Raw genomic sequence first — 57,658 nt, forward strand, 5'->3', positions numbered from 1 at the left:
CTAAAGACAGGGAGCAATAGGCTAAGGAATGACTGGGAAGGGAGGAAATGGAGGCTGAAAGATTCTAAAAGTCAGGATGTGAAGAGAAAGAGCATGAGGGTGGCAGGAAAATTTGTTCTTAGTTTTTCTGGGCTACAGAAGGAAGACATTTATCACATTTATACAAAGGAAGAATAATGATGTGAGGACACAGGAAACAAGATGGGAGAGAATGGAGGAAGGCTTCAGGGCACAAGTTGAGTTTAGAAAGGAAGGACACCTTTTGCTCAAACTAAAAGTGCAGTGTTGTAAAAACAGGTGAAAGTGGAAAAAACAAGTGTAAGATACAGAGCAAAATCATGCAGCCAAATTTATTTTAAATTATAAAATAAGTTCTGTGATTAGTAAATAGCACCTAAAAATGAAAGATCCATTGGAAATCCTTTAAACATGGATATTCCGGTAACTTAGCTTACAAAGGAAAAAGCTGCAAAACAAGTCAATACTTATTTACTTTAAAAAATACAATTAGCTATTCTAACAGTGTGGTTTTAAACTGATCAGTGCTAATTAATACAAAATTATAAAATTTTGTATTTAAAATAAACTTACCACCTATCAATCACCATCTGGAGATATCCTAAGCTCATATTTTTAACAGAAAAGAAATGGTGCCTTCAAGTTTTTCTTTTTCCCTAGTAATATCTATTAAAAGTATGTTATGTACTTAAGATTTTTAGAATTTATATGATGGAAAGATTTCCTTTTGAACTAATAATTGGAGAAACACTAACAGTATTTAGTGGTCTTTAATATTTTTCTTTTGTTTTCTAATTAGTATCTTGCTCTCCCTTCTTACTATCCAGTATCATTCAACTCAAAATTCTTATTTATATGGCATTCACACATACCCCATTTCAAACAAATTAACCAGTTTATGTAGATTTATAGTTTGGTTGGACATTGGAAATGACAAACTGTTTCTAGTTATGAATATGCTCAATCTTCAGGATAGGTTCTAGTTCTAAGACAAACCAGGTCTTTAATAAGTTAGTCACTAAACATGACAGTTTATTACAATTGAGATTGTTATTGCCCAAATTCTACCACCATTTTACCACTGTGATTGTTTTGCTTTCAAACAATTTGAATAATGGATTATCATTATCAATCCTGGACTTGAGTGTATATAATTCTAATATAAACTCAACATCATAATAGACAAGATGTAAAAAATCTTGAACACTGAATCAGTAAAGCTATTCTTTCTTTCAAAAATCAAAGTTCTAATAGGAATACTTTGAATGTTCAATAAATATTTGCCAAGTGCTTAATATGAGGCAGACACTGTTCAATGAACTGGAGGTTCAAGAATAAACAAAACACAAAGAAATTCCGCCCTCATGGAGCTTATATTCCAATAGAGGAAAACAAACAGTAACAAATCAATGCTTAGTAAAGTCAGATAATGATAAGTAAAATGGACCTATGTAAGGGCAGGGGGAGAGGTCAATGCTGATATATATGCAAAGACAACCTTAACCAGATAACAGAAAAGTGAGACCTGAAGAACGTAGGGGATGAGCTATTCATCCGGGAGAAGAGTATTCCAAGGCAGAGGAAATACCAAGAACAGAGACTCTGGGGCAGGAATATATTTTGTGCTTTTTAGGAGCAACACTGAGGTCAGAATGTCTGTAGCTGTACAGGGGTGAAAGGTGGTAGCTCCTGAGTCCAAGCCTGGTAATTTTAAGGATTATGAATTTTACTCAGAATATGCTGAAGAACCAGTGAATGGTTGGGGCAGACAAATGACATGACTGACCTGTATGTAAAACGATCACTTTGGCTACCATATGGGGAACAGGCTGTTGGGGTATAAGGATGTAGGGAGGGGTTTTGGAAGCTATAGTTTCAGTCCAGGCCAGAGATGACAGTGGCTTAGATTAGGGTGTTGTTAATAGTGGAAGTCCAAGAGGTGCTGTGTTTTGAAAACATCACGAAGGTAAGGCCTACTGGATTTTCTGGATTGGGAGATAAAAACAAAGAATCAAGGAAGACTCCAAGCCTGAGCGATGAGAGGCATGGCATTGCCATTTACTGAGTTGGGGAAGACTGAAGGCAAAGCAGGTTTGGGAGGGAAGTTTAAGAATTTAGGTTTGCATATCTTGAGTTTGAGTTTTTATTCTATTTCTAGATAGAGATGTCAAATAGGCAGTTTTGAGATCACAGGGAAAGAGATTCAAAGAAACTTCTTTCCTTAATATTATGGATATAAAACTAAAATCATAAGGAACTTTAAAGGTATGGATTTAAATAGTATAAAATGTAGAAAATCTCCCATACCTCAAAAGCTCACTTCAACTGCCTTCTGCCCAACTTAACATTTGAAGGAACTTTTGACATAAAAATCTACGAAATTCCAAGAAGCCACAGAAAACCCCTTAGGGGTCACCTTGGCCCAAGGGCCTCAAAAACAAGGAATTAATTTTTCCAATGACATAGCCATTACAGGTTTTACCTTAAATTTGCTTGACAGCAAATTATCAGTTAATTCATTTAACTAAGAATACATTAATACATTATAAAAAAATAAAAAGCACACTTGGAAAAACTGGAACCTTGCTTTAACATTCTCCTGTTTGTCCTGGGGCTATGTGGTATGACTCTAGAGACAAGAATTCACATCACACATGGTATCAAGCTGTATCATTAAATAGAAGAAACAGTAAAGCCCTTAAGTTTCTACTTCTGAATTTTCCTTTTATGGCAGTTTCCAGTTTTATATTCTTTGTACCCAAAGTTTTGCACTTCTTCCCTGAAAGACAAATTTTTGGACTATCATCCCTCAACAAATAAAACAAAACAAAAACCTAGTTCTGTATTATATTCTTAGACAGAAAATGTTGCATCTCTAAAGGTAGTATCAAAATAACTACAAACATTTAAACCTTGCAAATTATACTTGAAAAAACCCATACGCAAAGGAGTCATTCAGTTGCTCATTTTGCATAGTGCCAATACCTGAATACTGACTATTCTGAACAAAATTATGACTGTTTGGATTAGTACTGTTTGATGGTCCAGACTCATTTATCATATTGTTATCTGTACAGTTAAAGTCAGATCGCTCAAATGCCTCCGATTGTGAAACAAAAACAGAAGAATTAGAACTGGTGCCTGCTGACAAACTGGAGGAGGAGATCTGATGGAGCTCTCTCAAGTCTCTTGGGTCTAACAATGAATTACATGAAGGGTTTTCCAGATTCATGCTCAGAAGTCTTGGATTATCAGTTTCCCCTATGCCGTCACCAGTGGTCGTCATCATATTCACAGGACAGTTAGGCAGTATGTTGGCATCAGAAATACCATATAAGTCAGCTGATGATATGGGTGATGCTTCCATCGTGCTTATTTCATCAGTACTGTTATAAATGCAAGCATCAGAAGCACTTAAATCATTGCCAGGAGGTATTTCCAGGAATGGTGGGATACCTTGTGAATTAGAAGAAAGCATTCCTGTTGAAAAACTACTGAGTGGATTTGAATTGACTGAGCGTGAGGTGGAGTGGGCCATTGATGACCAGCTTGAGGAAGACTGAGGTACCATTGAGGATATGGCTGAAGCATGGTGTGAAAATCCACTGGAGATGGACACAGGTGAGGAATAGTAGGATTCTGCTTGACTGGAAACCCCTGTTTCTGTCCGAACTGCACCATGAGGAAAGAAGTTTGATTCTGTGGGAGGAAAATTACCAAATTAAAATTAACCAGATTATAAGAAGCAGAATTCCTAAGCTGAAGTTAAATAAATACACAAGTTAAAAAAATTACACCTCAAAGAGAGGAACTGGTAGACCCTAATACACACAAAAAGGATGGAATGGAAAAGCTCGTGGCCTCCTTTGGTGTATACTGTGTATTTGTGTTGAAATATTGCAAGAAATATTGCAATATTATTAAAATATTGCAAGTACAAGAATTGCATGTTAATAAAAATGTTTTAAAAATAAAATAATGTAGGTTATTAAAATAATAGGTTATGGTGTAGCAGGTAAAGTTGCCGCCAGCAATCCATATGGGCACCAGTGTGTGTCCCGGCAGTTCCACTCCCTGCTAACAGCCTGGAAAAAGCGGTAGATGATGTCCTAAGTGTTTGGGTCCTTGACACCGACATGGGAGACTTGGATAAGGCTCCTGGCTTTGGTCATCTGGGGAATGAACCAGCAGACTGAAGATATCTGTTTCTACCACTTTCAAATAATTAAATAAATCTTTTTTTTAAATAAATATTTTTTTCTTAAGATTTATTTATTTATTTATTCGAGAGGTAGAGTTACAGACAGAGAGAGAGAGACACAGAGAGAAAGGTCTTTCTTCTGCTGGTTACTCCCCAAATGGCCACCAACTGCAAGAGCTGGGCCGATCTGAAACCAGGAGCTTCTTCCGGATCTCCCATGTGGGTGCAGGGGCCTAAGCACTTGAGCCATCTTCTACCGCTTTCCCAGGCTAAAGCAGAGAGCTGGATTGGAAGAGGAGCAGTCAGGACATGAACCAGTGCGCATATGGGATGCTGGTGCCTTTACCTGATATGCCACAGCCCAGCCCCTAAATAAATCTTTAAAAAATAAATTTCAAAACAAAAGAAAATGAAATCAGAATATGATGGACTATCTTTAAAATGTTAAAAGAAAAAAAAAAACCCTGCCAATTCAGAATTCTGATAGGGGGAAAAAATCTTTCTAAAATGAAGGCAAAATAAATACATTTTGAGTGAAAAAAGAAAAATTCTAAGGAAACTGAAGGAACATTGCAAATATAAATTGTAAAAAGCAGTGGAATTATTACATAAATCCAAAACTGAATTCTGTAACATGTACTACTTTACAATTATATGAAAAGTGGTTTTGATAAGTTATTTTGGCATATGTAATTTCATTCCAGTTAAACATGAAAATCTAGCTTCTTTGATCCTGCATATATACTTTTGGAAAAGTGAATGATAAATATCAGAATTCTAATTAAAAGAAATACAAATGAACAAAATCATGTCATATTCTCCATTTTTTTTAATCAGAAAATGAAGGAATGGAGAAAACACTAGGAATGATGGAAAAATACACTTAATTTTATCAACATGTGACTCTAAGGTATCACAAAGTTCCCAATCCAAAAAATTAATTCTGTATTTACATATTATATAAATGCTATATATACTATACCAGCAAAAAGTGAGACTTTGGAGAATGTGCCTTGAGTATGTGAAGAGAAGAATGGACGTTTGTTGTAGTGGTTAAGACTCCATTTGAGGGGCCAGCACTGTGGTGCAGCAGATTAATGCCCTGGCCTGCAGTGCCTGCATCCCATATGGGCACTGGTAAGACCTGGCTGCTCTACTTCTGATCTAGCTCTCTGCTAATGTGCTCTCATAGCAGAGAGCTGGATGGGAAGTGGAGCAGCCAGGTCTCAAACAGGCCAGGGCATTAACCTGCTGCACCACAGCGCTGGCCCCTGATTCAGTTTTCTGCTAATGTGCACCCTGGGAGGTAGCAGATAATTGCTCAAGTAGTTGGGTCCCTACCACTCACTGAGAAAACCCAGATTAAATGCTTAGATTATGGCTTCGATTTGGCCCAGCCAAAGCTGTTGAAGGCATTTGGGGAGTAAATAAGTGGATAGGAGATCTCTGTCTTTTGAAGTAAGTAAAAATAGGTGAGCTAATTTTAAAAAAAATAATGTAATGGGGGAAAAAGACTACCAATTAATTTTTGGTTGTATTTTCTAAACCAGGGCTTGGCAAATTTTTTTCTGTAAGGGACCACATAGTATTTTAAGTTTTGTGGACTATATACACCCTCTATTAGGATTATTCCAACTCTGTTGCTGTACTGTAAAAAAGAGACTAGTTGGAAACAATATATAATGAAATGACTGTGGCTGTGTTCCAATCAAAATTTTTAAAAATAGATGACAGGGCCAGCACTGTTGTATACTGGGTAAAGCCACCACCTGCAGTACCAGCATCCCAAATGGATGCTGGTGTCCCAGCTGCTCCACTTCAGATCCAGCTCCCTGCTAATGTGCCTTGGAAAGCAGCAGAAGATGGCTTAAGTCCCTGGGCCCCTGCACCCACATGGAAGACCCGGAAGAAGCTTCTGGCTCCTTCAAATAACTCAATGAATGAATGAATAAATTAGTAAATATCAAACAAACAAAGGGTGATGGATGACACTGGCTTAAAAAAAAAAAAATCGGGGCTGATGCTGTGGTGAGTGGCCTAAGCATCCTCCTGCAAGGCTAGCATCCCATATGGGCACTGGTTCTAGTTCCAGCTGCTCTTCTTCTGATCCAGCTCTCTGCTATGGAAAGCAGTGGAAGATGGACTAACTGCTTGGGCCCTGGCACCTGCTTTGGAATCCTGGAAGAAGCTCCTGGCTCTTGGCTTTGGACCAGCTCAGCTCCAGCCATTGCAGCCAACTGGGGAGTGAACCAGCAGATGGAAGACCTTTCTCTCTCCCTCTCTCTCTCTGTAACTCTACCTCCCAAATAATAAATAAAATCTTTAAAAAAAATAAAAAATAAAAAAGATGACCAGCCAGATTTAAACCATTTCTTCCATGATACACTACAATTAATAATACCACCAAATAAATAAAATACAATTTCTTAGACAGTAAATCTGCAAAACATAATCTGTTTTCAGGGCAACTTTCAGGTACTGAGCTCAATTCATTCAATAATGAAAGCCTAAAAAAGTTTACAGGAGTGTTTAACAAAGAAGCAGTTACTCATTCCTAAAAATGGAATTCTTATATAAAATATTAGTCTGATGACAAGCAATATACTGTTGGGGATAAAATACCTTTTTTGATGAATCTTCCTTCTCCTGGTCCTCGGAAACCTGGTCTTGATCTCTCAGGAAAATTAACTGTTATGATAAAGTTTTCCCATTATTAAGTATAATTTGAAAAATAACATTATCAGTTAAAATTTGAAAAAAATGAAAAGCAAAATATATAACCTACATAAATATGAATCAATACAAAATACACTTACCGCAATCCTGCCACAGTTTGTGGAAAAGTAAAGTAGTTTTTTGTTTCTTTGATTTATTGCCGTAAGTATCTGATTAAAAAAGAAATGAAGAAAGCAGGTGAATCACCATGATTATGTTTCCTCTCCATTAATAAACAAACAGGCGTTTTATTTCAACAAGAATATGAAAATGCTTTAAATAAATGTACATAGTATGGACTTAGTAAGTATAAAAGTGTAAAGAATGTCCCAAACCAGTGGGAAAGAATATTTTATCGTGTAAAAATGTTTCAAATATTTATCTTGTTTGCTTCTAATACCTATAAGTTAACAACATCAACTAATAAAAAATGTTCTGATAAAAGAGCCAAAACAAAGACCAGTCTGAGTGGCAAGTTTCCCCTCTTTTAAAAGGATGCACAAGAGAAAAAAATAGAGCCTCAAAAATAAAACAGAAAATTTGATAAACAGCTCAAATACTCAAACAATTCCAGATTAATCAAACCTAAGAAACAGATGTAAAGCATGTAAAGGAAAAAAAAAATCAGAGCAGGTGTTTGGCAAAGTGTTAAGTTGCTGCTTGGGATGTCTGTATCCCTTATCAGAGTGTTTGGTTTGAGTCCTGGCTATTCCACTTCCAATCCAGGTTCCTGCTAATGTACACCATAGGAGGTAGCAGGTGATGGCCCAAGTAGTTGGGTTCAGGACCATCCATGTGGGAGACCAGAACTGAGCTCCAGGCCTCTGGCATTAGCCTGGTTGAGCCCTGGTTGTTGCAGGCATTTGAAGAGTGAAATAGCAGATGGAAGATCTTTCTCTCTGCCTTTCAAATAAAATGAGTATTTTTAAAAATAGAGGAATAGAAAAAAAATGAAAACTTTCAGGAAAAGAAACATACATTAATAACACGAGGTTTCAAAGAGTTCATGGAAAGGGGGCAGGTGTTTAGCCTAGCAGTTAAAGATGCTCGCATCCCACGTTGGAGTGCCTGGGTTTGATCGGTTTCCTGGCTCTAGCTCCTGACTCCTAGTTGTTAATACAGACACTGGGAGGCAGAAATGGGGGCTCACATAATTGGGTCCCTTCCCATGTGGGAGACCCAGATTGAGTTCCTGGTTCGGCCTAGACCCCAGCCCTGCCCCAACCATTCTGAGCATCTGAAGAGTGAACCAGCAGTTGGGAGCTTTCTTTCATTCAAATAAATTAAGAAATGTTTTAAAGATTGTTTTGAGAGGCAGAGTTATAGACAGAGAGAGGGAGAGGCAGAAAGAAAGGTCTTCCATCCGCTGGCATACTCCCCAAATGGCTGCAATGGCCGGAGCCAGGCCCATCCAAAAGCCAGGAGCCAGGAGCTTCTTCCAGGTCTCCCACGTGGGTGCAGGGGCCCAAGGATTATGGGCCACCAAAATGTCATACCTTTTTCATCTGGCAGATATCTAAAATCCATAGATTCACTAACTTCCTGGTCAGAAGGTCTCCGAAGCTGCATTTTTACCGTTACTGGTTCTGTGATAGCTTTGCAATATGGTGGAGTTTTGAAAACAATGGCTACTTGACGGTGTACATCAGCTTGTGAAAAGATGCCTTTTGCTTCCCAATCATTCAATACAAAACGAACTTCTATGTCATCTAGTAAATAAGAAACCAAAGAAATAACAAAGGGAAAACAAAATAAAATCCATCTATTAATCTAAAAACATTCTGAATTTAATGAACCAAAATACAAAAATGAAGTACCTTTTTGAACTTTGTCACAAAGTAGAAATATTTCATCTCCTCCTCTTACACTTCCGCAGTTCTTGTTTACACGACAAATCCTTAATTCTGCAGTATTTGGAGCACCTACAAAGAAACAATTTTTAAAATACGAGTTTCTACCTTGGTAAAATATTTCTTTTTGAAGGGGAGGACTTGAGGAAAACTATTTAAAGAATGTTTCAGCATACAAATAAAAGATACTAAACACATTAATCATCCACATCTGTCCCTTTCTTTTCTAACTGCTTCACCTAACTTGGTTTAGAGCTTTATGATGTTATTTCTAGGAAATGATAAGTACTCCTTGCTGCTAAATCCTGATTCTTCTAATGCATCCTACATACTGAAGCCAGATTCATCTTAAATCATGACCATATCCCTAAGACAATATGATTTTCATGCTTTTTATTATCTGGCCAACATGATTTTATTAATTTTCCCTGGCATTCATGGTTCTGTCTTTATAGCCCTATGTCCCATTATCTTTTTAAACGCGAAACAGGTGAAGGTACACACAATGAGTACATGTACAGGGATGAAATACTTTGTAGAGCAGCTTTACAATGATAAATATATCTACCTTTTGATCTAGCATTTCCAAGAACTCTACTTCTAGAAATGTATGCTAGAGATGGGGCTGGCGCTGTGGTACAGCGGGTTAATGCCTTGGCCTGAAGCGCCGGCATCCCATATGGATGCCAGTTTGAGACCCGGCTGCTCCACTTCTAATCTAGCTCTCTGCTTTGGCCTGGGAAAGCAGTAGAGGACGGCCCAAGTCCTTGGGCCCCGGCACCCACGTGGGGGACCTGGAGGAGGCTCCTGGCTCCTGGCTCTGGATGGGCGCAGCTCTGGCCGATGCGGCCGGTTGGAGAGTGAACCAGTGGATGGAAGACCTCTCTCACTTTCTCACTCTCTCTCTCTCTCTCCCTCTCTCTCTCTCTCTCTCTCTCTCTCTCTGCCTCTCCTCTCTCTGTGTAACTCTGACTTTCAAATAAATAAACCTTAAAAAAAAAAAAAAGAAATGTATGCTAGAGAAATACCTCCATAACATAAGCACCTACAAGGATACTGATCACAATACAATTTTTAAGCCAAAAATGAAAACTAAAAGTTGCATAACAAGGTAACAATTTAATAAAATTATGACATAGCCATATAATGAAATAAGCAGCTATGAAAATACTAAGCTGACTGGAAGGAAAAGAGGCTCATGATACATCATTGAGCAAAGTGTTTAATAAAAATTGGCTATGATTTTTTTAAAGTTGCCAAAATTACACTGTGTGGATACTGCTGCTAACACATCTGTATACACAGAAAGAAGAAACTGGTAAAGTATGCACCTGAGGATAGTGATTATCTTTGGAGGACAGGTTATAGGAAATTTATTCTGTTAGGTATTTCGGCAGTATTTGGATTTTTCCTACAATGAACATATTCTTTTTCCAATGACCAAAATACTTAGTTAAGCTACTTAAAAAAATAAGCTAAGACTACATATGCAAGAAAATAAAGTACTTACGATTATCATAAATTGGGTTAGATACAACAGGAGGGAGAGCAGTTGTCAAATTACCATGTTCATCAGGGAGGAAAACTTGGAAACACAGTCTCACCACATTGAGGTCACAATCTTCAATATCAAGCAGCTGTTGTTCAGGGACTAAATAATAGATTTCTTTTTAGGAATACAGAATAATGACATAGAACTGAAATCCTGCTAGGCCCTCCTCCCTGCCCACCGTACCCAATAACACTGGGTAGCATCCAAATTTGTATACTAACAAAACCGAATGGTACAGAATCTTAAGATTGCCTTTAGGGCCCGGCGCCGTGGCTCACTTGGTTAATCCTCCCCCTGCGGCACCGGCATCCCATATGGGCTCCGGGTTCTAGTCCCGATTGCTCCTCTTCCAGTCCAGCTCTCTGCTGTGGCCTGGGAAGGCAATGGAGGATGGTCCAAGTGCTTGTGCTCCTGCACCCGTACAGAGACCAGGAAGAAGCACCTGGCTCCTGGCTTCAGATCGGTGCAGCGCTGGCTGCAGCAGCCATTTGGGGGGTGAACCAGCGGAAGGAAGACCTTTCTCTCTCTCTCTCTCTCTCTCTCTCTCTCTGTCTATATCTCTACCTGTCAAATTGCCTTTTATCATTGTCATTAAATAGTCACTATCTAACAGTATTTGATAAATTAAAGCCATGTTCAGGAAGTAACTGCCCCAATCATCCGGGATTTAGGGGAAAAAATCCCAACTTGACAACAAATCAAATTTTTAAAAATTCATTGTAAGATGTACACTAGAGAATAGGCATTCATTCATTCAAATCCACATTTGGTCCAGTCGTTGTGTTAATTACTCTGTAAATTACCTCCTAAATTGGTACAAGAATTATTATCATCCCCATTTTACAGATGGGGAACTGATTTTTTAAGAGATGAAACTGACTTGTTCCAAGTTTCACAGCTTAGAAATGGTAAGGTGGGAATTCAAATTCAGGTCACCAAATCCAGAGCCCTATGCTTTTAAAAACTGAACTATATTTAGAAAAATTTATGTATGTTTTACATAAAAATGACATGCAACAGAATAGCTGCTGAAGTTAAAACATATTTTAGATATGAAAAAATAAGATGATATTATATAATGTAAGGCCGTTAGTTTCCATAAAAAGTTTATGTGCCAATTAGAAGATATAGCAGGAATCTTTGCAGTTCTAAAAAAATATAAAAACCCATTATAAACCTGTTACTGTGGCGCAACAGGTTAACACCCTGGCCTGATGCACCGGCATCCCCTTTGGGTGCTGGTTCTAGTCCCAGCTGCTCCCCTTCCGATGCAGCTCTGTGCTACGGCCTGGGAAAGCAATACAAGATGGCACAAGTCCTTGGGACCCTGCACCTGTGTGGGAGACCTGGAAGAAGCTCCTGGCTCCTGACTTCAGATCAGCACAGATCTGGCCATTATGGCCATCTGGGGATGGAAGACCTCTTTCTCTCTCCCTCTCCTCTGTGTAACTGACTTTCAAATAAATAAATCAATCTTCAAAAAAAAAAAAAAAAGCCCATTATAAACTATGGTACAATATAGTTTGTTCAATTGATAATTGAAATGAAACACAATTCCCAAAGAAAATATTACTACTTTTTCGAAGATTGCCACAAGCTATAGCAATGGCATGTAAGAAGCAGGAAACACACACAATTAAATTACATAAAAATTGTTTTGCAAAACACTAAAATTTGAAATTACTAAACATAGTTAAAACCCAAATTCTTAGTCTGAGTTGGTAACTACTAAAAGTGAGAGTATCTGCACTCATTTTATTTCATGATATTCACAGTCTATCAGAACATTTAAATTTATCCCAGAATCAGCATTCTTAAGCTTAACATTTCAAAGAAGATACAAAAGAATATTTTGTGCAACTGAAAGTCAAAAATATTTTAACACCTGTATCAGAGGAGGAGTCTAATGACCATTATGTAGCCAGTGAAGAGGTTTACCTCTTCAAAATCAGTTTTTACAATATTATAAATTTATTTTTAAAGCTTTTATTTAATGAATGCATATTTCACAGGTACAACTATATATAGGAATATAGTGGTTCCTTCCTCCATACCCGTCCTCCCACCCCTACTCCCATCCCACCCCCTACTCTCTCTCCCATTCCATTCTTCATTATAGTTCATTTTTAGTTTAACTTTATATACGGAGGACCAACTCTACCAACTCTATGCTAAGTAAAGATTTCAACAGTTTGCACCCACACACAACATATAAAGTACAGTTTGAGAACAAGTTTTGCGGTTAATTCTCATAGTATAACTCATTGAAGACAGAGGTCCTACAGGGGGAGTAAGTATATAGTGACTCTGCTGTTCTTTTAACAATTAACACTTTTTTTTTTTTTTTGACAGGCAGAGTGGATAGTGAGAGAGAGAGAGAGAGAGAGAGAAAGGTCTTCCTTTTGCCGTTGGTTCACCCTCCAATGGCCGCCGCGGCCGGTGCACTGCGGCCAGCATATCGCGCTGATCCGAAGCCAGGAGCCAGGTGCTTTTCCTGGTCTCCCATGGGGTGCAGGGCCCAAGCACTTGGGCCATCCTCCACTGCACTCCCTGGCCACAGCAGAGAGCTGGCCTGGAAGAGGGGCAACCGGGACAGAATCTGGCGCCCTGACCGGGACTAGAACCCGGTGTGCCAGCGCCGCAAAGCAAAGGATTAGCCTATTGAGCCACAGCGCCGGCCAACAATTAACACTCTTATTTATGACTTCAGTGATCACCCAGGGCTCTTGGCATAAGCTGTCAAGGTTATGGAAACCTTTTATGACCACAGAATCCATCAGTATTTGGACAAGGCCATAAGCAAAGTGGAAGTTCTCTCTTCCCTTCAGAGAAAGGTACATCCTTCTTTGATGGTCCATTCTTTCCACTGGTGTCTCACTCACAGAGATCCTTTTGCCACAGTATCTTGGCTTTCCATGCCTGGAATGCTCTCACAGGCCTTTCAACCAGACCAGGAAGCCTTAAGGGTTGATTCTGAGGTCAGAGTGCTTACAGTATTATAAATTTAGAGTTTAAGATTACTAGTGTCTCTCAATCAGATTACTTAATAATCAACTCACCAAAAAATAAATTAGCAGCTAGGTGTTCCTGACAAGTTTAAAAACAAACCTCAAGGCCGGTGCTGCGGCTCACTAGGCTAATCCTCCACCTTGCAGCGCCGGCACACCGGGTTCTAGGCCCGGTTGGGGCACCGGATTCTGTCCCAGTTGCCCCTCTTCCAGGCCAGCTCTCTGCTGTGGCCAGGGAAGGCAGTGGAGGATGACCCAAGTGCTTGGGCCCTGCACCCCACGGGAGACCAGGATAAGTACCTGGCTCCTGGCTTCGGATCAGCGCGGTGCGCCGGCTGCAGCGCGCCAGCTGCGGCGGCCATTGGAGGGTGAACCAACGGCAAAAGGAAGACCTTTCTCTCTCTCTCTCACTGTCCACTCTGCCTGTCAAAAAAAAAAAAAAAAAAAAAAACTCATACTGAATGTATAAACAAACTGTTGTATAGCCATATGATGGAAAAATACCCAGAAATAAAAAGTAACAAAATAAAGAAATATCCTACAACATGGATATATCTCAAAAACATGTTGCTGAGTAAAAGGAACCAGAAACAAAAGAATATATACTGTTTGCTTCTATTCATATGAAATTCTTGAAAAGATTTATCTATGGTAACAGAGCAGATCAGTAATCAGGGAAGAAGTGGGGAAGGAATTCACTGAGAAGGGGACCAAGGAAAATTTAGGAGGTAATGGAAATGTTCCACATCTTGATTGTGGTGGTGGCACGTGTTTGGGCATATTTTATTACATCTCAATAAAAGCTCAAATAAAAATATGTTAAAATGGCATATAAAACTGGTTAACAACCAAAGTTTGGAAACATTTAGTCACAATGGTTCCATCAAAGGAAAGAAATTCTATCTACTTTTCAAAAAATCACTTTTTATGAGATTTTAACTTTGGACTTTCTCAACACATGGAAATACAAATAGTTACTACTGCATTAAAATTAATTTCATCTTTGCACAATATGGTTAAAAACCATTAACTGGCAGGAATCATGACTGATACCTGTTTTTAACCTATGCAGAATTCAGTCTAAGGCTGAAGTCTAAGCTCCAAACTTTTCTACAAAATCTAACCTACCTACTTTACTTTCTCCTCCCCACCCACCCACCCCTCCCCCCCTTTTTTTTTTGACAGGCAGAGTGGATAGTGAGAGAGAGAGACAGAGAGAAAGGTCTTCCTTTTGCCGTTGGTTCACCCTCCAATGGCCGCCGCAGCTGGCGCACCGCGCTGATCCGAAGGCAGGAGCCAGATGCTTCTCCTGGTCTCCCATGGGGTGCAGGGCCCAAGCACTTGGGCCATCCTCCACTGCACTCCCTGGCCACAGCAGAGAGCTGGCCTGGAAGAGGGGCAACCGGGACAGAATCTGGTGCCCCGACCAGGGACTAGAACCCGGTGTGCCGGCGCCACTAGGTGGAGGATTAGCCTATTGAGCCGCGGCCCCGGCCCCTCCTTCCCTCTTTCTAACTGACTTTCAAATAAATGGATAATTCTTTAAAAGAAAAAAAAAGAGGTGGGAGCAGTGCTGTTTCATAGGAAGTTAAGCTATCACCTGCAGTGCCAGCATCCCATATGTGTGCTGGTTCGAGTTCCAGCTGCTCCACTTCCAACCCAGCTCCCTGCTAATGTGCCTGGGAAAGCAGCAGAGGAAGGGTCCAAGTGCTTGGGCCCCTGCCACCCACAAGGGAGACTCAGATGAAGCTCCTGGCTCCTGGCTTTGGTCTGGCCCAGCCCTGGCTGTTGCATCCATTTGGGGAGTGACCCAGCGAATGGAAGATCACTCTAACACTGTCTATCAAATAAATGGATAAATCTTTTATTTAATTAATTTATTTGAAAGGTAGAGTTACAGAGAGGCAGAGGCAGAGAGCACCACATCCCAAATGGCCAAAACAGCAGGTACTGAGCCGATCCAAAGCCAGGAGCTTCTTCTTGTTCTCCCACATGGGTGCAGGGGCCCAAGCACTTGGGCCATCTTTCACCACTTTCCCAAGCCATAGCAGAGAGCTGGATCAGAAGTGGAACATCTGGGACTCAAACCAGCACTCATGGGATGCCGGCACCACAGGCAGCAGCTTTACCCACTATGCCACAGCGCCAGTCCCTAAACCTAACCCTATTCTCTGAAACAGAACAAGTATGTATCTTCCCTCTCTAAATCAGTGCTGCACTTGACCTACACCTCTATTACACACTTAAAAGTTTTTATCTTGTGCGATAATCACTTATGCTGCGACTTCTACCCTATGAAGTCAAAATGGGTAATGGATCTTTGTATTATCACTAGGTGTGGAGCACAGTATTATATACTTTCTCTATCAGTGACTAAAGAACTAGGGAAAGGTGTGTTGAACAATCATTTAGATATCTTATAGACTGCTGAAGAAAACTGTAAAGTTAACAAAAGAAGGTTGTTTTGAGCAATGGCAGATACACAGATAACTGAGACCAAAATAAGGTAGATGAACAGGCAACAAATTTGTAGGTGTCAGTGAGCTAACAAGGTCATGAAGAATCATGCAACCAAGATATACAAGAAGAAAAATTGATAGTTCAGAGTAAGAGGTCACTTTTATCAAGGTGTCATCTGCCAATCTTATAAGAGGTGGTTAAAAAGTGGCAGACATAAGGGCCAACACTGTGGCATAGCGGGTAAAGCCGCTGCCTGCATTGCTGGCATCCATATGGGCACTGGTCGGAGTCCCGGCTGCTCCACTTCCCATCCAGCTCTCTGCTATGGCCTGGGAAAGCAGTAGAGGATAGGCCCCTGCACCCACGTGGGAGACCTGGAAGAAGCTCCTGGCTCCTGGCTTCAGATTGGCACAGCTCTAGCTGTTGCAGCCAATTGAGGAGTGAACCAGCAGATTGAAGACACACTCTTTCTGTAACTCAAATAAATAAATCTTTAAAAAAAAAAAACAGTGGTAGAGAGAGACTCCCAATAAACAATAGGGAAAAAATAAGGGAGTTCAGGGCCTGCCAAGGATGTAGGTTCTGCTAAGTGTCCAATGTTTGAGGGCATTTAAGATTTGGAGGAACTATACCATGGGAGTAAGGGTGAAGTGGCACTGTATCAGACCTCATGGAGACAAAAGCCCAGCTTTAAATAACCTAATCATTCACTGGTTTCAGGTTATCTGGAGTTGACAGTGTACCCAGTTGTCTGCCAGAACATCTGCAGAGATGTCATCATCCTAGGCATTTACAGTTTTCCTCTATAAAAATGACTGGTACTCCATTTTAAATAACTATGTAGGCCGGCGCCGCGGCTCACTAGGCTAATCCTCCGCCTTGCGGCGCCGGCACACCGGGTTCTAGTCCCGGTTGGGGCGCCGGATTCTGTCCCGGTTGCCCCTCTTCCAGGCCAGCTCTCTGCTGTGGCCAGGGAGTGCAGAGGAGGATGGCCCAGGTGCTTGGGCCCTGCACCCCATGGGAGACCAGGAAAAGCACCTGGCTCCTGGCTCCTGCCATCGGATCAGTGCGGTGTGCCGGCCACAGCGCGCCGGCCGCGGCGGCCATTGGAGGGTGAACCAACGGCAAAGGAAGACCTTTCTCTCTGTCTCTCTCCCTCACTGTCCACTCTGCCTGTCAAAAAATAAAAAAAAAAATAATAAAAATAAATAACTATGTATATGAGGAGAAAAAATAAGATGGTATTTGGTCTGGTATGTACCATGCTGGTTAAGATGTCCACAACCATTTTTTTTTTTTTTTTTTTTTTTGACAGGCAGAGTTAGAGAGAAAGGTCTTCCTTTTCCTTTTCCTTTTCCTTTGGCTCACCCTCTAAATGGCCGCCGGCGCGTTGCACAGATCCAAAGCCAGGAGCCAGGTGCTTCCTCCTGGTCTCCCATGCGGGTGCAGGGCCCAAGCACTTGGGCCATCCTCCACTGCCTTCCCAGGCCACAGCAGAGAGCTGGACTGGAAGAGGAGCAACCAGGACAGAATCCGGTGCCCCAACCGGGACTAGAACCCGGGGTGCCAGCGCCACAGGCAGAGGATTAGCCAAGTGAGCCGCAGCACCGGCCAAGATACCCACATCCAATATTAATAGTGCTTGGGTTCCATTCCTGGCTCCAGTTCCTGATTCTAGCTTCCCTCCAGTGCAGACCCTGGGAGGCAGCAGGTGATGGCTCAAGCAGTTGGGTCCCTGCCACACATGTAGGAGACCTAGACTGCATTCCTGGCTCTGTCCTGGCCATTGTGGGCACTTTGTGGGTGAACCAGTGCATGGGAGCAGTCTCTCTGCCTTCCAAATAAATAAAAATAAAAAACAACAAGAAGAAAACAAGGTGACAATTTGATGAACCAGTCAATGGGGGAAGTGCTCCCCTACCCGCCTCTCAAAGAAAATATGAGGCAACTGTTGTTCTCTTTCCTTTTCATGTTTAGTCCATCTTTAGAAATATGTATCACCCTTAGCCCTAAAATCAATGTCTATAACAAGAATTTCATTTTAAATCAAAAGATGTTGTGCTATATATTTTTGGGAAGTAGTTATTCAAATTTTAAGGTAAGTTAAAACATTTACTAACTATATAGGTATGACATTTGTAAAATTCTAATACTGTTAAATCTACTGAAATAAAAATAAGGGGTACATATTAAGTTGCTCATCAACAGTCAGGGTGAGGGCTGATCAAGTCACCGTTTCTCATAGTGTTCATTTCACTTTAACAGGTTTCCTTTTTGGTGCTCAGTTAGTTGTCACCTATCAGGGAGAACAAGTGGTATTTGTCCCTTTGGGATTGGCTTATTTCACTCAGCATAATGTTTTCCAAATTCCTAACAGGGATCACTTTTCAGTTAAAATTTAAACACCTAGGAATAATTGTATGTTAATTACAGAGTTCAACCAATGGTACTAAAGCAAAAAAAAAATACTAAAATGGATAAAGTATTACATTGTACATCAACCGTCAGGACAAGAGCTGATCAAGTCACTGTTTCTCATAGTGTCCATTTCACTTCAACAAGTTTCCCCTTTGGTGCTCAGTTAGTTGTCCCTCTTAGTATTTTTGTTTGTTTGTTTGTTCTACTTAATACTTTTGGTTGAATACTGTAATCAATACACAATTATTCTTAAGTGCTGAAACTTAACTGAAAAGTGATCGCCGTTAAATATAAGATTTGGAATAAGAGAGGGAAGAGATGTGCAATTCGGGACATGCTCAAGCTGACTTACCTCAAACGGTAGAGTTAGAAACATACCAGGGGATTCCAATTCAATCCCATCAAGGTGGCATGTACCAATGCCATCTCACCAGTCCCAGTGATCAATTTCTGTTCACAATTGATCATAATGATAGAACTAAGAACCAAAGGGATCACATAAACAAGAATAGTGTCTGCAAATACTAGCTGATAGAATCAAAAAGGGAGAGAACGATCCAACATGGGAAGTGAGATACGCAGCAGACCCATAGAATGGCAGATGTCCTAAACAGCACTCTGGCCTCAGAATCAGCCCTTAAGGCATGTAGATCCGGCTGAAAAGCCCATGAGAGTATTTCAGGCATGGAAAGCCAAGACACTCTGGGGGAAAAAAAAAAAAAAAAACCTAAATGAAAGATCTCTGCGAGTGAGATCCCAGTGGAAAGAACAGGTCATCAAAGAAGGAGGTACCTTTCTCTGAAGGGAGGAGAGAACTTCCACTTTGACCATGGCCTTGTCTAAATATGATCAGAGTCAGTGAACTCAGGGGGCTTCCATAGCCTTGGCAGCTCATGACAAGAGCCTAGGGTGATTACTGATGCCATAAACAAGAGTGTCAATTTGTTAAGTCAACAACAGGAGCCACTGTGCACTTACTCCTCATGGAGGATCTCTGTCCTTAGTGTGCTGTACATTGAGATTTAATGCTATAACTAGTACTTAAACAGTATTTTTCACTTTATGTTTCTGTGTGGGAGCAAACTGTTGAAATCTTTACTTAATGTATGCCTAACTGATCTTCTGTATATAAAGAGAATCGAAAATGAATCTTGATGTGAATGGAAGGGGAGAGGGAGTGGGAAAGGGGAGGGTTGCGGGTGGGAGGGACGTTATGGGGGGGAAGCCATTGTAATCCATAAGCTGTACTTTGGAAATTTATATTCATTAAATAAAAGTTAAAAAAAAAAAGAAAAAAAATAAGGGGTACAAATGCATAGTACATAGAGTGACAATTTCAAGAACTGATTCATGAAGAAAAATAAAGTTACAATCCACTCAAGTTTCTGTCACTTAAAATATATAAATTATCCTATATATTAGTAATAAAAGCTAATATGTGCCAAGCAAAAGGTAAATCGTCTAATATATCATTTATATACTCATTCTTTCAACATTTACTGACCATCTACTAAGTGCTACACATTGAAACAAGTGTTAGGTACAGATATGAAAAACCAGCACCTTACATTAGTGAGATTACTGTCTAGAGGAGGAAAGTACAAAGCTGAAATTATATAATACATTATGAGAAGTGTTATAACAGGAGTTTGTTCAAGGAATACTGAGGGTAAAAAAGCACCCAAGTTCTGCTTAGGGTAACCAAAAAAGGCTTGAAAATTTTGGACTGCAATGAAGTACACACATTTTTTCTTGAAGTTTTTTAAGCTAATTTAAGTTTCACATTGTGAGGAAAAGTTCTTATTTTCTTGTATTAAACCAGGCTTCAGAGACAGTTATCTATGTTAGAGACTACCTGTCTTATTAAACAGTATTCTGTTGCTTACTATTCTCCCAAGCTCAAACGCAAAACAGTCTTTTACTTTCATAACCAGTCAATAAAAATAGGAAAATGTCTAATAAAATGGAATTGGAGATTCTTTATTATAAATTTTATTGCACAAAACTTAAATTATTTCAGTAACCTTTTGATTTTAATCAGTGCATAACTCCTATTATTAATTAAATATAAAGCTAGAAAATTATATGTAATTTTAGTATTTTGCAGTGAAAATTTGTTTTTGAAGTAAAAATCCTTTATAAAGTCTGTCACTCTCCTAGCTGAATGGCCACTGTTAAAATCAGATACTGGAACTCTTAATTAAATTTCTCACCCAATTCAGACTTTGGCACATATTAGACAATCTGAACAATATTTTACATAAAGTTTCAAGTTTGACATTACTAGACTGCATTATATCACCATTTTGAAAAGACAGTTTCAAGAAAGATAAGCAATGTCCTTAAATATACTAGATGACATAGGGTACAATGTATAGTTTCCATGCAAAATAAAATTACATTTTCACACAGTGTTTGATCTTTAGAGAACAGACAATAACGACCAGACAGCAATAGTCTATGTGCCAGAATTTGTGTATTCTTTTCTGCTAAATACTTTTTATTGGCCAGCACTGCGGCTCACTAGGCTAATTCTCCGCCTGCAGTGCCTGCACACCAGGTTCTAGTCCCGGTTGGGGCGCCGGTTCTGTCCTGGTTGCTCCTCTTCCAGTCCAGCTCTCTGCTGTGGCCAGGGAGTGCAATGGAGGATGGCCCAAGTGATTGGGCCCTGCACCCGCATGGGAGACCAGGAGAAGAACCTGGCTCCTGGCTTCAGATTGGTGCAGCGCTGGCTGCAGCAGCCATTTTGGGGGTGAGCAAACAGAAAAGGAAGACCTTTCTCTGTCTCTCTCTCTCACTGTCTAACTCTGCCTGTCAAAAAAAAAAAAAAAAAAAGTTTTAAATACTTTTTTTCAAAGATTTATTTGTTATCTGAAAGGCAGAGTTACAGAGAGGCAGAGGCAAAGGGGGAAGATGGCAGAGGTGTGGGCAGGGAGAGGGAAAAGGAGAGGGAGGTGAGGGGTGGTCTTCCATTCGCTGGCTCACTCCCCAAATGGCCACAATGGCTGGAGCTGAGCCGATCCAAAGCCAAGAGCCTCTTCAGGGTCTCCTACATGGGTGTAGGGGCCCAAAGACTTGGGCCATCTTTCATTGCTTTCCAGAGCCATAGCAGAGAGCTGGATGGGAAGTGGAGCAGCCAGGACTTGAACTGGCAGAGCCCATATGGGATGCAGGCACTGCAGGCAGTGGCTTTACCTGCTATGCCACAGCATCGACTCTTCTGCTAAACATTACTAATTTCATTATTTCAATGTGTCATAAATTTTAATTGGTTCTTAGTGTTTTCAGTTTTTCAGGGGAGTTAGAATTTATTTGCTTGGCTTAATATTAGAAGTGCACATTTTAGGTCTTATTTCAATATTCTAGGAAAACAAAACACGTGATAATTATCTGCACAGGTCTATTTTACCCATCCTGTTTAAATTTATAACCTTGCTGATTCCTGGCCCCATACACTGCTGGCTTTTTTTTTTTTTCATTAACAGTTTCCATTGTCAAAAGTGAAATTTTATCTCAGAATTGTGAGAAATTCATCTCAGAAGACAATTACTGAAGAATTCATTGATCCAATAGATGTTACAAAGCTTTTAATGATTAATTGCTGACAAATTATACAATTAGGAGCTTAATATCTCAGGCTTAAGGGAACTGAGAAGGCCTTCAGGATATTTCAGATAAGGAAAACAGCTTGAACATTTTTGAGACACGCATAAACAAGGCATGTTTATTGATCTGGTATGTTCATTTATTTTATTTTATTTGTTGAAAAGCAGAGTGACAGAGAGGTTTTCCATCTGCTTAATCCCAAATGCCTTCAACAGCCAGGGCTAGGCCAAAAGCCAGGAACCAGGAACTCCATTTGGGTCTCCCTATTGGACGCAGGAACCCAAGTACTTGGGCCATCATTCACTACCTCACAGGCGCATTGGGAGGAAGCTGGATTGGAAGCACAGAGCAGCCAGACTTGAAACATGCACTCATATGAATATGAATATGAATTCATATGAATATGAATCCCAAATGGCAGTTTAACTCTGCACCACAATGCCTACCTCCATTTATTCTCCCAACAAATTTTAATTGAGTCTCTACCATTTGCCAGATGCTGAACTATGTGGCAGAGATAACACAGAAGACAGTCATGGGGCTGGCATCATTGTAAAGCCATGTCTTAACACACTGTACCATGATGCCGGCATCCCATATCAGAGAGCAGGTTCAAGTTGTGGCTGCTCTACTTCCAATCCTGTTCTCTTCTAATGTACCTGAACTGACTCAAGTACTTGGGCCCTGCCATCCATGCGAAAGACCCAGATGGAGTTCCAGGGTGCCGGCATCAGTCTGGGCCTGTCCTAGCCATTGCAACCATTTGGGAGTGAGAGATGTTGAGAGATGTTCTATCTCTCCCTCTCTCTTTAACTTTGCCTTTTAATAGATAAATCTTTTTTTAAAATGCAGAATCCCATGAGGCTGGCACTGTGACATAAAAGATTAAGCCTCTGCCTTCGGCATCCCCTATGGGTGCCAGTTTGAGTCCCGGCTGCTCCACTTCCAATCCAGCTCTCTGCTAATAGCCTGGGAAAGCAGTGGAAGATGGTCCAAGTGCTTGGGACCCTGCACCCATGTGGGAGACCTGGAAGAAGCACCTGGCTCCTTAGCTTTGGATCAGCCCAGCTCCAGCCATTACAGCCATTTGAGGAGTTTACCAGTGTACAGAGTATCTCTCTCTCTCCCAGTCTGTAACTGTGCCTCTCAAATAAATAAATCTTAAAAAGAAAAAAAAAAAAAAAAGGGCAGACCCCCAGACCCCCAAGCCAATCCTTACCAGATCAGTAGGAAGGTGGTCTAGGATATATATTTTTAACCAGTGCTAAGGGATTCCTATGTGAGAGGCATTGCTAAAGCTGATTTGGAGCCACTAAAGGCTGTTAAGCAGAGTTCTGTATGAATAATGTTAGAAGGATCTTTTGAATGCTTTGAAGGAGAGTAAGAACAAAGGCAGAAATATAGGTTTTGAGGCTACCAACAATACTCCAGGACAAAAATGATGAACGCTTACATTCCTACAATGGGAGTGAGAAGAATGAAAAGGACTGCACTAAGAAGGGTTGGGGTGGGTGAACAAAGTGGTTCTTCTGGAATAGTTTAGGGTTCATGAAGAAAAGCAGTTTAAAAGAAGATAGGAAAGATATGTTGGAGCTCTACGTGGATGACTTAGAATGTGGGGCCATTTAGTTTCAAAACTTTATAAAGCGCCACTGCAGGATTCTGATAACAATACTATGCTAAAGAACTGTCCTAAAATTATTCTAATGGAGAAAAACTACTGCTACACAAATTGTAAGATGATGAGTTCCTAAGCCAGGGAGGTAGCAAAAGAGCTGGGGGAAGGAATGGATGCTTAAAAACAAAACGTCCTGAACAGAAAACATAAATACTATGAAGATAAAATTGGCAAAATTGTTCCTTCCCTAAATCTATGTCCACCTAGGCAGCACTGAACAGTTATTAAGACTATCAATCTTGGAGCTAGGTGACCTGTGCTTAAATCTGGGATCTATCACTCAAGACCTATATGATCTTGAGCAAATTACTTAACATTTCTTCACTTCTCTTTTCTTATAAAATGGAAACATTAATTATAGTACCTACCTCACAGACTGTTGAAAGGATTAAAAGAGGTAAAATATGTATACTACCTACCAAGAACTAGTTTAAATGCAATAAGTGTTTATTATTAATATCATGCCTAGTTCTAACAAACTAATTTCCACAGCCATCATCTTCCTAATGCCTTTACAAAAGTCAAGAAACCTCAGTTTGAATTCCAGCTCTGCTACTTATATTTGCTGTATAACTTGGGACAGTCACATACCGAAGGCTCAGGTTTTATCTTCTGTAAGGTGGTGTTATTTCAATGATTAAATAAAATAGTGTACATAAAACACTTAATATTTACTTCCTGAAATACAAAGCACTTAATAAATGAAGCAATTATTTATAATGTCCTTGCTTTACACTGCATCTACATTGTATGATCTTAAAAATTCAGCATTAAATACAGCAACAAATCAAAAACAATATAATTTATTTGAGAGAGACAGATGGACAGACATGAAGAGCTCCCATCTGCTGGTTTATTCCCAAAATGCCTGCAATGTCCAGGAGCCCTGTCCAGGTCTCCTGTGAGGGTGGCAGAAACTCAACTATTTGAGCCATCAGGGCTATCTCCTAGTTTCTGCATTAGCAGGAAGCTAGAGTCAGGAGGCAGAGCCAGGTACTCTGATGTGGAACATGGATATCTTAATCTCTAGACTAAATACTCATTCCCAGTGAATAAAATTTTAAGTGAGCATACTCTCCTGACATAGAAATATCTCACTTCTAAAATTCTGTCCTAAGGAAATAATCATACAAAAACTCAAAGTGTATATTCAGTGGAGTTTTTTAATTAAAATGAAAGCAACCTAAATGTTCACTAACATGGCTAGATAAACAAATCAGTTTACCCAACAAAAGAATATTCTGTTAAAAAAAAATAAAGTGGATTTGTAAGCAGTGACATGGGAAGATGTTTAAGATACTCTTGAGTGGAAAAAAATGAAACAGTAAATAGAAAGTATAGTATGATTCCCTTTACATTAAAAAGCATGCCTATATATGACTGTATTATATAAAGGACAATCTAGAAAACATATCAAACCTAACAATTAGTCTCCTCTGGCAAATAAGACTGAATGGGAAGAAGGGAACTTTGCTTTCAGCTTTATATTAAATAGTAAGAAAAATAAAGACCTAGAGAAAAAAGATGGAGATCTTATAGTTCATAAAAACAGTACTTGACTGTGAGCATATTCCTTATATTATCAAATTCCTTAAATTATTCTTAATATATCCAGGAATAAAACAATATAAGGATGTCTTAAATATGACAAGAATTCTATTATTTTAAAACTTTAGATGTTGAACTCCCAACATGCATATTTAAGTAGCTGCAGAAGACTTGAGAGTGGAGAATTTATTCTAAATATGGACACCAGCATCTAGCTTCATTGTCATTTATCTATCTATCCACACAGAGTGCTTACAAGTATCAGGTACTACACCAGACAGTGTTAAAAGTATAAATGCCATCCCTTATAAAATCTACTAGATAGTAAATATCTATCCATGCACATAAATGGACTATGAAAATATTTTGTGTGACTTCTATTTCTGTACTACTTCTTCCACAGTGGGATTACATTCTGGTGTTGAACATGCCCTTGAGTAAAATGTACTGATACAAATACAGTACCAATTCAGCATTCAGAAAGGAAAGTGTATTTCTCTGTCTCTATGTCTACCTATAACTCTTTCAAATAAATAATATAAACCTTAAAAAAAAAGTTTAGGGAGGGGATGCAGCACTGTGGTGCAGCAGGTTAAAGCCCTGGCCTGCAGTGCCGGCATCCCATTTGGGTACCAGCTCAAGTCCTGGCTGCTCCACTTCCGATCCAGCTCTCTGCTGCCCAGGAAAGCAGTAGAAGATGGCCCAAGTCCTTGGGCCCCTGCCACCCATGTGGGAGACCCAGAAGAAGCTCCTGGCTCTTGGGTTTGGATCAGCTCAGCTCTGCCTGTTGCGGCCATTTGGGGAGTGAACCAGCTGATGGAAGGCCCCTCTCTCTCTGTCGCTACCCCTCTCTGTAACTCTTTCAAATAAATAAATAAATAAATAAATAAATAAATAAATAAATAAAAAGGAAGTGCATACTGTCTGCTGGAAATGGCATAAGGAAGGCCACAATCAATGAAAATCAGACATTTTGAGAAGGTTTCCTTATTAAAAATGACACTCTCCACTGACATTATAAAGCCTTGTCAGCATAATATATATTTTTTTCAACTGTGAAAGATTTTAAATATACTTCATCTTCATGTATAGGTATAAGTCACAAAGTAAAAAGTACAGAACTTAAATTTTTAAACACAGGCTCAAGACAAATAATCATTTTACACAGTAAGTCAATATCCAAATAAAAGAAATTGCTAGAGCAATCATATTTACCATTGAAGGGATTGATTCCTGCGCTTATTCTTGAAATAATAGCTTCTTTTACTTCTTTTTTCTTTACACATCGAATACCCAAATTTTGAAAGCTACAATGAAAAAATAAAACTTTCTGAAGTGCATTAGAGTTAAACAGAGGAATACTGCAGAAATCAAGTATGTGTCCAATACTAAAGAGTTATTATGCTGTCAGATGATACTGAAGATACTTCAGGGATACCGAAGCATGAGATGAACTTCCAGTTGCTATGATAAAGATGTGAGAGTAAAAAAGTAGGGTAGTGCACGTAGGGGACCCGGATGAAGCTCCTGGCTTCCACCTGGCCCAGCCCCGTCCGCTATGGCCATCTGGGGAGTTAAACAGCAGATGGAAGCTCACTTGCTCACTCCCTCCCTAACTCTGACTTTCAAGTAAATACATAAATGTCTGGGAAAAAAAAAAGTGGGGTACCACCCAGTGCTGTGGTGTTAAACTGGCACTTTTGACTCCAGTATTCCTTATACAAATGCCATTTGCTTTTGAAGCTGCTCCACTCTGAAACAGTTCCCTGCTAATGTTACTGGGAAAGTCCAGGTGCTTGGACCCCTACCACCAACATGTAAGACCAGGATGGAGTTTCTGGCTCCTGGCTTTGGCCAGGACCAGCCCCAGTCCTTGCAGCTATTTGGAGAGTGAATCAGCATATGGAAGAGATCTTTCTCTTCCTCCCTCTGTCACTCATATAAATAAATTTTTTAAAAAATAAAGTGGAGTTACTTCTAGAGAACTGTTAAAAACAAGATAACATATATAGTACTATATCATTTTTACATTAAGTATTTTACTATTACATTTTACTTATATACTTCTGTCAACTATATCAAAGTAAGTAGAAAGGTAAAATTGACTTTCCAAACTGATAATCAAATCAGTAAAATCTGCATATCTGATCATGTAAACCAAAAACTGTAAAAATATGCCCACAGCCTGATTACATTTTAAATCATATCTGTATAGGTTAGCAACATTTTTTTTTTTATTTTTTTATTTTTTTATTTTTTGACAGGCAGAGTGGACAGTGAGAGAGAGAGAAAGGTCTTCCTTTGCCGTTGGTTCACCCTCCAATGGCCGCCGCGGCCGGCGCACCGCGCTGATCCGATGGCAGGAGCCAGGAGCCAGGAGCCAGGTGCTTTTCCTGGTCTCCCATGGGGTGCAGGGCCCAAGCACCTGGGCCATCCTCCACTGCACTCCCGGGCCACAGCAGAGAGCTGGCCTGGAAGAGGGGCAACCGGGACAGAATCCAGCGCCCCGACCGGGACTAGAACCCGGTGTGCCGGCGCCGCTAGGCAGAGGATTAGCCTAGTGAGCCGCAGCGCCGGCCTAGTTAGCAACATTTTAAAAATCCAGTTATTATATGTGAAATCTAATTTACTGACCTTTAAGGTCTCACAACACGAGGCTGGCACAGAACCAGCCAGATTTATGCAGGGCTCTCTAGCTGACAGCAGTGCTGCCAGTCTTCCTATATCTATCTGATCATGCCACTCATTTATGCTGTCTAGCCCTACAAACATTTGATTTTCAAGCTATGACTTCACTGCTGATAGCAATGAAATGTTTTGTGCTATGTTATATGAAGCTAAAATAATTATTTACCATTAGAAAATACCAAAATTTGGGGGGTTGGCATTGTGGTACACAATGGGTTGAGCCATTGCCTGCCACACCAACATCCCATTTGAGCACTGGTTGAAGTTCCAGCTGCTCTGCTTCTTATCCAGCTTCCTGTTAATGTGCCTGGGAAAGCATGAAAGACGGCCCAATGGCGTTGGCCCCTGTAACCCACATAAGTCACACTGATGGTGTTTCAGGCTCCTAGCTTCGGCCTTGCCCAGCCTTGGCCATTACCGCCATTTGGGGAGAGAATCAGCAAATGGAAGATCTCTCTCTCTCTCCCTGTCTCTAACTTTGTCTTTCAAATAAAATAAAATAAATCTTGAGAAAAGAAAATGCCAAGATTTTTTAAATTAGAGGTTTAACACTAACAATAATATTTAACAAAAGTTTCAAAAATGTCACTTGTGGAAAACTTCTCAATAGCTACAAATATTACTAATTTGCATGTGTGTTGTACAGATGATGGTGGGGGGAACTCCCCCACCACCACGAGTCATACTTGTTCCCACATGGAAAAACCATGACATCATTAAAGTTGGGTGGGTGTGAATAAGGAAGCAAAACTTAATTATAATAACATTACTACTTGTTCAAACCACACAGGGACTTGCAACTTAAGACTCCATTCTTTGCCTCTCTCCACACTCATGCCATCTTATGGTCATTCTCCTCATAGTCACACTTGCGATTTTAGTATCATTTAAAATATCTCTCACATCTCCTTACTTTGCCTTCAATAAATTAAAAATAAAATTGAATTCTTAATCCCTTCTTGACACTATAGTTCTCTTTCTCAATATTGTTCCATTCTCCAAAAGATTTAGTTTGATTACTTTGACAAAAGACTTTATTTATTTATTTATTTATTTATTTATTTATTTATTTTTGACAGGCAGAGTGGACAGTGAGAGAGAGAGACAGAGAGAAAGGTCTTCCTTTGCCGTTGGTTCACCCTCCAATGGCCGCCGCGGCTGGCGCGCTGCGGCCGGCGCACCGCGCTGATCCGAAGCCAGGAGCCAGGTGCTTTTCCTGGTCTCCTATGGGGTGCAGGGCCCAAGCACCTGGGCCATCCTCCACTGCACTCCCTGGCCACAGCAGAGAGCTGGCCTGGAAGAGGGGCAACCGGGACAGAATCTGGTGCCCCGACCGGGACTAGAACCCGGTGTGCCGGTGCCGCAAGGCTGAGGATTAGCCTAGTGAGCCACGGCGCCGGCTAAGACTTTATTTATTTAAGATTTACAATGACTGGAGCTGCACCAATCTGGAGCCAGGAGCCAGGAGCCAGGAGCCAGGAGCCAGGAACCTCTTCTGGGTCTCCCACGCGGGTGAAGGGCTCTACAGCGGGATCAGAAGTGGAGTAGCTGGGACTTGAACTGGGCCCATATGGGATGCTGACACCGCAGGTGGCAGCTTTACCCACTACCACAGCGCTGGCCCCTTGACAAAAGACTTTAAAGAGGGGCCAGTGCTGTGGCATAGTGGATAAAGCCACTGCCTGCAGTGCCAACATCCCATATGGGCTCCAGTTCCGAGTTCTGGCTGCTCCATTTCCAATTCAGCTCTCTGCTATGGCTTGGGAAAACAGTAGAATATGGCCCGAGTCCTTGAGCCCCTGCACCTACGTGGAAGGCCCGGAGGTTTCTGTCTCCTGACTTTGGATTGGCACAGCTCTGGCCATTGTGGCCAGCTGGGGAGTGAACCAGCATATGGAAGACCTCTCTCGGTCTCTGCTTCTGCCTCTCTCTGACTCTACCTTTCAAATAAATAAATACATCTTTTAAAACAAAACTTTAAAGAATTCTTTAGTTTAATATGGTGGTTAGATAGCATTTGAATTTTTCATCTAATTAATATTTGACTGCTATTCACAAAGTATTAGAAGTAGTAGGTAGTTCTGAAATTCTGACATGAGGAATTCAAGAATCAAAGAGATTACCTGAATCAATTATTCACTCATTCACAGTCATTCAACCAGTTTCAAGGTTCCTACTTTATAAAATACTCCAAAAAGTAATGGGGATATACAATCCTGTCCTTCATTGAGTTTACAGTCTAGCAAAGGGGTTGGTAACCTGTAAACCCAGGGCAAACCCAGTACCCTGTTTTTGCAAATAAAGTTTTACTGGAACACAGCCAAAATAAATTGTTATCCTTATTCCAAGAGCCACATAAAACCATTAAAATGTTTTAAATGGAGGCAGGGGTAGACTATATTTTTTTATTTATTCTTTTTTTAAAAATATTTATTTGAAAGTCAGAGTTACAGAGAGAGAGAGGAGGAGGAGAGGCAGAGAGAGGTCTTCCATCTGCTGGTTCACTCCCCAACTGGCCACAATGGCTGGAGCTACACCTGAAGCCAGGAGCTTCCTCCGGGTCTCCCACAAGGGTACAGGGGCCCAAGGATTTGGCCATCTTCTACTGCTTTCCCAGGATACAGCAGAGAGCTAGATCAGAAGTGGAGCAGCCGGAACTCCAACCGGTGCCCATATGGGTTGCCAACACTGCAAGCGGCGGCTTTACCCGCTACACCACGGTGCCGGCCCCTTTATTTATCCCATTAAGATTTATTTATTTAATTGAAAGAGAGAAGAGTAAGACAGAGAGAGAGAAAGAGCTCAGTCTACTGGTTCACTCCCTAACAGCCCACAACAGCCAGGGCTGGGAGCCAGAAACTCCATCAGTTTCCCATGAGGGTAGCCGGAACCCAAGTACTTGGACCATGATTTGCTACCTCCCAGGCGCATTAGTAAAAAGCTGGATCTAAAGTGTAGAATAGCTGGGACTCAAGCAGGCACTCCAATATGAGATGCAGGAATTCCCAACAGTAAATTAACTCACTTTGACACAATGCCTACCCCAGGGAATAACATGTATCTTAAAAGATCATTTTGGGAGCTGGCATTGTAGCACAGCAGGTTAAGTCACCATCTGCAATGCCAGCATCCCCTATCAGCACAAGTTCAAGTCTTGGCTGCTTCACTGCCTATCCAGTTCCCTGCTAATATGCCTAGGAAACCAATGGAAGATGTCCCAAGTACTTGGGATCCTGTCACACACCTGAGAAACCTACATAAGCTGTTGGCTTTGGCCTAGCCCAGCTCCGACGATTGCCATCAGTTTAGAAGTGAACCTCTCTCCCTGTCTTTATCTTTGCCTTTCAAATAAATAAATACATCTTTAAAAAAAAAAAAAAAAAAAAAAGATAATTCTGGCTAAAGCGGAGGAAGACTGAGGGGGAAAAGTACAGTTAGAGCTAATACAAGACCAGTCAGGAAGATATTCCTGAAGCCCAAATTTAGACTTTTGTAGTAGGATGGTGGTGATGGATTTCATTAAATGGAATGGATAGGGCCTGCACCATGGCTCACTAGGCTAATCCTCTGGCTGTTGCGCTGGCAACCAGGGTTCTAGTCCCGGTTGGGACGCCGGATTCTGTCCCGGTTGCTCCTCTTCCAGTCCAGCTCTCTGCTGTGGCCTGGGAAGGCAGTGGAGGATGGCCCAAGTGCTTGAGCCCTGCACCCGCATGGGAGACCAGGAGGAAGCACCTGGCTCCTGGCTTCGGATCAGTGCAGCACTAGCCATGGCGGCCATTAGGGGAGTGAACCAATAGAAGGAAGACCTTTCTCTCTGTCTATAACTCTCTCTCTGTCTCTCTCTTTCTCACTGTCTAACTCTGCCTGTCAAAAAAATAAATGGAATGGATAAGATTCAAGAGCTATTCAGAAGATACCTGTTAGTGATTCAATGTGTATACCTATGTGAGATGTAAGGGATGACATTCATGTGTAAGGCTTTTATAGCAACCACTAACATAGGACATTGGAAGATGACCACTTTTGAGGTGGAAAGAAGCATGATCACAGTAAGATTATGGTTTGGGGTATATTCTCTTTGAAATGCTTTTTCAATACCATTCTCCACTGAAGGAACTCCTTGGCAAAAATTGATGACTTTAGGTCTGAGGCCAAGATAAGTACAAATCTGAACACTTGGTTATGTCACAAAGAAGTGCTCAGAAAAAAATGAGAACATTCCAAAAGGACACAGAAGACAGTTGTAAAGGCTTGCACTGGTCAAATATGGATCGGTTTGATGCCAGTAATGGACTATAAAACAATGGATATAAGAATCCATGAAACTTTTTAAATAAAGGGCAAGAAAAGTTCTTATTTATAATCAAATGTCAATATGACAAATAGAAAAATGATTATCACTGTCTCTCCCTCTCTTTGACTCTGCCTTTCAACTAAGTATTTTTTAAAAATTTCCTACTAGAAAATTTTTTTAAAAGATTTATTTATTTACTTGAAAGGCAGAGTTACAGAATGGGAGAGACAGTGGGAGAGAAGGAGAGAAGTCTTCCACGCTGGGTTCACTCCCCAAATGGCTGCAACGGTTGGAGCTGAGCCAATCTGAAGTTGGGAACTTCTTCCGGGTCTCCCACGTGGGTGCAGGGGCCCAAGGACTTGGGCCATCCTCTGCTGCTTTCCCAGGCGCACTAGCAGGGAACTGGATCGGAAGTGGAGCAACCAGGACTTGAACCAGTGCTCATATTTGATGCTGGAGCTGCAGGCAGAGGCTTAACCTACTATGCCAGAGTGTCAGCCCCTAGACATATTTTTTTACACTTGACAAACAGGCCCATCTTTTGGCAGTCTCACCAATATAGAGTTACGTATTTTTTTTTTAATCTTAGTATTGTTTCATGTTAGTTTCATAATATTCTAAATATTCTAAATAAAAATTCTAGAGTTTTCCAGTTAGTTTGCTTATATTTAGCAATTTTTAAGTTAACTACAAATGAAAAGACAGAGTAAAAATTTGTTTCATAAAATTTTCAAATGAAGAAAGAAAAATCACAGCATTAGGTCACTTTACATTTTAGGGGCGAGTATTTAACATAGCAGTTAAGTTGCTGGTTAAGATGCCTGTATCCCATATTGGAGTGCCTGGGTTTGAGTCCTAGCTCTGCTCCTGATTCCAGGTTCCTGGTAATGCACACTCTTGAAAGCAGTAAGTGATGACTCAAGCCACCCAAGTAAGAAACCTGGACTGAGATCCCAAATCCCAGCTTCGAACTGGCCAACCTTGGCTGTTAAGGACATTGGGGAATGAACCAGTAGATGGGAGGATTCTGTCTATTCTGTCTCTCTGCCTCTCAAATTAATAAACAAAAAAAAATGTTTAAATAGTTTTATATAGGATCCCTGCTAACGATTATGAACTGTACCTACTAATGAAATATAGAAGGGTAGCTCTAATACAAATGCTAAGAAAATTTTATTGTACACTATAGAAATCAGAAGTAGAATGAAGGATTACTTTAGTCTGCTAACAACAGATGATCATGAATAGGAAATAAAGCATGCTATGTTCATTGTATTCATGAAGATGTCTGTGACTGTACTTACAACAAAGGTCTACGTTCTTGTCCAAATTCTGCTTCATAGTAACCATCTCTGCAGTCTTTTCCAACTAAATCATGAGGATGTGGCTTATATGGGTCATTTTTTGTAACTAATGTAATTCTCACTTTTCCTTTTCCATAATAGTTGATAATCTGAAAAAGGGGGGAAGATACATATAATCTATTAATATATGTCATTAGGAACTGATTTACTACTTAAGAGTTCAACTTACACAATGTATTCAGCACTGCTAAATAAAATCTAACTGACTAGCATCTGCAACTTAGATCAGACTTTCCAACACAAACAGGGAAGAACTCACCACTCAGTTTCTTCTTCTTTTTTTTTTTTTTTAAAGATTTATTTACTTTAGAGGCGTAGTTAGGTAGAGAAAGAGGGAGAGACAGAGAAACAGCAAATTAGCAAGCAAGGGATAGATCTTCTATCTCTGGTTCAGTGCCCAAATGGCTGCAATGGCTAGAGCTGGACCAGACTGAAGCCAAGAGCCAGGTGCTTCCTCCCCATCTCCTGTGTGGGTGGCAGAGGCCCAAGGACTTGGGCCATCCTCTGCTGCTTTCCCAAGCACATTAGCAGGGAGCTAGTTTGGTAGTGGAGCAACCAGAACTCTAACAGGCACCCATCTGGGATGCCAGTGTCATAGGCCACTGCTACACCACAACATCAGCCCCGTCAGTTTCTTGACATATTATTTTTTGCCCTTATTTCAACTGGTCATATAATTTGATTCTACTTTTAAAACAAGTATAGTTATATCAAAATTTTGTCATACACCATGATATGAAATGTTGAGGCTGGCATTATCACGCAGTGGGCTAAAATGCCACCTGCGACACTGACATCCCATATGGGCAACGGTTAGAGTCTCAGCTGCTCCACTTCCCATTCAGCTTCCTGCTAATGTTCCTCGGCAATCAGTGGAAAATGGCCCCATGTTTGGGCCCCTGCACTCACTTGAGAGGCCCATATGAAGCTCCTGGCCCTGGCCCTGCCCCTGCCATTGTGGCTATTTGGGGAAATGAATCAGTGGATGGAAGATTGATCGATCAATCTCTGTCTCTCACCAACCCTCCCTCCTTCTCTGTAACTCTGTCATTCACATAAATACATCTTTTTTTTTTTTCCAAAAAAAGAAGAAATTTTAAGTCACAAATGCCTTGCTCTAAAATGCACTTTCATACCATTAACATCCCTGGAAAAGTATATGCTTATGCCACACTGAAAATGATAGCATCACATGATATAATTATCCTAAATATGACATTTCAATTCACAAAAATAGTTCAGCATATTAATATCCAAGTGTTTACTGTATAACAGGCAATAAATCAAATTGAGTTTAACAGGATTAAGTGTCACAGAGAAAATATACCTAGGATACTCAGAATAAATGGGACAATGGCATGGGAGAAGCAGGAGGCCACTCTGAGATGGGAAGAAAATAATGTTTACTTTGGAAGACAGTATATTTGCAAGAACAAAGCAGGGAATTTAAAAACCAGCAAACTACAAAGGAACAAGGTAGTGAAGAATGGGTGGTTTACCAAGTAGAGGGTACTGAAATCCATAATTTGGAATTCAAATAGCAACCAGGAAGTATTCGTTGCCTTTCTGGATGAAAGCAGGTAATCACTCAAGACTATATAATAAGGTAATGTAGAACTCAAGTTATAAAGCATTTAGCATCTATTGGAATGGTCAGGATAGACATAGAGTAAGGTGAATTATTATAAGAAGTTAAAAATGACTAAAAGCAGTTAAGAATGGCATTTTCTTATCTTCTTTTTATTAGCATATCATGTATTTTAATATTTAAATAAAAGATCTTAGATAACTACTATCCACCTCACTGCCAAAAATGTGATAAAAATAGAAATTAGGAATTCAGTAAATAATTGTATTGTTGGTTTATTGTGTAATTCAGCAATTCTTTTTCAAAAAATTTTAAAGGTTTATTTTTATTTATTTGGAAGACAGTTACAGAGAAGAGGAGAAATAGAAAGAGAAAGAGAGATCTTCCATCCACTGGTTTACTCCCCAAATAGCTACAATGGCTGGGGCTGGGCCAGGCTTAAGTCAGGAGCCTGGAGCCTCTTCTTGATCTCTCAGGAACGTGGATTCAGGGGCTAAAGCACTTGGGCCAACTTCTGCTGGTTTTCCAGGCACATTAGCAGGGAGCTGGATCAGAAGGGTAGCAGCTAGGACTTGTACTGGCGTCCATATGGGATACTGGCATCATAAATGGAAGCTTAACCTGCTACACCACAGCATCAACTCCCAGCAATTCCCTTTAAATTCAGTAGAATTTTTGAAAAAATTTATTTATAAAATAGAGAATTAAAATTTGTTGATGGAAGATAAAGTAATACTGTTTGGTGCCAGCAGTGTGGCGCAGTGGATTATCTGCAACACTAACACCCCATGAGCGCCAGTTCTAGTCCTGGATTCTCCACTTCCAATTCAACTCCCTGCTAATTCAGTAGAAAATGGCTCAAGTACTTGGGACCCTGAACCCATGTGAGAGACTAGGAGGAGTTCCAGGCTCCTGGCTTCAGTTTTGGCCAGCTCTGGCTATTGTAGCCATTTGAGAAGTGAACCAGCAGATGAAGATCTTTCTCTTGCTGTTGCTCCTCTCTCTCTAACTCTGACTTCCAAATAAATAAATAAACCTATACAAAAAAAAAAAAAAAAAAAAAAAAAAAAAGTAGGCACTGTGGCCTACTGAGCCTCCGCCTGCAGTGTCGGTACCCCATACAGTTCATGTCCTGGCTGCTCCTCTTCCAATCCAGCTCCCTGATATGGTCTGGGAAAACAGTAGAAGATGCCAAAGTGCTTGGCCCCTGCAACCATGTGGGAGACCTGGAAGAAGCTCTTAACTCCTGGCTTCAGATTGACCCAGCTCTGGCTGTTGTAGCCATTTGGGGTGTGAACCAGCAGATGGAATATCTTTCTCTCTGTCTCTCCCTCTGTCTGTAACTCTGCCTCTCCAATAAATAAATAAAATCTTTGAAAGAAAAAAAAAAAAGTGGGCCAGCACCGTGGCTCACTTGGCTAATCCTCCGCCTGCGGCGCCAGCACCATGGGTTCCAGTCCCGGTAGGGGCAGCGGGTACTAGTCCCGGTTGCTCCTCTTCCAGTCCAGCCCTCTGCTGTGGCCCGGGAGGGCAGCGGAGGATGGCCCAAGTGCTTGGGTCCCTGCACCTGGCTCCTGGCTTTGGATCAGCGGCAGCGCCGGCCGTAGCAGCCATTAGGGGAGTGAACCAACAGAAGGAAGACCTTTCTCTCTGTCTCTCTCTCAGTCTATAACTCTACCTGTCAAAAAAAAAAAAAAAAAAAAAAAGTGATACTATTTCAAATCAGCCAATGACCCAGAATATCAGAGACAGGCAACAAAAGTAAGGAAAAACAAGGGGAAAAATTTTTTTTCATAGCCACTACAGTAGCCAAGTGATTGCAGGAAAAATTCTGGTTGATCTCTCAAATCCAAATCTAATCTACAGAATAACCTCAGCTGCCCCTGTAAGGAAAGAATGCTTCTTCCTTGTTAGTTTTGTGTTCCATGACAGGGAACATGATTCAAAAGCTGCCAAGGTAAACACTGTGACTCACTCTATTTAGTACACAAAAATCTATCTACAGTGCGGAAGATGCTGTATCTTATTTATGTTATGTCCCTAGACATCAATCTAATACAGATGAATTAAAAAGAACAAGGAAAGAAGAAAAAGAAAAGATTTATGGAGATAACTGTGAAGAAACTGAGGACTTAATATAATTGCTATAGCTAAACTATGAAGCAACTAAGAGTGAGACAGACACAAGAGAAGGGTCTATTACCTGGATAGATGGGTATGTTCGGTTGTTGTCTGTGCTGTGCTCCCCTGGAATGCTGCCTGCTGATCGTCCTTCACATTTGTATCTGAAACGCATTCCCCTCTGTCTGGGTTGCTCAATTATCTCTATATAGGGGTTATATCCACCTAGAAATTAAGAAAACCAGGGGCAAGGGGGTTAACATTAATAGATTTTAATGCCCTTTTTTTTTTTTTTTTTTTAGCAGCAGAGTAAAATAGAGATTTTCCTTTCAACATTAAATAACAATGTTGAAAAGACTGGGTGGGAAAAACATATTTTTTCCCAAATTGAGCTTCTATGTAAGGTTAACACAAGACATTCAAATCACATAAATTGGTCACATAATTATTGCTTACCATCTTGAGCTGTTGCCAATAAGTTCTGAAATAACCACTTCAGAGATATCTACTTCCTAAATGAGACCAAGCAGAAGGGTTTTCCCCAAAATCCCCCAAGAAGGGTGAAGATAGTTTTCAGAAGTAAAATATTACACTCTAAAAGTGAGTATGTATATTTAATTGCTTGCCTTTATATTAAGACACTTAATCATTGATGAAAAAGACCACTCATTAAAAATGGATTTAAGTCCTTGTCCACTGGAACATTTAAAGACTTGTACGTAAGCATATCAAGGGGCTGGCACGCGTAGCAGGTGAGGCTGCCACCTGCAGTGCCAGCATCCTATATGGGCACCGGTTTGAGATCCAGATGCTCCACTTCTGATCCAGCTCTCTGCTGTGGCCTGGGAAAGCAGTGGAGGATGGCCCAAATCCTTGGACCCCTGCACCCATGTGGGAGACCCGGAGGAGGTGCCTGACTTCGGACCAGCCGTTGCAGCCACCTAGGGGAGTGAACGAACGAATAGAAGACCTCTCTCTCTCTCTCTCGCTCTCGCTCTCGCTTTCTCTGCCTCTTCGTTACTTTGCCTTTCAAATAAATAAATATCTTTAAAAAAAAACCCCGCAAAAACAAAACATTTACACCTCTACCCTCTTCTAAATCATGCAAACAAAAGTTCAACAAAGACACTCAACCGTGCTGACAAGTAGAGAGTTAACAATGTGTTTTATTTCTGGTGTGAGGATTTCCTTATTTTGTTTTTAAAAAAGTCGCCTTAAATCAGTTAGGATTCCTAAATTCTCACAATAATTTATCCATTTCACTAAGGTTTAACCTGTTAGAATGCAAGCAATCTTCAGAAACAGCAGCAGTGTGGACCTTATTAGTGTACTATGGGGAATTCTACCCAGCTACCTCTTAACACTAAGATCCTGGAAATATTAAATCACCTCTCCTGTAAAATGGGGAAGATAATAATAATAGCACCTTCTTTATGGGTTTATTACGAAGATTACAGATTACATGTTTTAAATTCTTACCAAGTGTTACACACATAACAGATATTTGATAAATAGTATTTCTTGTTATTTCAGATGCTTTCTTTAAACAGTGAATAAATGTACATCATGTATCACCACTGCTATTTTAAAGGGCCGTACAGAACAACGAGGCAAACACACATTTTAGACTACGGGGGGACAAAAGCACTAACAAAATTCAGCATAAAATGATAATAAAAGCAAGAGTAAAGAATGCCTAACTAAGTCACAAGAAAAAACAAGTAAGAGGAGAGATAAAGACAAAGAAGGAAAGATAGGCATTCTAGAGAAAGGAAACAGTGTGTCCACAAAATGAAGGCTTATTTAAGAATCACCAGTGGAAATGGAGTGCACTTTTCCACTCTCAGAAAGGGAACCAAGGGACCAGTGAGGTGGTACGGCATGTTAAGCCACTGCCTGCAATGTCAGCATCTCATATGGGCATGGAGGTTCGAGTCCCAGCTCTTCCACCTCCAATACATTTCCCTGTTAATGCACCTGAGAAAGCAGTGGAAGATGGCCCAAGTGTTTGGCCCCCACCACCTATGTGGGGGATTCAGACTGAGTCCTGGCTCCTGGATTTCACCTGTCCCAGTCCCAGCCATTGCAACCATTTGGGAAGTAAACCAAAGAATGGAAGCTCTCTAACTCTGCCTTTCAAATCAATCATTAAAAAGGGGGGTAGAAGGGAGAGAAAGAATCAAAAGTCAGAGCACACTAAGCAACACAGGTTTTATTTTACATGGGACAGGGAATCAATGAATGCTATTATGCATGAGAATTTTATGAACAGATTGGCATTTTAGAGTAAGAATTACAGAGGCACAGAACTATAAAGAAAAAGCAAAGTTATCAGCTTAGAGACTACTAGAGTAGTAGTGCTCCTTACCCTCAAGGAATATGTTTCAAGACTCCCAGCAGATGGCTGAAAATACATATTGTACCCAATCCTATATATACCATGTTATTTCCTATCCACACATACCTGTGATAATTTGTGAATTCAGTGCAAGGAGATTAATAACACTTATAATTAAGTAGAATAATTATAACAATATGGTGTAATAAGTTATTTAAAACTTATCTCAGAATTTTCCACTTAACATGTTCAAACCACAGTAAAGCAAGGATAACAAACTGTGGAAACTGAACCATGGGTAAAGTGACAACTGTAAAGGGACCAATGATGGTTTGAGTTATGGCAGTGATAATAGGGACAAGTATTATTTAAAAGATAAAACTGATAGTACTTGGTACCTGAACATTGGATTAAGAGAAATTAAAGAGAAATTGATGGGTCCATGGTCTCTACCTGGATTACTGAAGAAAATATTAATGTTATCTTTAATTTTATTCTATCTGGTCCATATTCCTTATATTTGAATCTGCTAACTATCTGCTTATTCAAAAGGCAAAGAGCCAGAAAAAAACATTTTTGGTTAAGATTTATTTGAAAAAGTTGCAGAGACACAGATAAATACACACACAGATATCGCTTCTCAGCCTTTTGGTGAAGATCAAGTGTGGGGAGAGAGAAAGCGAGAGCGAGAAGGGGAGAGGGAGAGGGGAAGAATTTCTTCCATCCACTGGTTCACTCCCCAAGTGTCTGCATCAGCCAGGACTGGGTCTGGGCCAGGCTGAAACCAGGAGCTTCATCCGGTCTCCCACATGGGTGCAGGGACCCAGGGACTTGGCCTTTTTTCCGCTACTTTCCCAGGCACATCAGCAGGAAGCTGAGTTGGAAGTGGAGCAACTGGGACTTAAACCAGCACCCATATGAGATGCTGGAATTGCAGCTGGCGGCTTAACCCACTACACCACAATGCTGGCCCTAAGAAACTGACTTTTGACCCAATCAAATCTGATACTTATTTCTTTTTTTTTTGTTTGTTTTTTTGTTTTTTTGTTTTTTGTTTTTTGACAGGCAGAGTGGACAGTGAGAGAGAGACAGAGAGAGAAAGGTCTTCCTTTGCCGTTGGTTCACCCTCCAATGGCCGCCGCACCGCGCTGATCCGATGGCAGGAGCCAGGATCCAGGTGCTTTTCCTGGTCTCCCATGGGGTGCAGGGCCCAAGCACCTGGGCCATCCTCCACTGCACTCCCTGGCCATAGCAGAGAGCTGGCCTGGAAGAGGGGCAACCGGGACAGAATCCGGCGCCCCGACCGGGACTAGAACCCGGTGTGCCGGCGCCGCAAGGTGGAGGATTAGCCTAGTGAGCCACGGCGCCGGCCTGATACTTATTTCAATGTTACTGAAAAATATAAGGCATATAGATAAATATTTCACAATTTTATATGCATATTCTTATATATTTCAAATTTTGCTTTCAAAAATTTTTTAAAGATTTATTTATTTGAAAGGCAGAGGGAGAGAGGTCTTCCATCTGCTGGTTCAATCCCCAAATGGCTGCAATGGCCAGAGCTGGGCTGATCTGAAGCCAGGAACCAGAATCCTTCTCCAGGTCTCTCGTGGGGTGCAGGGGCCCAAGGACTTGAGCCACCTTCCACTGCTTTCCCAGGCCATAGCAGAGAGCTGGGATGCTGGCACTGCAGGTGGTGGTTTTGTCCACTACGCCACAATGCCGGCCCCTCAAATATTTCTTATTCATATTTATTCTTGCAGGAATATTTAATACAAAGTACATTTTCCTCTCAATAGGTCCAAAATCAACAGCATTTTTAAAGTGACATTGTAAGTAATTTGTGTGGTTGAGTTAAAGGTCAAATAAATCCCTGCCCACTACATATTTAAAGGTGTCTTGATGGGAAACTGATATAAGAATGACATCATAAATGGTAAGTGGTTAATTTTTTTGGAGGGGAGAGTGTAAATGAAAATGCGAGGCTCACTTTGAGTACCCAAAGTGAGCATTTAAAAGATTTCATTGGTTACATGAACTTCTTTAAACCAGACAATATGAATGCAAAAGTCTACAAAGAAAAGGAAAACAGTTAAAGATTTTAAAATAGTGAAAATGATATAAATATTAAGTATCATATAAAGTACTTGAAAATCCTTGAAGTTTATGTTTCCTATTACAGAACTTCTTAATTGGTAGAGTCTCATTAACAACCAAGTAATAGAATTTATTATAATATCCTACATACCCTTAGCTGGAAATAATCTCCTCCTCCTACAAACTACCACACGTATTTTGTTCATAGCAATTATTCCAAAGAACTATTTTAGGGAAGGCTTGTTTTATTTGTTCTTGAAATAAAGCTACTTTGTTTTATTCCCTCAAACTACCTGAAGGCAGAAATTTTCTTACTCATTAGTGCCTTTTACACAGAGGACATTCAGTAAATATTTGTTGAGTGAACTGAAAAATCTAAAGTTTCTGTGTTGTACTAGTTATTCAAACATTAAAGAACTGTTTTAGTGATTAGATTTTCTTTTAGGTTCCGCTGCTATGAAAAAAATACTGCTTTGTAGCTACTACAATTGCTACACTTTTATAATTTGCTCATACCATTCATATTCTGATTTCTTTATCTGTAATTATTTAAAAAGAACTACCCAGCTATAAATCACAAAATGTACAATGCACCAGTATCTCTTTCCTCAGTGCTCTATTTTTCAGAGCCATTCTTTTTGAAGATAAAAAAATACTAAAATTTAGCCATCTGTGGAGCTGAAGAAGGTAAATAAAAACTGTAGAACTGGAAGGAAAATGAGTACTGATAAGACAACTACAAATCACCAGTTTTGAAAAGCACTGAAATGTCCTCAAGATCAGTTCTAAACAAGTTGACTACTGCTTTTCTCTTTGACCAATATGATGTGGAGTTGGAATTGACCCTTACCTTTTGCACAGCATTATAAAATGCTAATACAAATCACAATAACATCTGAAATACAACCCAACTGTTTGCAAATATATTTATGTTTTTATTTGTACTTAGGTTAAAAAGTCCTATAACAAAACAATGCCTATTTTAATACTTAAGAATTACATTAAAATAAAAAGTTTAAAATGGATTATCAGTTGTCAGAAATACACATTAACTAAAATCTTATCGCTAAAATTAGGAAATAATAATAAGTGCACTGGAAATTTTTTAATTACAAATAGTAATTATACAATTTTGAAGCACTTTTATATACATTTCTCATTTGGTACCCTTAATCTTCATAAAAACTGAACAAGAATTATTATCCTATTTTACAGTTCAAAATTATATGAAGTTATAAGAAAATGCAATTATGAACATCAGCCAGTTGAGGGCTAGGATCTCAGGATGCCAAATTTAGAAAACAACCAGCATCAAGGCAGCTGGGGGATATAGTCACAATTACTGATAGAACAAATAACGTGCAATCTAAGATATACGCAAACTAATTTACGAAGATAATGGATGGATTTTGGTACAGACAACGAAATCCCCAGGAAAAGTTCACTCTGGGGTGTCTATCAGAACCACCTAGGTAACTTTTCCAAAATATCTGTGCCCTGACTTTGTCTGAAATCTGAAAAGAAACAGAAATCTTGAAGAGTAAATCGCAGACATATTTCTGAAAAAGACTTGCAACCAATTCTACGACATTCTGGATTAAGATCCATGGCCTTAAAACATCAAACAGTGGAATGAATGATGCATATATCTAGAGAAGCAATCCAAAAATTGAGGACTGGGTCATGGGTAAGCTGTATGGACTGGGTCATGGATAAAATAGGAAAAGCAATTCTGGCTACTTGCAACCCCTTTTTCTTGCCCACTCAAAAAAGCTTCTTTAACTACAAGCAAGCAAGACAGATGTGATTATAGGGAAAGACTTCAACTACTGTAATTTACTTAAAAAAAAGTCACTTGCAAAATAAATGTTTTAATAATAATCAATATATACTTCTTGCAATACAGCATACAAATAATTGTTAGGTCAGTGTGCCAACACCCCAGTTGAGAGATGTCCTAGACAAGACTGCCTCAGACCCAAAGGAGCAAAAAGGGATAACAATAAATACTTTTCTAAAGATCACCTATATTCACTAGGAAAAGAAAATAAAATTTCTTCTGTTTTACTCAAGTGGGTTTATATAGGGTTAAAGGTGAGATCTGTTCCAATATAAAGCTGACTTTCAACTGGACCTGAAAAACCTAAGAAAGGGAATTTTCTGATACATCTATGACAACAAAGTAAATAAAAGATGTAAAAGATTTTGGCAATAGACCACGGGGGAAATCAAGTCTTGAAAAACCTTTCTACCTATCAGTGATAACTAGAGAAATATCTTAAAATATGAATTTCAGATAAACAATTTTTTGTGTAAGTGTATTCTATGTAATATTCAGTCATGTGTCTACAAAATGCAGAGAATGAAGGTGACAGAAAGTTGGAAAGAAATTCTGTGTCCCTTAAACTATTTGAAAAAAGATACTACACACCTCAGATGTTCCTAATTATGATTCATTATCTGAACCCCTTCTTAGTCATTTCATTCGTTCATTCCCTTTATGTCTATCATCTAACACCTTTTATGCCACTGCTATCTCTATACTTTTTCGTGTGTTGCATTTCTGAAACATCTGTGGGCTTTTACTTGAAAAAAAAAAAAAGAAGTCATTTGCTTTAACTACCCATTCCTAACTTCCAGCTTCATTATTAAAGATCATGTTGCTTCATGCTCACATCTATTTTTTCCCATTAACACTACAAAGAATTGTTAAGTAGTGAGGTTTACATAGACAATTGCTTCATGTACTACCTATTGCATGACATAGCAGAACCATATGCTAAAGAAAAATGTGAATAAATTATATAAATGTTAAAACATTTACTAGAGATAGTATTATCAGTAAACAAAGCCATGTTTACTAGAACAATGAGAGACTTCAAAATCAGACATAAAATACTTCATTTTACTTATATTAAAAATATATGAATACTTGCTACCTAATTAGGTATACCTTAGACAGGTCTGGGAACATTTTTCTTCACTATGCCTATTCAACTTAATTGTGTCAAAAGACTGGAATCACGGTGTGCTAATTTTTAAAAAGAGAATGAAAAAGTTTAATAGAATCCAAACTGTGAAATCTAAAACAATGAATCCGATGATTTACCTGAACAAACTTTAGAACCATGTATAAAGTTCTAGCTACTGCTGGCACTTATTAATTCTGCTTATGAGATTATGATCTGTGTTCCTTTTACATTAAAGACATCACCTACTCAATCGCACATACCTATTTACATATGACATCCGGTGAGAAATGAAGAAATGGTCTCACATGCTTGGTAATCAATAAAAATATTTTTTGAGGTTTTAATACCTTACTACAAACACAATCTAAATTAGACTATGATACACAATTTTTTTTCTGTTTGTTAAACTGCTTCAAAACAGGACAGGAATATTTAGTCAATCTTTTTCTCCAAGTTCTTTCTATCTAAGTAAAATACACCCAGACTCCTTTAACATTTGTTCTGCCTAGTGGTTTCAAACTAATTTAAATAACTTGTTATGTTTTAAAAGAGTTCCACTTTAATGTACCTCCAGAAAGACCAAAAAACAAACACCAAAAGGTATGACCTACAACTTGCAAACTTTTAAAGCTTTCCATTTAATTTTTCCCTTCAATTTAAAGAATCCTTAGTCCTCACAACAGCACACAATACAAAATTATTAAAAAGTTAGAAGGTATCACATTTTAAAATCATGCAAATCTTAACAATACTCTAAAGAATGTTTTTTTTTCTGTCTTTTGGAAAAACTCATAAATATTACATTCATGCAATAGCTTAATGAAGTGTGCTCAAATAGCCAGCCCCCCCTTTTTTTTTCACTTAAAACGCTCAGAATTCTTTACTACTTTCAAATAAAATCTTTCTGATAACCAATAAACTAAACAAACAGCTGTAGTTATCTGTATACTTTTAAACTAAGTGTGCTTTGAATGTATGAATTTATAAGATTACCTGAAAGTGTGGGGTCACCTAAGTGGGTAAAGGGAAAGTTGAAATATTTTAAACTCCACTTGAATTCTCACATGAAAACCACAAACTGAAATCAAATGTCATGTGAAACACCCCAATTTCCTTTTCAGCCTACAGCCATCGCAATGGCACTGCAGGGCTAGGCCCTTTAAAGAGGCTCCTTACGCTTGCTACTTCCTCTTCTCGACTCGAGGCCGGCCGGCTACCGAGGGTCACTCACCTGGGCCGGCTGGGGGACCGCGGGCCGAGCGCCAACAAGCCCTCCCTTTCGGCCTCCGGGCCTCTGCTCACGCTGCTCCCGGTACCTGCAAACGGCCCCTGGGCAGCCGCGGCCACCGGACTCAGCCGCCCTGGGTTCCCGGCAGCCCTGCTCCGCGGCTGCAGACGAGCCTGCCCCCAGCAGCCCTGCAAAGCCGCTTCTCGTAATAAACGCGTCTCACCGCCCCAAAGCGAGAGACCCAGGCATTTACGGACGGCCAACAAGCACATTAAACAAGCTGGTTGTTTTCACGAACACCCATTATGTTAAAGCACAGATATTAAAAAAAAAAAAAATCCTCGTTCCCTCTCTCATTTCCAACAAGGCGGTGGCGGGGAACTCAATGTCTCGGCTCGGTAACCTCGCAAAGTACGTGCGCCCGATTTCCCGGGGAAAATGCCCGACTTGGAGGACCAAACTTTCCGCTGGCGCCCGGCGAACCCGCCAGCGGCCACCTGTACAGCCGCGCCGCGCTCGGCCGACGGTCAGCGCGAGAGCGACCGCCGCTCGGCGCCCGACGGGACGAGGGCGCACGGCAGGCAGGAGCTCGCCCGAGGTCCCACGCTTCCTCATTCTCGTCCTAGACCCCAAGCCCACCATTTCGATACCAAGCAAGGCTCAAGGACGCGCACTCTTGGGCCCCCTCCGATCCGGACGGAGGCTTTCCTCACCCTGGCATCCCGGCGTGGGGAATTTCTCAGGTTTCCGGTTATGAAACTGGAATCCAATTACAGAGTCTGGCTTTGATTGCGCACGCAAACCCTGAGGCAGGTAACTTTTTCAAAGCCTGACAATTTGCCAGACGAGGCGATCTTTTAAGACGGAATCTGCCCCGATCCCCCCGACCCTCAGGGCAGCACGACCCCTACCCCCATCCCCCAAAAGAGCCCCCTTCGCTCCGGCCCTCGGCACCCAGCGCCGGGAACACTCACCTGAGGCCATGGCTCCGCTCATCGCGCCGCCCGCACACAGGCAGCTCCCAGCGTCCCGGCCCGAGGCGGCCGCAGACAGTCGGCCCGCCAGTCAGTCAGTCAGTCAGGAGGCCGCGGGACCTCTGCCGGCTGGACCCCAGTCCCCCGGACCACCCCCCGAGGCCTCCTCCTCCTTCCCGCCCTCCTCTGGGTTTGCGGCTCACACCTTCCCACCCCCTGAGTTCTCGCGCTGCGGGTCACCAGCGTCGCCCTTCCCGGGTGCCGGAGCCAGGGCCAAGGGGGCGGAGCGGGACGAGAGCCCAGCGCCGGCCGGGCCAGGAGGCGGGCAGCCAGGCGGGAGGGGGATTTCCCGCGGCTGACGTAGGCCCCCACGCCGCCGCCTTCCCCTGGGGGCGTGGGGCGGGGCGTTCTCGCGGCCGCGCGCGTGGCCGCCCTCGGCGGTCTCCGCCCCGCCCCGCGCGCGTTCCCGCCCCCGCCGCTGCGCTGAGGGCCTGGCAGCTGGGCGGCCGGCACGGGAACCCGGGATACTCGGGAGCGCCAGGGATCGCCCGGAGCCCGGAGCGTGAGAAGGCGGGCAGCTCCTGAGAAAGCCCCCTCCTCCAGGTTGTTCTTCCGAGCGAGTCTTAAAGTTCAGGAGCGGGTGGGAGGGCGCGCTGACGTGAAGAGGGCCGGCCGCCCGGGAGCGCGTGGGGGCGGGCCGCGCGGCGGAGTGGGCCCGGCCTCCCGGGGTTTTCGATGGGTGGTTCCCCCTCTTCCCGATTTCGCACATGCAAATCTCCGCCCCCGCGCCGGCGCGCGTCGTGGCCGCTCCGGAGGTGCGGAAGCGGCCGTCGCCTGCGTGCGCTTCGGATTCGTGTATTTGCATACGGGGACCCCCGCAATCTGATTTTTTACCTCTTTCTATCTAAATTTCTAGGGCTCGGTTAATTTCATGTCTTTGTGCCTGCCAGAACCTTTAACACCGAGAGGTCCGCGCGGCGAGTTCGTGGCCTCCCGGTGACGGACTGGGCTCGGGTTGAGGGAGGTGGCCACTCTGGCTTGGGCGTTGACAGCCACGGGGGGGAGTGGAACGAACAGTTCGTGCCTTCGAGAACCCGGTGTGATTTTGTTCCCATCATTTGCCAAGCACCTGCTGTGTGTCAGATGGCTTGTTCACCACATGTGTAGTGTATTATTATTACCCTTAGTTTCATGGGGTAAAGGGGTTCAGGGAAGGGGAAGCACAGGAACTTCTCTGTGCTTAAGAATCCTGCAAAAGGAAAGCAGGCTTAAACCCGAAGTTGTGCTACTCCGAAGCTCCACCCCCTTTTCCCTGCTGAAAAGATGCAGGGAAAGTGCCAGAAACTCGAGGACCCCGCTGTGGGTATAGTTAAAATCCTCCAACCCCAAAACATCCTCTCCACAAAATGTGCAAAGTACAGAAAGAATGAAACGGTTGTTTTCTTGGATAAGCATTAAAGCATACCCTGATATGCCTGTCACCGGCAGTGCACTGAAGATGGCAGAGCCGGAAAACTTCTCCCTTTTCATCTAACCAGACCTGTAGAATCCATTACCTACCTGTTAGTTGTCTTTCCTCAAAGGAGAAATCCTAGGAAGCCAAGGCTTAAACTCCCAAAGATAGGTAGATGGCGACCCATCCTCTTCGATTTTCACATTTCCGAAAGAGGCTGGCAAACTCAGGTGGGAGATGAGAATGAAGCTGCTGGCCCAGACCTGAGTTTTGAGGCTGTTTAGGGAATGAACCAATGGTTCCCTCTGCCTCTGCCTTCTCCTCCCCCTCAAACAAACAAAAATCAGCTGGCAGGGGATTTATTTAGCTTTTCAAAAAGGTGTGCATGATACATTTCAAAGGCAAAGCATTCACAATTTCAGTTTTTCTGAAGGAATTGCTAAATGGGAGCAAGTAGTATTTTTTGTGGTTTTTAGCACCAGGGATTTTTTTTTAATGTTTATTTATTTACTTTCATCTACTTGGAAGGCAGAGCAACAAAAACAGATTTTTCATTCACTGGCTCACTTCCCAAATGCCTCAAACAGCCAAGGCTGGGCCATGTGGAAGCCAGGAGCCCAGACCAACATTTTTGGGTTGCAGGGACCCCCAAGCACTTGGGCCAGTATCTGCAGCCCCCCAGGATGTCTTTCAAACCAATTTTTTCTTTTTTTTTTTTCTTTTTTTTTTTTGACAGGCAGAGTGGACAGTGAGAGAGAGAGACAGAGAGAAAGGTCCTCCTTTTGCCGTTGGTTCACCCTCCAATGGCCGCCGCGGCCGGCACGCTGCAGCCGGCGCACCGCGCTGATCCGATGGCAGGAGCCAGGAGCCAGGTGCTTTTCCTGGTCTCCCATGGGGTGCAGGGCCCAAGCACCTGGGCCATCCTCCACTGCACTCCCTGGCCACAGCAGAGAGCTGGCCTGGAAGAGGGGCAACCGGGACAGAATCTGGCGCCCTGACCGGGACTAGAACCCGGTGTGCCGGCGCCGCAAGGCGGAGGATTAGCCTAGTGAGCCGCGGCGCCGGCCTTTCAAACCAATTTTTAAAAATTATTTATTTATTTATTTGAGAGGAGAGGGAAAGGTCTTCCATCTGCTGGCTCACTCCCCAGATAACTGCAACAGCCATAGCTGGGCGGATCCAAAGCCCGGAAACAGGGGCTTCTTCCCAGGTCTCCCATGTGGGTGCAGGGGCCCAAGGACTTGGCCCATCTTCCACTGCTTTCCCAGGCCATTAGCAGAGAGCTGGTTTGGAAGAGGAACCACTGGGACATGAACTGGCACCAATATAGGATGCTGGTGCCCCAGGTGGAGGCTTAGCCTACTATACCACGGTGCCGGCCCCTCTAGAAGGCAATTAAAAATGTATGTGTAGGGGCCAGCATTGTGGTGTTGAGCTGCCACCTGCAGTGCTGGTATCCCGTATAGGCGTGGGTTCAAGTCCTGGCCGTTGCAGCCAACTGGGGAGTGAACCAGCGGATGGAAGACCTCTCCTTCTCTCTGTGTGTAACTCTTTCAAATAAATAAATGAAGCTTAAAAAGTATGTGTATATATTTAGTTGAAAGAGTCACAGAGAGGAAGAAACAATGATAATTTTTCTATTTGTCATGGTACTGACATTATAAAGAAGAACTTTTCTTGCCTTTTCCTATTTAAAAGTTTCATGGATTCTTATATTCATTGTATTATAACCTGTTACTGGCATCAAACCATTCCCATCTATGAAATCATAAGCTTCATCTTAGGAAATTTAGTGCAGCTACAGAATTTTGAACTAATTAATTTTATTTTTCATACATGTGCTTATTTAAATTAATACAATAGCATGTTTATATTTATTTTCAGGGCCGTTTTTTTCACATGACTCAGGGATTTATCTTGAAAATTCTTTTTCTGTAATGCTTCCACTACTTTTTGAATTAGTTGAAACTTTCCCCCAAAGATTTAGCCCATACCTGAAAAGCAAAATTACTTTATTCATGTGGGATAAACTTATTTAGGAAAAAGACAGCATGATGAATGAACTGCGAACAGTAGACATAGGTAGTGATTCTGATTTTTTTTAGGGAATCATGCAGGGAAAAAAAATGTATTACTCTATAGATGATAGGCAGCTAGTTGTTGGGGATTAAACAGGAGACTAGCATGTGGAATCTTCTCATGGGCTAAAGTCTTTGATACTTTCACTCAATTAAATAAATACCTGCTCTGTGCCAGCTGTTGTAGGTCAGCGTGGGGACCGTCAGACCCGCAGGTGGTATAAGGCCCATGAAATCGTTTGGTATGGCCCTGCCAAGGCAACTGCAGGTGATACTTGAAATTCAATAAATCAGTAAATCTACAGCAGGCTACTTTTTTAAGGATTTATTTGTTTATTTGAAAGGCAGAGTTACAGAGAGGCAGAGAGAGAGAGCAGGTCTTCCATTGCAATGGCCAGAGCTGCGCCGATCTGAAGCCAGGAGCCAAGAGCTTCCTCCGGGTCTTCCACATTGGTGCAGGGGCCCAAGGACTTGGGCCATCTTCTGCTGCTTTCCCAGGCCACAGCAGAGAGCTGGATCGGAGGTGGAGCAGCTGGGTCTCAAACTGGCACCCATATGGTATGCTGGCTCTGCAGGCAGCAGCTTTACCTGCTGCACCACAGTGCCGGCCTCATTTATCACTTTCTTTTTTTAAAGATTTATTTTATTTATTTGAAAGAGTTACAGAGAGAGGAAGAAACAGAGAGGTCTTCCATTCTCTGGTTCACTCCCCAAATGGCTGCAACGGCCGGAGCTGCGCTGTCCAAAGCCAGGAGCCAGGAACCAGGAGCCTCCTCCAGGTCTCCCACGCTGGTGCAGGAGCCTAAGGACTTGGGCCATCTTCTACTGCTTTCCCAGGCCATAGCAGAGAGCTGGATGGGAAGTGGAGCAGCCGGGACCAGAACCGGCACCCATATGGGATGCCGGTGCCTCAGGCCAGGGTTTTAACCTTCTGCACCACAGTACCGGCCCCCACTTTTATCACTTTTTAAACATTTTCAGCTTTCTTGGCTATTCGTTTCCCCTTCCTACTCCCTCATTCTCCACTTAAAATGCCCTGTCATCTCTGCACACAAAAAAGTTGAGTTCAGTTTACATTGGGCCCTCTTCTCTGTATATTAGTTGTTACTGGATATAATCTGTTTTTACCTCTTTTAACTAATATCTGGCTTTGTTATTGACATGGATTACATTTATTTAAAAATAGAGGCTGGCGTTGTGGCTTAGTAGGTTAAACCACCACCTGCAATACCGGCATCTGATATGGGTGCCAGTTCAGGTCCCAGCTGCTCCCTTTCCAATCCCCTTCCCTGCTAATGCGCCTGGGAAAGCAAAGGAAGACGGCCCAAGTGGTTGGGCCCCTATGCCCATATAGAAGACCCAGAAGAAGCTCCTGGCTCCTGGCTTTGGCCTAGCCCAGTACTGGCCATTGTGGTCATTTGGGATGTGAAGCAGTAGACAGAAGATCTCTCTCTCCCTGTCTTTCTCTCTTTCTCTCTAACTCTGACTTCCAAATAAATCCTAAAAAATTTAAAAAGTAAATAAACCATTCTTTATAAATAGCCTGTCTTAGGTATTTCATTATACTAACAAAAAACCCTAATATACATCTATTCTAAGCCACAGAAAAGGATCACAAAATAATAAATTATATAAAAATTAAGTTCTCCTAGTGTGTAAATATTTGTGTACTTTATATATATTATGCCTCAACTTAAGAAATTTGGAAAGTTTTTTAAGAGGCGGACAGAGAAGCAGAGAGATACAGAGCACCCATCCTCTGGTTCACTCCCCAAAGGCTCATAATGGCTGGACTGGGATAGGCTGAAGCCAGGAATTGGGAACTCAATCCAGTTCTAGAAAGATTTTTTAATACCTTTCGCCACCAGGATCACACACCTGCACAACCTTAACTTGCGGCCCAGGTTAATACCTACCTTCCTGCCTGCCTCCTAACACATTTCTTTACTTGGTTCATTCCTACTATATATGAATCAGCTTCTTGTCACTATAACCAAATACCTGAGGCAGCCTGACTTTATAAAGGAAAGAGAAGTTTATTTGGCTCACGGTTCTGGAGTTTCACAGTCTAAGATCAAGCAGATTCCCTTGGTTTGGCCTCTAGTGATAGTGTTTCAAGGTGGCACAAAGACTCATGTGGCCAGACACTGGGAGAACATGTGTATATCTGTTCCTATGCAGGCTCTTACAGACACCAGGATTTAATCATAGGGGTGCCACTGTAACAACCCAATCCAATCCAATCCCTTCCCGAAGACCTCAACTCTGAACATCATAATTGGATTAAGTTTTCAGACTCTTAATGCCATTGACACAAGACTTTGGGGACTAAACTCCTGAGTTTGGGTGGAGAGGAGATGAATGTCCAGTCATAGCACCTACTCATACATGAAGACTCAGTTTACAGGAAACCTTTCAGATCGCCCAGGCTAGGTAGGCTTTTCCTCTTCTGTTCCAGCATGTTATCTTTGCCCTGCTTACCACCTTGATTTGCACTTGGCTGACCATGTGCCTGGCTTGCCTACTAAACTACTCAAATTGAAAGCAGAGATTCATTCCAGTGACTGCTATGTAGCAGATGCTCCGTATCAGTTGAATGAATTTTCCTGACGAGATCAATACCATTGTTCCTTAGGGCTGGTTGGGTTGTTGAATGGCCCACCCTATCCTTAGTGTCCAGTATATTGTACACCTTGAAACTGGATAGCTCCTCTAAGCCTGTGGGAGATTAAAACATTTGGTTTTATTCTAGAACTTTGTAACTACATTTGTTTAATGACAAGTATCTTTTTTATTGTTGTTCTTTTAGTAACAACAAAATGTCATATGGAGAAATCTCAATTTTTATCCCTCTTTTTCATATTTTTCTGGGATCATAGACCCAGAACACATCCATTTGCTAGTCACATTTGTTTGTTTCTTTGCTTCCTAAAGGACTTGTGACTCCTTTGTTGCTGTAAGGCATGTTCTTTAGTATCAAGAGCAGTCCTCTGCTTCTCAGATCACTGCCCACTGCTTTACAACATATATTTATAAGAGCTCCTTTACCAGCCTGAAGTGAAATTCATAGATGTAACTTACCTTACTTGTGTATTTGCAAAAAAAAAAATACTCTAACAGCAATATCAAGGAAAAATAGCACAGTGGAATGACTACAGTTTATAATAATATATTATATACTGCATGAAGAACTGGAAGAGAGAAGCACATAGGATCCAAACAAAGAAAAGGTAAGGAAATAGAAATACCAGCTGCCTGATTTGATCAGTCTACACTGAACACGTGTTGAAATATTGTTCTGTACCATACAATAATGTACAAATGTTACATGTTAATAATAAAAAGGGTGACTATGATGAAATCCTAGATAAACCTTGAGTTTAGTTAATAGTTACATGTTGATGTTGGTTTATTGGCTTTGACAAATGTTCCCCAGAAATGTAACATTGAAAGAAATTGAAACTTGGTGAGTGGTATATGAAAACTACACACAACCTTTGCAACTTTTCTGCAAATCTAAAGTCCCAAAATAAAATGTTTATGAAAAGATTGACTTCAATATGTAAATGCTCAGGTGTGACCTTGCTCAAAAACATGATGAAGTGTCAGTGTTTGTACAGAATCACTGCAGTGCAAATGCCACTTGATCCTCATATGTTGTCTTGGTAAGCTTCAGAGTTGTGATTTTCCTACTTTAAAACATTTTTTGAGTAAAAATATTCCTTTGATTTATATAGTACTTGCATTCCTTGGAAATGTGATATATATACACACACACACAGAGAGATATTTTGTGCTGATATATAAAAAGGAGTTGTGTTCTAGGCTTAAGCTAAGTTAATTTTGGTACAAAACATTTTGGAAATTAATGCATAGTCTTTCAATGAAATTTTTTGAAGGCACTCATACAAGGAAATAAGGTTAAGTTTTTGGATAATGGGAGAGTTAGAATGCTAGGTGGAGTCATTTGGTTTATCTTATAAGTAGGGGGCGAGTTCTTAATCACTGTGATGTAATGGAGACTGAGTTCAAGGAAAACAGGACTGGTAGCAGGTAGAGCCTCCACTAAGAGGTTATTGCAGTGAAACAGATATGAGCCTTGGGGCTGATGCTGTGGTGCAGTGGGTTAAAGCCCTGGCCTGAAGCGCCGGCATCCCATATGGGTGCTAGTTCTGGTCCCGGCTGCTCCTCTTCTTATCCAGCTCAAGTCTTTGAGCCCCTGCACCCATGTGGGTGACCTGGAAGAACTTCTTGTTCCTGGCTCCTGGCCTCGGATCAGCACAGCTCTGGCCATTGCAGCTATCTGGGAAGTGAACCAGCAGATGGAAGACCTATCTCTGTCTCTACCTCTCTCTGTGACTCTGTCTTTCAAATAAATAGATTAATCTTTAAAAAAATGTGTTGTTGTTTTATAAAAAAAAATGTGAGCCTCACTCAGACTGGGATCTTGAATGTTAAAATGAAGTGAACAGACAGAAGGAAAACAGATACAACAGAGAAGTTACAAGGCTAAGTGACCAGCTATTGTAGCAAACCAGGAATCAAAATCCCCAAGTTTTTAATATGAAAACCTGCTGATACAGCAGAAGTTGCTCTCAGGAAAATGGAAATATAAAGGGGGTCTTCCCAAAGTTCACAGTAAAGGCATATTATGATAAAACTTTGCATGGATTTCAAATTTTTTGGCACCAAAACTATCTTCTATTTTCCCGTGAACTTTTTGAGGGAACCTCATATGTGGGTTAGTTTCAAAAATTTATAAATCGTTTGGAGTGTGGCAACCGTGTTCTCTCTCCTACCCAACTTGAGTCCACATGCCACCATTTTTAAAAAGTAAACTTTAGGAGAAAGGGACAGTCCCTACAGTAAAAACTATAGCTCTGAGGAAAACTGCCCCACTCATCTTTTTGATGAGGAACTGAAACACAAGGTTAGTGAACACACAGAGAGATGTGAAATCTTAGCGCATGAGAACTCCAAAGTGAAGTCATAACATACTCATTCTTAAAAAGCTGCTCTGTTCTTAATCTTTAGTGTATAGGTCTTGAAGTATTATATGTTAGTCTTGTATGTATAGCACTGCTTGGAAATATGACACAGTATACTAACTTGGTTTCTTTTATCTTTACCAGTAGTAATAACTGATGTTTCACAAACATGAGCTCCAATAATTACTTTTTCAGATGTAGAATTAGCATTTTCCAGAACTGACAATAAGGTCATCATTACCTTGGAGTCATATGATGTCTCTGCTGTATCTTAGCAGATGACAGTTAAATTTTAAGGTCGCAAAGAACTCTGTAGGCCATTTAGCCCAACTCATTTTACAACAAGAGGCAACTGAGGTGTGAAGTTTTAAGTGCATTCATTCAACCAGTTACTGAGCTGGGGCTTGAAATCGCATCCTTAGTTTGATCTTTTCCCAGTGTATCACGTACTTCAAAACATGACCCAAGACATAAAGTAATATAAAATCTTCATTAGCTAACTAGTAGCCTCAATCTTACTAATAAAAATGCTAATATACAAAAAAAAAACAACGAAAGAAAAGAAGGACAAAAAAAAAAAAGAAAAAAATGCTAATATACAAACGCTTAACATTATTTCAGACTCTGCATCTTTTAAGCTTCTCATGCTCTTTTTCCAAAAGTTTTTATCTCAGCAATCAATAAATCAAAGGCATTCACTCTGTCTTATCCACCTTTTTTTCCCCTGGAGTGGTTAGGAATGTCTTGAGTATTTGAGATGCTCAGTAAACATCTAATGAAATATAAAGTATTACACATTAAATCATGCCAGTATTGATACCAGTGACAAATACATCACCACTGGGCATTAGATACCAAGGAGGCGGGCAGTGGGGGCGGGGGATGTGGAAGACACACAAGTCTCAACTCCTGCACAGTGGTAACTGCACCTATAAAGAGATATAACAGTGATTGTATTAAGACAAGCACCAAAATCATGGATTAATATCATGAAAGCAAGCTGGGCCAACCAGTTACCAAGTTCTTAAAGTAATATTCAAAGTCTTTAATATGTTGCTAAAATTTGTATTTAAAGTTTTTTAAAGATTTATTTATTTATTTGAAAGAATTACAGAGAGGGAGAGAGAGAAGGTTTTCCATCTGGTGATTCACTTCCCAAATATCTACAACTGTCAGGGTTGGGCCAGACTGACTTCATCCTGGTCTCCCACGTGGTACAGGGGCCTGAGCTCTTGGGCCAGCCTTTGCCACTTTCCCAGGTGCATTATCAGGGAGCTGAGCTGGAAGTGGAGCAGCAGCCAGGACTCAAACCAAAGCTTATATGGGATGTCAGGCACTGCAGGCAATGGCTTAACCTGCTGTGCCATAGTGCCAGCCCCTAAAATTTTTATTTTTAAATTCCCTAAAAATGCAGATAGAAAACATTAAAGATGGAGAAAAGAAAAATAATCACCCATAGTTCTACTTCACTGATAATAAATGTACCTATATGTATGCCCCAATGAGTGTATGTGTTCCCTTCCAGAGCTTTCTCATATTCAGGGTTTGTTTTATTTTATCTGCTATTACTTGATCATGGTAAAAAAAATTAAAACAGAGAAAATGGGAGTCAACCAAAATGACTTCACTCCTATCCCTGTGTAAAAAATGTCCAACAATTACGACTTGAGTATATTCTCATGGGACTTTTATTTCATGCTTTGTATGGTTATACTCGTGAGTACTAATTTAATTTTACTTTATATTCTTTACATTTTGCCACGTTGCTACAGACTTTACACTAAGCTCTGTAAGGAAGTTGGCTATAGGATAAATATCCTAAGAAACTGGGAATAATTCCAAGATTTGTAGGCCTAATTGTTTTTTTTTTTTTTTAATTTTATTTTTTATTTTTGACAGGCAGAGTGGACAGAGAGAGAGAGACAGAGAGAAAGGTCTTCCTTTGCTGTTGGTTCACCCTCCAATGGCCGCCGTGGCTGGTGCGCTGCGGCCGGCGCACCGCGCTGATGCTGATCCGAAGGCAGGAGCCAGGTGCTTCTCCTGGTCTCCCATGGGGTGCAGGGCCCAAGCACTTGGGCCATCCTCCACTGCACTCCCTGGCCCCAGCAGAGAGCTGGCCTGGAAGAGGGGCAACCGGGACAGAATCCGGCATCCCGACCGGGACTAGAACCTGATGTGCCAGCGCCGCAAGGTGGAAGATTAGCCTAGTGAGCCGCGGCGCCAGCTTCCACATTGCTTTTCTAAGTGGTTGTTAGTTAATGTGTATATAAATGAAAATGAAACTCAATACATGTTTGTTGAATTAGTCAACTGCATGCCAAGCACTGTGCAAAGCACTAGGAATAAGAGGAGAAATTGTGTTCCAGCATCAGGCACCTTATGATCTAGCAGGGACATAGACCTGCCATTCCCACATAAGAC

The 57,658-nt window shown here is 41.2% G+C and overlaps 1 protein-coding gene across 1 annotated transcript; it reads right to left on the reverse strand.

Annotated features, from left to right (window-relative positions):
- Positions 1 to 324: 324 nt before the first annotated feature.
- Positions 325 to 47,029, reverse strand: REL (REL proto-oncogene, NF-kB subunit). The gene is made up of 10 exons (XM_002709695.5): positions 46,719 to 47,029; positions 37,192 to 37,334; positions 33,341 to 33,489; positions 26,270 to 26,361; positions 10,295 to 10,435; positions 8,752 to 8,856; positions 8,431 to 8,643; positions 7,036 to 7,104; positions 6,842 to 6,907; positions 325 to 3,717 (listed from the first exon to the last, which is right to left on the reverse strand). Exons 1-10 carry the CDS (start codon positions 46,738 to 46,740, stop codon positions 2,939 to 2,941), a joined length of 1,779 nt encoding a protein of 592 aa, XP_002709741.2. The 5' UTR covers positions 46,741 to 47,029; the 3' UTR covers positions 325 to 2,938.
- Between the last annotated feature and the right edge of the window lie 10,629 nt (positions 47,030 to 57,658).

The sequence above is a fragment of the Oryctolagus cuniculus genome, chromosome 2, assembly GCF_964237555.1.
Source record: "Oryctolagus cuniculus chromosome 2, mOryCun1.1, whole genome shotgun sequence".
Lineage (NCBI taxonomy): Eukaryota > Metazoa > Chordata > Mammalia > Lagomorpha > Leporidae > Oryctolagus > Oryctolagus cuniculus.

Bases quoted from the DNA above. Each gene is read 5' to 3' on its own strand.
- REL (XM_002709695.5), bottom strand. From the start codon at position 46,740: ATGAGCGGAGCCATGGCCTCAG. The intron at 37,335-46,718 runs GTGAGTGTTCCC...CTTAATTTCTAG, and splicing joins GAGCGGAGCCATGGCCTCAG to GTGGATATAACCCCTATATA. The intron at 6,908-7,035 runs GTAAGTGTATTT...TTATCATAACAG, and splicing joins CAAACTGTGGCAGGATTGCG to TTAATTTTCCTGAGAGATCA.